Here is a 72,089-nt window from a genome sequence, read left to right as displayed (position 1 = left end):
AAACAATATAGAACACACAAACATGCAACAAGTTGGATAGTTGGATATAAGGTTTATTTAATTTTAAATTAATTAATTAATTTAATAAATTTCGAAAAAAATAAATTAAATAGTTTTTTTTTTCGAAATTAAAAAATAAATTAAAATAAAATAAAAAAATTTAAAATTAAACCTATAAATTTGAAAAATTAGGTTACCACTAACCTAAATATCTTTTTCAAAAAAAAAAAATTGCTAACCACTTTTCAAATTTCATGTTATTTAAATTAAATATTCAATAAAATAAAATAATAAATAAATATCATTTATTCTAATTTTATAATTTAATTTTTAAATAAAATAACAAAATTTAAAAGTTAGCAAAATATCTTATATCAATTTAAAATTTTCTGATTAAAATACTCTTATTTTAAATTTCAAATAAAGGTCATTTTATTAAAAAATTTTAAAATATAAATATCTGACATTAAATTTAAAAATAAGATAAAATAATCAAAGTTTAAAAATAAGATAACAAACTAAGCAAAAAGATAGATTTTTACCTATTTTCAAATTCAAATTTCACTAATATCTTAAATTAATTTAAAAAATATTAATTAATTTAATTCTGATAATTAGATTTGAAATTTGAAAAATGAAATTCAAAATACAAAACTAGACAAAAAATTCAAAATTAATTCCATGAAAAAGCATGAAAAAAATGAAAAAATTAGAAAAAAAATGCATTTGGCTCGGATGGTATGCAATCCAGGCACGGATTGGGGCTGATTTTAGGCACACAGATGCTGCTAGCAGCATTTCCGCACGCACAACAAGCCTTCAGACACGCTCATGTGCGTGCTCCTTCGGACAGATGGCTGTCCTAATGCGCGCGCACACGGGTGATCACCCGTGTCTGCGCGCGCATGTGGGGTGTACCTGATTTAAGATTTTTTTTTTTCCAATTTTCAAAAAAATCATGACTAATTCAAATAAAATCGAAATTGAGTTCTGTAGAAAAGTGAATTGCTTAATTTTTTTCCATACTATCCAACAAAAATAATTCTAGAAAAAATTCAAATTATTTTTTGTAAAAAATTTGCAAACATCAAACAATCATCAAATAACACATAGATCAACATGAAACCATCCAAATCACACATATATCGTTTTTAGTCCAAATTTCTTGAAAGTAAATCAATTAACCTTGCTCTGAGGCTAGTTGTTGGAATTATTTTACAAGAATCTAGATTTACTAACAAGTATGCTATTAATATCCTAAACATGAACTTCTAAAATGATATGAAATAAACACATATAAAGGTGTAGGAACCTTATAGTGGTTGAAGCGGAATATAATGTCTCCTTCCACTCGAATCTCAAACCCTTGTATCCTTTCTGTAGCAGAGTATCACCAAGATCTGAGCCTGAATCTCCTTCTCTTGAAACTAGATTCTTCACAGCCTTACACACTATGATTGAGTACCACTTGATGTGTGTGGACACTTACTCTAATCACTCTAGGGTTTGAATTGAAGAGAGGAAGAGAGAGATAAGGTTTCAGTTTTGTATAGGAGAGGAGGCTCAAAATTTTACTGAAGGAATGAGATGCATAATCTTTTTCCTTTAGCCATCAATACCTATTTATAGGAAACCACCTAGGGTTAGGTTAGATTTATTTGACATTAAAATAATGAAAAAATTAAAGTGGTAAATTGCTATAGAGTGGTCGGCCATGGATTGATATTGGGCCCCACTTTGTAATTTTGCCATTTTTCAAATTTTCCATCTTATTTTCTCAAAAATACCATTTTTCCAATTTAACCACTTAAATGCCCATTCTAATTATTTAATAACTAAAAATTAATTATTAAATAATATTGTCATTTAATATATTTATTAATTAGACTTAACAAAGTCTTTTAATTAACAAATAAACTTTAGAATCTCTTTTCTTCACAATTAAGCCCTAGCTTAGTGAAAATTCATAAACTAGACATAGTCTAATTTTAGAATTATAATTGATTAATTAAAATCAATTAACTGAGTCTTACAAGTAGTATTGTCTCAACTAGTATGGGGACCATGGGCCTATATATTCGAGCTTCCAATAAGCAGGTCTAGAATTTACCAAGTAAACTCACTAGCTTATTAATTCGTCATTGCATCCACCATAGAACTTGGAATTGCACTCTCAGTTATATAGAATGCTCTACATGTTCCACGATATAGATACGCTATTAGTTATCCATTGTTATAATCCCAATAATCAATGATCCTATATAGATGATTTACATTGTATAGGGATTAATTTACCATTACACCCTTCAATGTATTTTATCCTTAAAACACTTAGCCACCTATAAATAATATTTCAGTGAACTAACATAATCATTGAAATGAGTACTCAACCATTTATCTCTGTTTAGTTAAGCTCGAAGAAAATCATCATTTCACTTCTATGTCTTGATAGAAACTATAGATTCCATATCTATGACTAGCGTTCCCACTCAGTTGCACTACCATGTTCCCAAAATGTACGTATCACCCTGACAAAAAAGTAGGCTTAAATAACAAATCAAAGAACATGTATAATACTCTTGAGATCGAACCTAATTACCATGTCAGGATTAAGATCATTTGATCTAGGATCAACTAGGTGATATTGAATTGAATAGATATTACGGTAAATTTATCATATCTGATCCAAGTTCAATATCTGTCCCTTCCGATGCATACTCCATGCATCCAATCCAAGCTTTACTTTAACCAATGCCCTGGAAAGGACATAACACTTATCCATGGTGCAAGTAAACTATGTTTTAGATTATCATATCAGTTTAAAACCCAGTATACTGAGAAATCTAGGAATATATATTTAATCACACAATCTTGATTACTTTCTACTGTGCTGAAGACACAATAAACAAGAATATTAATGTGATAAGAGTTTGGATGAATATATAAATCAAACAAACATATAAATGACAACATGAACCAAATGACACATTAAATAAGTGATGGAAATACTTCTGTCTCTTTATTGATAATTGAATAATAAAGATAACATTGAAATGAAGTTTTATTTAGGGCACAAAGCCCAACAAGAATATGCAAATTCAGAATGAAATTAGAAAATGTGTCACAACGTAATTTCTATCATTTTTTCATTAGTTTAACTTTTGTTACTAATTTGGTCACTAAGTAACTTCTCTTTAGTGTAGTGCTTTGGAAACCTACAAGTTTCTAAAAAAAAAATATACAAAACAGAATTGAGGTAAAGATCAAGCAATACAAGTGCCGAGGATAAGCGGACGATGTACAGTGTGGATATTACTGCATGAAGATTATTAAAAGTTTCATGACTCAGCACAATCCTGCAACTTTATAAAAGAATGAGGTAATTAAACATATATAATTTTTATTTTGATAATTACTTTTTATTTTAAATACATTTAATATTATCTATCTCTGGTTGTACAGTTCAAAGATGACAAGCCTTACAGCAATTAGGAGATAAATGAAATACGAGATGAATGGGGCAGTTTTGTGAAGTCTTATGTATTGAAAGAATGAGTATGCAATTCTTTTGATATTTTGTTATGATACATGTAGGATATAAAACTTTTAGCTATATGATCGTTACTTTTGGTGATACTTAAATTTTATTGATATACTTCATAGTTATATCAATTTCTTATTATAACATGTATACAATTTTTATGATCGTTACTTTTGATTATAGTTGATGTACTTTATAGTTATAAAATATTCTTAGTTACATGAAAAATCTTATCATTATTATATTATAAATATTATTGTTAGTCATATAAATTTTATTTTTTTTATAACATATAAATATTGTTATGAAAACCAATTTTAATATCTGAAAATGCAGGTGGGGAAAATTGCAAAGAAATCTGCAATTTCCCCTACATACAACAATGTATCCTTTAATAACCGACACAAAAAGTAAAAAAAAAAAAGCGTAAAATTATGTGTCAAGTTGTAACCGCCGCAATTTAATTAGTAATTCGGTTACAATTTGAAGCTAAGTTTCTTGCTTCATTCAAGAACTGACGCTAATAAAGCATACTTTTTGCTTCAGTTCTCAACCGAAGCAAAACAAAAAAAATTTGTGACGGTTTAGAAATGAAGCAAATTACTTATTTGCATCGGCTGCATGTTATTACGTCGGTTTAAATAACCGACACGAAATGTTTTTGTGTCATTTACAACTGAAGCAAAAAATTATTTTTGTAGTAGTGAAAGCGAACTACATATATTACTAATGTCTAACAAAATGCTTAAAACACAACTTACCTATTATAATGGTGAATGATTCTTGGTGATTGGTGGGTGTGGTCCGATTTTCCACCACCGAGAGAGAGAGAGATAGATGAAGGAGCTTAAAGAGAGTTTTAAGAGAGTGAGCTGAGAGGTGTGACAGAGAGAGAAAGACACGAGAGGAAAGAGAGAGAGAGAGAGGGATGGTAGTTTTTAATTTTTTATATTTTTTTTAATATTAAAAAAAAGATAAAAGGAAAAGTTCAGGAACAAAAAATCTGCTGTCCCATTTTCTCTGTCCCAAGCCTGTCCCAACCAATTAAGTACTGACATGTCATTTAATTTGACACATCATCTAACGAAGGTTAAGAGTGAAAACCTTGTTCCCTCTTCTGTTAATACTAAATATTTTTCCCGTCATTTATATTCTTTGGGTATGCTATGCCATAATAATATCCCTTCAAACCTTCTTTCTTTATTGTCATCTTTCTTATTTTTGAAATCAGAGAGTTTATTCTGGAGAAATTAAATATATTGCAGAGAATTTTTTTTTTTTTTTTGATAAACAAAGAAAAATTATTTAACACTACCAATATTCGTAACTTCTCTGTTAATTCAAATCATTTTATGATCATTTCATATTCTTCTTCTATATTATGTAATATTTAATAAAAATATCTTCTTTAAAAATCAATATGTTGATAATATCATCCAAGAATAGATTTAGAAATATATAAATTTATATACTTTTTGTTAATGAAAGAATGTAATACATTGATATGAGTAGTACAAAGAGAGAAAATGATTAAAAAAAAAGTATCATGGAGACGCGAGACATTCAGTCAGAAAGAGAGTAGCGCTAAGACAAGAAGCACTCGGCTTACTCACCGAGGGGCGGCGAGAACCTTTTATCATATTATCATATGAAATGTGAAATGAAACTTAGCTGGCTGAGGGCTGTCTATTAAGGAAAGAAACCAATTAGTACCTACAGCCCACAGTAAGAGGAGTTGATGTTTCAGAAAAGTCCAGTTCAAGCAAAGGGAGGACAGAGAGAACTCCATAGATCCCTCCATGGTCAACGGGCAATGGGTTTTGACTTCGTTGAGCTTCAAAGCATTCCCGCTCCCTTTGCAATCAAACCCCGGAACTACGGCTCAAAGGATTACTGGACTGAAATTTTTGAGAAATAGAGTTTATAATTGCAAGTCTAGTTAAACCCCCCAAAAAATTAGTCATTTTAGATTAATATAATAGAATAGAAATGATGTGATTAGTAATTAGTTTTCATGAATGATTACAAACAAGGTAGTTGAATATAATATTTTTCGGTCCATTTTTATATATATTGGAAAAGAAAAGATAAACAGTATTAAATGAAAAGAAATGAGAAAGAAGATGAAACGATAAATAGTTGGTATATATACATACATGAGAAAATGGATAATTTTTTTCTCTTATTTAATTTCTTCAAGAACATATCTCTTATTTTATTTAAACTTTAGAAAGAAAATGAAAAAGAAAGATAACAATAAGTAAAAATAGAAGTTTGATGAGAATGTAGTATACCATACTCTGTTTTTCTTTATGAAATATATAAAATCGGTAGAAGGAGGTGATTAGACAAAATGTTCTTGGTATTGACAGAAGAGGGAACAAAGGTTTTCCTCTTAACTTCGTTAGATGATGTGTCAAATTAAATGATATGTTACTACTTAATTGGTTGGGACAGGCTTGGGATAGAAAAAATGGGACAGCAGATTTTTGTTCAAGTTGAAGTAATGAATAGAATTATTTGGTAAATTTTATTTATTTATTTTTTTTGAATAACAAGAGGCTGAGAAGAAAAGAGCAACAGAAAAACAGACAGCCTAAAAGGAACTAAAAAAAAGTCCCTAATCTTCATCTCGCAACCTGAGAGCTTGCTTTGCAAGAGAGTGCGCTTTGTCGTTGTGCTGACATGAGACATCCAGCAAAGAAGCTTCAGGGAACCTGGAGAGGAAGGTCCTGATCTGGTGAACAAGAGTCGACAGAGGGGAGTGGTCATGCCAATTCCCTTTAACCTTAGAGACAAGGTTGAGACAATCGGAGAAAATATATTCTGGTGTCAAATTGGAGGATAAACACCACTGCAGTCCTGCAGCAAGAGCTTGAGCTTCAGCGAAAATAGGAGAAGATGCCCCTGACTTGTTGATACTTGCATAATGATGAATATGGGACATGCCCTGCACAAAGACCATTCCTAGACCTGTGGCTGAAGCATTGAGGCTGAGGGCAGCATCTACGAAAAGAGCAGTGGTTGAAGGAGTCAAAAGCTGATCCAGAACTGCTGGGGAAGGGCTCCCAGAGACAGTATACACAGAGGAGTGAATTTGAGCCTCTTGATAATCCTGCAGAAAGTTTGATACATAGTCTTGAACATTAGTACATAAATTTTGTCTTTGAAAAAGGTGAGCATTTCTGGTGTTCCAAATTTGCCAAATGATTCCAATAAGTAAGGGAAGTTGATCTTTAGGAATTGATACAAGGCTATGGAGGTAAAAATCTCTGATATCCAGCCTATGATTGTCAGCAAAAAATTGTTTAAAAGTAGATTGATGCCAGATGGTCTTAACTCTGGGACAGTGAAGAAGAGCATGGGAAACCGACTCATTGCTTCCCCCACAATGAAAGCAACAAGCACTGGGTATAGCATGCTTGTGAAAAAGGTTGAGAGCACATGGGAGAAGATGGTTGAAAGCCTTCCAGGTGAAGAGCTTAATTTTGGGGGGAATTTTCAAAGTCCAAAGAAATTTCCACCAATCCTTAAAAGGGCTAGGATTAGAGGAGGAAGGGGAAGAGTTAGTGACAATGGACTGGGCAAGATGATATGCAGATTTGACAGTAAGAATTCCCGAGTGGTGAAAACCCCAAATGAGAGAGTCAGAATGACCAAGATCTAGAGGAATAGTTAGAACGGCTTTGGCTTGATAAGAAGGGAGAAAATGGTATAGTTTTTCAGTAGTCCAGGATCGATCTTGGTTAACAAAAAAAGAGACAGTGGCTAGAGAAGGGTCAATGGGGTGAAGAAGAGTTGGATGAGAAATTTGGGGAATCCAATTGGATGCAGATATAGGGATATTACTGCCAGAGCAGACTTTCCAAATGAGACCTTTTTTATGAAGCTGGGAACCCCACTGGAGACTTCTCCAGGTGAAAGATGGATTATGGCCAGTTGGGGCCTGGAGAAAGTCAGTGGACTTAAAGTAACGAGCTTTTAGGAGAGAATGAAGGAGAGAATCCGGATTAGACCAAATCCTCCAAGCCTGCTTAGCCAGAAGTGCCTGATTATGGGAAGTAAGAGATCGAAATCCAAGACCCCCAAAAAACTTAGAAGCAGAGATGGCAGACCAGCTTTTCCAGTGAATTTTCCTGTGATTAGTATTAGAACCCCACCAGAATTTTGCTGTTAAACTTTGAATGGAAGCACATGTGGATTTAGGGATTCTAAAACAGGACATAGCAAAAGAAGGAATTGCTTGAATAACCGACTTGATGAGAGTTTCTTTACCCGCCCAGGAGAAAAGCTTTTCATTCCAAACATTGAGTTTAGAGGAAACCTTTTGAATGAGATAGTGGAAAATAGAATTTTTTACCCTGCCAATACAATGAGGAACCCCAAGGTATTTGCTAATGAAACCTTCACCATTGAGCAAAAGGGATGTTCTGAACTGGGATTGGGTATCAGGAGAGGTATTGGGTGAGAAGAGAATGGAAGATTTATCCCGATTGACAGATTGGCCCGAAGCTTGGAAGTAAAGGTGCAAAATACTGTTTATGGCTTCAGAAGATTGAGAAGTGACAGGAACAAAGACCATGCTATCATCGGCAAAGAGGAGATGAGAAAAGGAGGGAGCACCACGACAAATTTTAATGCCAGAGAACAAGGCTGCATCCTCATGAATACGGATAGGTGCAGATAATCCTTCAGCCACGATTAGGAAAAGATAGGGAGTAAGGGGATCGCCCTGACGGATGCCACGCGAAGAGGAGAACACATTTGATAGTTGGCCATTTAAGGATAATTGGTAGGTGACAGTGGAGAGACATTTAGTTATAAGAGAGATAAAGTTGTGAGGAGCCCCGATATGGTGAAGAAAACAAGAGATAAAAGACCATTCAACTCTATCGAAAGCCTTTTCCATATCCAATTTGATAGCAGCCCAACCAATTTTTCCAGATTTCCTGGTATGAATGGCATGAATAATTTTATTAGCAATAACAATATTGTCAGAGATTTGCCTACCAGTGAGAAAAGCACTTTGGTTTGGGCTAATAATCGAGTGAAGGACCGATTTAAGACGATTAGCGAAAACTTTGGAGACACATTTGTACAAAGTGTTGCACAGGCTAATGGGTCGAAAATCTCTAACTGTTTTGGGATTTTTCTTCTTTGGGATAAGGACCAGAATAGTGTTGTTAATAGGAGTGATATCTCCTTGATTGTTAAGGATATGCAGAAGGCCCTGGCACAGGTCAGGTCCAATGGTGTCCCAGTTTTTCTGATAAAAGAAAGAGTTCAACCCATCAGGACCAAGAGATTTGTCACCAGAGAGACTGAACATTGCAGATTTAATCTCATCGATAGTGAAATCCTCAGCAAGGTAATCAGACTGGGCAAGAGAAAGGGTATTAGTGACACCTTGGAGAATGGACGATGTTGCAAAGGAGGAGGTACCATGAGATGAAAAAAGGTCAGTGTAGAAAGAGAGGAATTGAGAGAAGATAGTTTGGGAATCATGAGTGATGGAACCATCAGGGAGGGTTAAACCACGAATGTGGTTATTGCGCTTGCGGTTAGAGGCTTTTTGATGAAAAAATCTAGTGTTTTTATCCCCAGCCCGAAGCCAGTTGACCCGAGATCGTTGCTTCCAAAAAATTTCTTCTTTTAAAAGAAGAATGTTAAGCTCAGATTGAAGATGGGTGATACGATGAGAGGAGTCAGGAGTTGGCAGATTATCATTTAACAAATGATTAAGCTCTGCCTGAGTTCTAGTAATTTGGAGCTTAAGGGAAGGCTGAGAGGCTTGCCATCTTTTAATATTGGAGAGAGAGGTGGATTGCTTATTAAGAAAATGATGTAAAGGGGAAGGAGATGACGAGGAAGGAAGGCACCAGGAATCCCGGACCAGAGTAGGAAAAGAAGGGTCATTAAGAAGAAAATTTTCCAGGTGAAAACGAGAATGTTTGTGATACTTGGAAGCAGTGTCCTCAAATTGGAGTTTTAAGGCTCGATGGTCAGATCCATAAAACCCCAAATGAGTGAGGGAAGCATGGGGGAAAAGGCTGTTCCAAGAGGAGGAAATAGTGCACCAGTCAAGACGCTCAAAAATTGTACCATGGCGCCAAGTGAACTTATTTCCCGAGTGAGAAAGAGGGGTCATGTTTCAAGTATGCAAAAAATTATGAAAATGATGCATAGCATGGGAGGGAGGAGAAGAAGTGGAATTACGATCATTTATAGATAAATAGTCATTAAAATCACCAATAACCAGCCAAGGCAAAAGAGGAGCAGTGTCATATAAGCGATTTAGGAGGGTCTAAGTAAAAACTTTAGAATCAATATAAGGAGAACCATAAAAACCAGTAAAGTGCCATTGTTTATCATTAAAATTATTTATAAAACAATCCACATGGTTGAGAGAGTAAGAGACAACAGTAATATCAATACAGTTGTTCCAAAAAAGCAAAAGACCCCCCCCCCCCCTAAACCCTGCCTAGGAACCTCTAAAATATTGTCAAAATGAAGCTTGTACTTCAAGGAAGGTCCACGGCCAGCAGGCAACTTCGTCTCCATAACAAAAAGCATAGTTGGCTGATGCTGCTTGACCAACAGGGAGAGGTGACGGAACGCTCGAGGACTCCCTAAACCTCGAGCGTTCCAGCTGCAAAGGCTCATTTTTCTCGGCGGGGTCGCGATGCGACACCCGCCGTTGGTTCATCATCAGAGAGAGAGGGAACAACAACGTCTTCACTAGGGGCTGCACGAGCACGCTTCAGCATGCTCCTGACAGAGTCCCCCACTTGAGTTGTCTGGCGAGTAAAGTGTTTCCTGGTGCCAGCAGAGGAAATAGGAGAGGACTGGGGGGAAGAGTCATTGATGACCAAGCCAATAGGTCTAGTTCGAGGAGGAGTGGATGAGGGTAAAGCAATACCTTTTCCTTTTGCAGTGTGGGTGACGGTAGAGGTTGTCATAATTGGTGGAGGAATGGTGGAGGGTGAAGTCTGAGAATGAGGAGACGTAGGAGTAGTGGGAATGGTATTTGTGTTGGTGATAGAACGAGTGGGGGATTGCACACGCAGAAACTGATTGACAGCGTGCTGGAGACTCTGGTCATGAGAAGAGATAGGAGGAAAAAATTCCTCAAACGGAGTGGCATTGGAAATTTCAAAAGGATTCTTCTTAAACAGAGACTGTGCCGGAGCACGGAGAGTGTCACGATATTCTAAAACAGGGGGAGAAGGGAAGTTGTCACAACGAAGGAGGTATCGGGTACAACGGTTGTAAGTATGATCCAGAAGGCCACAAAAGTAACAGAAGTTGGGAAGACTTTCATACTTGAAACTTATCCATTTTGGTTCAGGGATGGATCGAAAGCGAATTGTCATGCCCCTACGCAAAGGCTTGGTGATGTCCAACAGAACACGAATTCTGAGAAAAGGGCCAGAGTTCTCAAGGAGAGAAAGGGGGAATATTTCATAAAGTCACCTAATTCATCAGCTATGAACTGAGCCAACTGAGGGCTTCTTCTACCAAAGGGAATTCGGTGAGCTTGGATCCAGAAAGGAGTGTATCTGATACTTTCAGGGGTAGGGGTAGGTGAGACATCAGGATGAGTGAAGACTATAAGAAACTTGTCAAAATTCCAGGGCTGTTCTTCCAGGACACGTCGTCGATCCCCATCGCATTGGAAGGTGGCCGAGAAAAGGCAAGAATGGTATTCGGAGATTTGGACAGGGAAACGGAGGGTCCAGGCCTCAGACATAGCCTTTTCAATCCAGGCGGGCTTAGCAGTTCGAGGGGATAAAGTTTTGAAGATAAGGCAGAAAGAGTTGGGGTTAGAGGAGGAAGAGAGCGAGATATGATCAAAGTCATGGATGAGGCTTTCTTCTTCAGAGAGGGGGGTGAGAATGTTAGGGTTGGTGGAAGAGGATGCCATTGAAGAAGTAGAAGGAGTTAGGGCTACAATGGTGAGAAAAAGAGGAAAAGGTGCCGAACAACACAAAGCTTGGAGGATTAAATAGACAGAGGAAGTAGGAGAAAGAGATAGAAGATACATGGATAGAGAAAGACGCGTCGAAGGAGGAGAGTGGCTCTGAACCATCGCTTCGATTCCTGGAGTGGCTATCTGCAGAGGCGGAGGAGGAATGATTACAAAGGAGTATATGTTTGAGGCGACGGATAAGATGGTTTGGGTTAATTTGGGAGGCTGGAGAAGGAAGTGGAGGAGAGGGAAAGTCTGGGCAAACATTAAATGCCCAAAAGAGGGAGCCGTCAGAATTAAATGCAACTGAGAAAGGAGGAGAGCATTAAATATGGACTGAGCACGAAAAATTCGGAGGCTATTTGCAATGATTAAGGATGACATAGAGAAAAAATAATGCAGTGAAGAGATTGAAAAATGGGATTTGAGGAGGGAAACGAAACGGAGATGCTCGATCACTGTACCAGAGACACACCTGAACGGAAGCTTCAAGAAGAAGAATTATGTATATAATAACTGAGATTTCCTTGATTGGTAAAAATTAATAATGGGGTCAATTTTGATATATGAGGTATTTTATTATGCATTGTGAACTTCCCGAATAATAATGAAATATAAAGAAAAATCTAAAATTCGTCGGCAGGAATTGAGCCACAAGATAAGTAGTGGTTCAGATTGTGTCCCGTCTGTCCATGTTAATTATGATACCATAAATATCTAAGAAAAATTAACACGTGAACAATAATAACTGAAAGCAATGCTCCATACATACCTATCTAACATTGCTACGTGGAGATTTGTCTTTTCACCAGAAATCGCCACCTCCAATAACTCTTAAATCCAATCCAACGTAGTATTATTAATTAACATTATCCTATGTTATTTTCTTTTTTATATTATTGTTGATGGATAAATAGGATATCTAATACAGATATGTCTCTACATAAATGGAACATTTTTATAGGACACCAACGTATGTAGGTGGTCATAGTGATTTTTTATATTTTTTATTAAATTAAAATTAGTGAGACTCAAAATATTATATATTGGAGCGATAACGATATTATACCTCCAAATAAGCTAGGCACCATACCCTTTATCATTTCTCATATAAATATCACCAAATCAACGAGTCATTTTAGACACACTTATATCCACACTTCCAATATTCATTATCTTTACTAGCTACTATACAGTACCCTAAACACTACTATTACCACCACAACTCTCTCGCTCTCTCTCTCAGTTATTTCATGGACCACCTACTTTCCAACATCTCCGGTGGCCCCGGCAAGGATCATTCCACCGGCGATCAGCACCAGGCCCAGCAACAGCACCAGAACCAGCAACATCCATCATCGAAGGAGCTTCTGTCGAGCGCCAAGCTGATGGCAGAGGCGGCTCAAACCGCTGCCAGCCATGGGTTCGGCCAGGTCGACAAGGGCAAGACGGCTGGCGCTGCAGCCGACCTTCTGGACGCCGGATCTAAGTACGGAAAACTGGAGGAGAAGAGCTTCGGAAAGCACGTGGAGAAGGCAGAGGACTATCTCCGCCAGTACGAGACCAAGAACAGCACTGGCCAAGGTCACCCGCTGCAGTCGGCTGAACATCATCAGCAGCAGGCCGGCCATGGTGGTGGTGATCATCACGAGAAGAAGCAGTCAGATCAAGAAGGTGGAATTGGGGGCTACATGAAGATGGCCCAGGGTTTCATGAAATAGAGTAATATGTATTATTAAATTATTTATGTTTATGGTATGGGTCTAGGTTTATCAGTTCATGGTCACGGGGTCTCTCTATGTACTTATATATGTATAAGCCATGCCTTCTCCTTTCTTCTTTCTACTAAGTTATAACAACATGTTTCTATATATATATAAAAAAAATTAATAATAAAAGTATCATGATTTTATTATTTATTTATTTATAATTTATATTTATATATTAGAATATTTACATTGAAAATACTTATTAAATCTTTTCAAAAAAATAAATTATTTTCTTCAAGATAGTAAATACTCACTACAAAAAAAAAAAAAAAAAAATCTTTTAGTGATAACTTTTTAATCACAATATAAATTTTTTGTGACTAAATATCACTTTTAGTCACAACATAAAATTACTTGTAACTAAAACCTAGTTTTTAGATACAAGTTCTCACCAATTTATTTATAGTCGCAATAAGTATTGTAACTGAAAACACATTTGGTCACAACAAATTATAATTTTTGTGACTAATACTTTTATCACGAACTTTTCAGTCACAACATAAAAATAATAAATATTTATAATTAGTCACAACTTAACTTTTAGTCACAAATTTTGTTGTGACTAAGAGTAAATTTTTTTGTAGGGACTTAAATTATTATATTATTATGGTGGTTGTTATTCGTGTTTTTGAGTAGAGGATACGTGTAATTTTAAGAAAATTTTAGTTTAGTAGTTCTAGGCCTAATCACAAGCTTAACCAATAGACTGGATCCATTAGCAAAGTCAAGCGCGGATGGTTCATCCAGAAAAAGGATACCTTCAGCACAACATATCTTCGGATAATATCGAATAGATCTTCCAGATGACGAAAAGATGATTTGTTCGAGTGAGATAAGCCTTCAGCACATTAGGGCTCAAGATAGCATCAAAATAGTGCTTCCGGAAAGGTAATAAACGAGCCTCTAGATATCCAGTTCCGTATGACAACAATTTATTATCAAATCTCACAATATCAGGACATTATTACTAGGATCATGTCCAAGATTCGTATGTTCCGAATAATAAAATAAAGTAATTATCAATCAAGCATTAATGTGTCTTTATTATCCACAAAAGTAGGACATGATTTGATAACTATAAACGTGGTGTGGCATCCACGTTAGCAAAAGATCAATACCTCATGGGTCAGGCTTTACCAAATGTGCCCGAAGTCAATATATTATTTGTATTTCCCCCATTAGTGGACAATGTGTACATATTAGAACCCTAGTACTATAAATATAAAAGCTCATTCATGCAAGGGGTTAGAATCTCGATACTTAAGAGCTAAGGAAAATCACTTGTGTAAATCTACAAAGCTTTTTTTTTAGGACTAAGACTCTTTAATGCCCCAACTACGTAAAAACTCTGATCTTATTCTTTGTCTACAGTATATTTCTTTAAGCTTTATTATATTTTATCGATTTTCAAAAATCTCGGTAAATAGAGGTGAAGAAAGAAGTGATACCAAAAATATTGTATACTGCAACCATGGAACCATGGTAGCCATCCGAACCACCGTCGACAAATCTGGTATTTGTGATGGGGATACTGCCATGGAGAATGTGAATCCTACTACTCAGGAAAAAACAGGAGTGAATGGAAACCCATGAGAAGTGATCAGTCATCCTACCAAGAAGACTCAACATATATCAAAAAATATGTTGATGAAAATCCCATCGATGAAGATCCAAAGGATGATCCTGAGGACGATGATCCTAAAGAGGATGGAAAAGACAAAGAAGAGGAATATTATTATGAGCCAGACCCTACAGTCGCTGAAATGGCTAAAGAACTCACTAAAAATAAGAAGAAGTTGGCAGTAAGGAGGACTTCTCCAATTGAATGCTAAAAAACTTTCATCAGATTAGAGGCTACAATTGAATAAAGGGAAGTAGCTCATGATGAAAATATTCTTGATGATCCTGCTCGTTAGGAAAACAATGCTACAAAGAAAACAAATCCAAAAGACCTGGAACTTCAAATCTTGTAGGGACAAAGAAAAAGGTGCCATGGAAAACAAGGAAAAAGACTGCTCCCACTGCTCCATGGAACAATATGAATATTGCCAACCAACCTTTGTAGAGAAAGAAGGTAATGCTCCGGGGCAAAACCATCCAATTGATCTGTGAGGAAGAGTTGCATTGGGCGATAAGGCGAGTACTCAGGTACAAAGGCCTACCTCTAAGGGAAGAAAAAACTGTCCTAGTAATTCTATTAATCACAATGGAGTAAAGGCGGTTCACCCAATTTCAGAAGGTAGTTTTCCAATAAATGACCTCTAAGAACGTTTAAATGCAAAGTAAGAACGAGCTAGAGGCAAAAAGGCAAGACCTCGTGGAAACAACCTCAAGAATCATATCAATGATAGAGTTTGTGGGCAAGAGTTCTAGGATGACAATAAAAAGCGTCAGGAAGATCAAATAGCTGAATTGACCAAGTTCACGGAGCGTCTTACCTAGAAGCAAAGTGGGGCTATATATGATTTAAAAGAAGAAGATTTGAAATCATGTGTAAGAAGAATATGTTGGAATTATTTTACTAGGATCTAGATTTACTACCAAGTATGTTATTAACATCCTAAATATGAACTTCTAAAACGATATTAAACAAACACATATAAAGTATCAGGAACCTTACAGTGGTTGCAGCGGAATATAATGTATCCTTCCACTCAGATCTCTAACCCTTGTATCCTTTCTGTAGTAGGGTATCACCAAGATCTGAGTCCGAATCTCCTTTTCTTGAAACTGGATAATTCACAGCCTTACACACTATGATTGAGTACTATTTGATGTGTGTGGTGTTGTGATAAATCCAACACGCAAGTATATGTATCGTTTTAACAAGTGATACTCAGGTAAGTGAGATCGTTCCCACGAGGACTGCAGTTAAGTACCAACCAATTAAATTCTTATTTCTATTTGGCAATCGAATAAATAAATTTTGAACTAAAAACTAAGCAAAATTAAATAAAACAAACAAATAAAAGGTTTAAAAATGGATGTGAAATTAGGGATATGATTTCAATTGCTTTGAATACCCAATTATTAACACTAATTAACCATTCTTCTTCCTCCTATGTGATGACAAATTATAAATTAACCTAAACTCTTTTCAGATCATAAATGTCCTAAATTGCATGCCAACTACTGCATATGATCTCTGAGATAGAACAACATACAATTCGCATTAAGCAATAATCTAAAAGTCACATAAACTATGTGAATACTCTCGTTTCACATCAAAATCTATGTCTATTCATTTAGAGCATTCTCAATACTCACTTTTCAGATTTTGTATTGAGATCATAAAACATGCAATAGGTGATCAAGTTTAAACATGAAATAAGCACAAATATGAATAAATCACAATAATAGAGGAAGAAAGAAGAATCAAATAACATTAATCCATAGAATAATCTCAATCAATATCCATCAAATCCCTAAATAGAGAGTTTAGCTCATAATCGAATCCATAATTAAACGAAACACAAATAAAAACATAAAAAAGAACTTAAGTAACCCTCTCTTTCCCGCTCCTTCTCTCTCTTTCGGTGCTTCACCGGTGCTATGGCAGAAAGAGTGAAAATGGCCGGGAAAGGGAAATCAAAGGGCAAGAAAACTGGACCATCTTCCTCGGATAGAGTCATCAAGACTAGATCCATGGATGCTGTACTAGGGATTCAAGAACTGGAAGTTGAAGAAGCAGAAGATTCAATGGAACAGTGCCATCACTCAATAGAGTAGTATGTTGAGAGAGTCTTCTCCCCGGAGGAATCGGAGGCATTGATTATTAGACAGAGTGAGATTCGCCAAGATTTCTCAGACTGGCTTTCTATTGCAGATCGGGCTACTTAGGATGTTAATTCTGGGAAGAGGATTTCTCCCCCAATTCTCAAATCTAACATAGTGAGGAAGCTGGAGACTTCGTTTGAGCAATCGAAGAATGATGCAGGGAAGGAAGAAACGAAGAAGAAGGTTAAGATCAAGTATGCAGATATTGAAGATGAAGTCAATTATTGGCAACCATCATTGGTTTGCTAAGTTATTGGGGCCAATCCTCCAATTAGCATACTGGAAGGGTTCGTAAGGAGGCTGTGGAAATATGAGGTTGTTAAAGTGGGATTACTAGCCAAAGGCATCTTCATCACCAGATTCCAAAGTCTAGAGTAGAGAGACAAAGTGATGCAGCAGGGGTATGTGTTTTTTGATCGTAAGCCAATGGTGATGAAGCCTTGGAATCCTATAGACGACTTCACTAAGGAAGAAGTTACGAACGTGCCTACTTTGGTTCAGCTCAAAGGTCTAGATATCAAATACTGGGGAGAAGCTTCTCTGTTCAAAATTGCAGGCCAACTGGGGGTACCCTTACAAGTCGACAATGTTACTAAGAACAGGGATAGGCTACAATATCCCAGGATCCTAATCCAAGTAAGTCTAGCAAAAGATTTCCCTGAGAAAATCAGTTTTATTGATGAATTTGATCATGAAGTGGATTTAGATATTAAATATGAATGGTTGCCTTTAGTTTGTTACAATTGCTCTAGAATTGGGCATAGAACTTCAAACTGCAGGAAAAAGGAGGAGAAGAAAGAAGCAGGGTGTAACACCCTAACTAACATAGGCGTATTACGTGATTTTTAAACATACTGTGCAGCTCGTTGCTAATCAACGAGGTTTATGGAAAAACGTGATTAATTAAAATTTTGCTTTTTAATTAAACTTATAAAACAATATTACAAAAGACTCGGGATCCCGATTATAAAATTATTTACAAAAGATTTAACTGTTTAACTGATACATAAAATAAAGGTCGTCTAACGACCAGTTACAAAAAATCAGCCTCGCTGTCCCGATGATCGTACGCTCCAGGCCTAACCGCCCCGACATGTACAATCTTCACAAGCTCGCTCACGGCCCATCAGCTTTAGCCTTGCCTTTACCTACACATAAACGTAAACTGTGAGTCGACAAACTCAGTAAGAAAAGCATAATAATACTCATACATAAGCCTAACTGCCGTGTCCAACACGATACTGAGTCCCGCTACTGCCGTGTCCAACACGATACTGAGCCACTACTGCCATGTCCAACATGGTACTAAGTTTTGAACGTTCACGGGGACGGTACTATTGACAAGTATCCTCCTGATCGGTCGAACCGGTCATACTCCGGCTGCTGGTCATACTCCAGCCTGTACCGACGGGATAGGTCAATAGTACGGAACCACCAACCAAATGTCAGCCTGATCGGTCGAACCGGTCATACTCCAGCTGCTGGTCATACTTCAGCCTGTACCGACGTGACAGGGTTGGATGGTTCGAAGCCAACATACATAACTAATGTAATCTAACAGGCTTCCTACATGCACGCTAAACATGTAATCTACATATGCATACTGTTATACTAATCTTACCTGGATTCCGAATTCAGGTGTGCCGGTCAACCTGACTGGAACTTTAGCTGAGCGGCGGATTACAGGCTCCTAAACCATAAAAATCACAACACTGTAAGTGACACGCTAAATCACTTCCCGGGGACTTAAACTAGGAACTAAAAGTTTCCCTATCGGTAAAACGCATGGCAATACCCCTAAAACATAAAAACGAGGAAAACACGGGTTCTGAAAATTCCCCAACCGGCAGACCGGTTGCCCAACCGGAATTCCGGTTCTGGGAATTACTGAACCCTCATCCGGAATTCCGGTTGCACAACCGGAATTCCGGTTCCTCGCAGGAACTTTTCAAAAATTCCTAACTCACTCAAATCAAACCCAATTCAAACCAAACTTTCCAGACCTGCTCTAAATACCCCAAAGAACATTTCTAAAGCATCAAACCTACCCAGAAACCACAGAAATGAAAAACACCATGGGAGCTCCAAGCTTTGAGTTTAAACTCTAACTTGGCTAAAGCTCACACACAAGCCTCAAAGCTAGCTTAGAATCACATAATCAAGCATAGAAACACTGCAGAAAACAAAACCTAGTTCATGCAATAACTACAGCCACCAAATTCTCAATTTTTACTTTGAAAACCTTAGCCTCTTAACAAGAAAATTAACCAACTCAAGCAAGAACAACTAGCATGCATTTCAACCTAACTAAACCTAATTAATTCAACATTTTAGACATAGAAACAACAACAATAACAAGCAGCAGCATCATCATCAAAATCCTCCATGCATTTACTCATCTTTTACATCAAAATTTAAAGAAAACAAAGAAAGAAAGCTAGACAAGAATTACCTCAATTAAGAACACTCTAACTTGCAGAAAATCACTTGAAAATGAAGAGGAGAAACCACTCTTCTTGCTGCCTCAAATGGCCGAAAAAGAGAGAGGAAAATAGAGAGAGTTTTTTGAGAAATTCTATTTTTTTCTAAGTGTAATTTTTTTAATGAAAATGAAATACCATCACATAACATATATTAAATCCATTTCAGCCAAATAACAATTAAATAAATATTTAATTTTCAAATAATAAACCCACATAAGACAAAACACTAATGGGGCAAAAAGACCATTTTGCCCCTCCACCATAAAACCACATAAATCATACTAAAGGGGTATTTTTGGGAAATTCTAAATTCCCGGCCATTCCCGACATTCCCAATGTCTAAAACCCGTCCCCAAACTACTAACATACTAAGTTGTGATTTCTACTGAGCCAAACGCCGAGTTCCAAATACCGGGCACCGGAAAAGCAAAATATGAAAACTACTGAATAACATAACCATGCATTTCTGAATTCCATAAATAACAGTATAATAAATTATTTAAATAGCTATAAATAATTTTCATAATTAATCATGATTAACTGCTAATTTCCAAATTAAACTAAGCGGGCATTACACAGGGAAACAAGTTTGGATGCCTAAGAAACCAGCAATTAATGTAGAGAAGTAGCTCGATGATGATGGTTTTCAGAAGGTCAGTAAAGGAAAAAAGGTATTGCCAAGGAAGGAAGCAGAAGGGACATCAACAAAGAATATGTTTGGTCTCTTAATGATGATTTTGAGATTGTAGCAGGAATGAGATTGATTGTGGCGTAGCAGAACAAGCAAATGAGCAAAACACAGGAGGGGAGGGAGATCCCTCTTCCTCAAATGGATAGGTTCTTATGCTAGAATGTGAGAGGGATTAACAGCCAGCATAAACACAATGAAATCAAGCAATTGATGTATTCGAAGCAAGCTGGGTTTGTTAGTCTCTTAGAAACAAAGGTTCAGAATAAGAATATGGGAACTTTATATACAAGCCTCTTCCAAGGTTGGTGTTTTTCAAATAATAATCCTTGGTTAGACAAAGGAAGAATAGTTATAGCTTGGCAACCAAATATCTACTCTATAGATTTTAAATATTGCTCTAGCGAAATAATGCATTGTTATGTGCAATCATAGAAACAAACAGGGAAGTTCTTTGTGTCACTGATTTATGCTTTCAATGATGAGAAAAAGAGAGAAGAATTATGGGCAGATCTAGAGGAATTGGCGAAGAAACTAAGTGAACCATGGATTCTAATGGGGGACTTCAATGAGATAATGAATGGAGATGAAAGAATAGTAAGAAGGGCTCAGTGCAATCCATCTCAGAGACTTCAAGATTGTATCGGGAACTGTAATATGGCTGATTTGAAGTATTCAGGGTCTTTCTACACATGGAACAATAAGCAAAAGCCTGAAGAGAGGATTTTTTCCAAAATTGATAGAGAAATGGTCAATTCACATTGGATCAATGCTTTTCCTTGTTCTGAAGCTGTTTTCTTACCTGAATTAAGCTTCGACCATATTCCTATCTTGGTGACTATTTATGAAGATAGGTTCTGTGGGAGGAAGCCATTTAGGTATTTCAACATGTGGAAACAAGCTATTGAGTATGATAACTTGGTAACCAAGGCCTGGCAAGAAGATATCAAAGGGACGAAAATGTATTGTATAGTGCAGAAACTAAGAAGAGTGAAGATGGTGCTGAAACACATAAACCAAACCGGTTTTACAGACATACAAAAGACAATGCTTACTACACGAGAAGCTTTGGCTGAGTTGCAAGTTAAATTGAATAAGGAGCCACAGAATGTGGAATTTATGAACCAAGAGCAGGAACTAAGAAGCAAATTTGCAGAAGTTAGTAAGGCATTTGCTAGCTTCATGGCACAAAAAGCTAAGGTCAGTTGGGCTAAATATGGTGATGAGAATTCACACATTTTCCATGCCTCCTTAAAATTGAGAAGGATTCAAAACAGAATTTTCTCGATTGAGGATGAGCATGGAAATTGGTGCGACTCTCCAAAGAAAGTTCAGCATGCCTTCTTAGACTATTACCAAAAGCTATTAGGGACTAAAATTCCAGCCAAAAGGGAAGTTGTTCAAGCAATTGTGGATTTGGGACTAAGGTAACAAGTTATCACAAGGATATTCTATTGGCTGATTACACAAGGAAGGAAGTAGAAGATGCTATTTTTGCTATTGATAGGGATAAAGCCCCTGGACCAGATGGGTATGGAAGTGCTTTCTTCCAAGACAATTGGAAACTTGTAGGGGATGAGATAGTAGAGGCAGTATTATCTTTTTTAAATTCTGGAAAGATTTTAAAAGAGATTGATACTACCACTATTACTCTAATTCCAAAAACAAAATGCCCTAAGAGTGTAGTGGACGTTAGACAAATCTCATGCTGCAATGTTATATACAATTGAAGTCCCCTTCTGATATAGCCAAAAAATGATAAAAAAAAGATGCAAAACACTGAAAAAAAACCTATTTTGCTTGGGATTAGAAGGGGCGGGCTGCAGTATGGGATTTCCATGCCTAGGCGCGGTCCCCCCTTTATTTAAGCAGTGAGTTTTCTGCTACGTTAACTGATAGTATTTTTGCCATAACTCTCTTGATATTGTTCAGAATTGGACACTTCAAGATGCTCAGGAAAGATAAAAGTGAGATATAGAACTTTTATGCTTCTACCTTTTCCAAAATCTGATCAGATCATAGTCGAATTTAGGCTTTAAGTTTCAGCTTTACTTTTTTGCACAATTTTCTCTATTTTATAGTTCATCTTTTTGTGAGATCTTTTTATCTTTTTTCCATCTTATTCCTTTGATATTTTTTAATCTTCTTCTATTTTAAATTTGCAAAAATAAAAGATAAAAATTGTAAAATTCCTCAAAATAAGAGTAGAACTAAATTAAAAATGCACTAAAAATTAACCTAAAAATAATACTAAAAACAACCTAACAACTTCACAGACTTAAACAAGGCTTGTCCAAAAGATTTTGTCCCACTTCCCTGGATCGATCAGATGGTGGATGACTTATCTAGATATAAACTTTTAAGCTTCATGGATGCATGCTCCGACTATAATCAAATCAAGATGTACATAATGGATCAAGAACATACCAACTTCCAGATGGATAAAGGTATGTAATTATATGTTATGATGTCATTTGTGTTCAAGAATGCTAGACCAACATGTCAACGTCTGGTGAACAAAATGTTTAAGGAAGTTTTAAGGAAGAACATGAAAGTCTATGTGGATGACATGCTAGTCAAATGAAAGACTTCCAAAGAGCATAGTGATGATCTAAAAAAGGCTTTTTCTATCATCCAAAAGTACAGAATGAAGCCAAATCCCCAAAAAAATACCTTTACAGTTTCCTCAAGGAAGTTCCTAGGATTCATTGACAACTTTAGAGGGATTGAAGCCAATTCGGAGAAGATCCAAGCCATTCTAAATATGCATTCCCCCTAAAAACACAAAGATGTACAAAGTCTGACTGGAAGGATGCAGCGCTAAGTGGGTTTGTTTCAAAGTCCACTGACAAATGCATTCCTTTCTTAAATGTTTTGAGCAGAAGTAATAAGTTTGAATGGACTACCGAGTGTGAATATGGCAATGAGAAACTGACCCATAGTCTCAATCAAAGGCCAAGTTCTAGCAGATTTCATTGTGGAATGTACTTGAATCAATAACAATATGAAGGAACGCATATTGAAAATAGAAGTCTAGAAGATTTTTATTGATGGAGCATCAAATGAGAAAGGTTATGGAGCAAAAATCATATTGATTGCTCTGTAGGGGCATCAAATCTAAATGCCCTTAAGTTTTAATTCACTGCCTCCAACAAAGAAGCAAAACATGAAGAATTGATTGCAGGCTTTTAATTGGCCAAAGAAGTTGGAGCCCAAAAATTGAACTCTACAACGATTCTTTGAATAGTGTGTTTTAGAGGATGGTTGTAGTGAGGCAAATGTTGTTCTTATCACAAAGAAGAAGAACCCAAAGCTTATGTCTGCTTTTTGTCCAATAGCCCTTTGTAACAATATGTACAAGATTATCACAAAGGTAATGGTCAATATGATGAAGCCATTTATGGATTCTATTATTTTAAAAAATCAAAGTGCGTTTATTCTGGGTCGTTTAATCTCTAACAATGTTTTGGTTTCATTTAAAATCCTACATTACTTGAAAAGAAAACAAAAAGGAAAAAATGGTTACATGGCTCTCAAACTTGATATGAGCAAGGCATATGATCGAGTTGAATGGTCTTTTCTTGAAGCGATGTTATGAAAGTTAGGATTTATTGAGAGTTGGGTCCAACTAGTTTTGAGGTGTGTTACATCTATGAGGTATAAAGTTATTCATGGGAACCATGAAATTGGACCAATCATTCCTTCGAGAGGGATTCGTCAAGGAGACCCCCTTTCACATTACCTCTTTATTCTTTGTGTAGAGGGCTTCTCAACATTACTTCGCAAGTATGAGCAAAGAGGGTGGCTTCATGGTTGTAAAGTAGCTAATAGTGCTTCGAGGATTTCCCACATGTTATTCGCAGATGATAACTATTTTTACTGTAAGGCTACAAAATTGGAGGATACTCGAATCAAAGAAATTCTCCACAAATTTGAATTGGCTTCGAGTCAGAAGGTCAATTTCTCTAAATCTTCTATATTTTTTTTTATCTCCAATACCATGGATATGGTGACAGAAAGACTTAGCAGATCTTTGGGAATGGTTGCTACCCTTGAGGGAAGCTTATACTTGGGTCTTGCAAGCTCTATGAGTCGTAATAAAACAGCTGCACTGGGTTTTTTAAAGGAGAAGGTTCGGAAAAGACTTTAAGGTTGGGGAACAAAGTTCATATCTCAAGCATGCAAGGAAGTTTTAATAAAGTTTGTTGCTCAATTGCTCCCAAGCTATTCCATGAATGTCTTTTTACTACTTCTTGAAGTCACGAGAGAAATGAAGAGTTTGATGTCTAAGTATTGTTAGCAGTCATCGTCTAGCACTAACACCAGTATCCATTGGATGTCGTGGAAACGACTTTGTAATCACAAAACAGAGGGTGGAATGGGCTTTCATAGTTTAAGGGACTTTAATTTGACACTGTTTGGCAAGCAAGGTTAGATGTTTCTCGTTAAACCTGAATCTTTGGTATCTCAGTTTTCAAATCCATGTATTATCCTAAAGGTACTTTCCTTATAGCAGTTATTGGCTCTAATCAAAGTTTTGTTTGGCGTAGTGTTCTTGAGGCCCAAAACCTAATGGCTAATGGTGTTCGCTAGTCTGTTAGTGATGGCAAAAATATTTTAGTGTTAGGTGATCCTTGGTTACCTGATAAAGGAAATCCATTAGTAACCTCTTTGCATACGAGTCTTATGAATGCTAAAGTTTCCAATCTTATGACAATGGATGGATCGGATTGGGATTTGGAAGTGTTGAATGATTTATTTAATTCACAAGACCGAGAGTTAATTCTTTAAATTCCTATCCAAGCTATGTTAGCTCAAGATTGTCTAATTTGGTTCAGAGAATTATCTGGTTTGTACACCGTTAAAAGCGCCTATAAACTGATCCAAAAGCTTAAAGGAGAGGTGAACTTAGAGGAGTCTTCAGTGAATAAATTTGGAAGAAATTATGGAACCTCAAGCTTCCCCCAAAGATGAAAAATCTGGTTTGGAGAGCTAGTAACGGTTGCCTCCCTACCATGGCTCAACTTTGCTCAAAGCACGTTGAGGTTAACTCCCTCTATCAAGTGTGTTCACTGGATGATAATCTATTTTGCACGCCTTGGTAACCTGCCTAGTTACTAAACTTTGTTGGGATCGGGTTGGTATAGGCACGGGTGTGCAGTAGGAGCTGAGTTTTTTCGCTTAGTGTGTTGCAAAATTCTAAGTGCTAGATTGGAAGGAAAAAGAGTTGTTGGTTGCTATTTCTTGGGCTATTTGGAATACAAGGAATGATAGGGTTTGGCGGAATAAAATAGTAGGTATGGATATCATCATTTCGTTAGTAAGAGGCTTCCTTAATCAATGGCTAAATGCTCAAAATGATGGTTTGGAGGTTTCATTACTAGTTTTCTACCAAGTGATGGAGCAGAGCATTGGATGGCTCCACAAGAAAATAGTGTTAAGGTCAATGTTGACGCAGCGATGTTTGGTGAGACCCAACAATTTGGGATTGGTTTCGTGGCTCGTAATGGGTGAGGATTGCTTACTGAAGGCTGCACTAAGACTTTTCATGGTCAGTCTTCTCCTGAAATATTCGAAGTCATGGGAGTCCAAGAAGCGCTAAGCTAGATCAAGGCGTGTCAATGGCCACAAGTGATACTTGAAACCGATTATCTTTTGGTTGTTCAAGCCTTACATAACTCAATTGTTATGATTTCCATGTTTGGTCAAGTGGTTAGTGATTGTATGACTATGCTTAATGTTCTAAAAAAATATTTTTGTTTATTTTGTTAGACGATCAATTAATATGGCGGCTTATAAGTTTGCTAGAGCCTCTATATTATTTCTTGATTGTAATTTTATTTTTAAATCTGTTCCAAGTGATTTTTTATCTTATTTGTAACTGAGATGGTCTTTGAATAAATGTATGATTTTCCATAACAAATATATATATATATATAAAGAACTTAAAACTAAGTGATGAGGAGTATTTGCTAATAGAGGACTTTTCTGAGATATAAAAGTACCTATTAGAAAAACAAACAGAAACATAAACAAAATGAATGAGAAATAAATAAATATTAAAATTAAGTGATGATTAATATTTATTTCTTTTATGCAAATCATAAATCGTGGTTGTTGGCTACAATCGGATCGGATTTACATCTAGATCGAGTGATGGTGTCATTATTTACATGAATGTCTACATTATTTTGAACTAATTTTCTGTACTAAAATTATAATACCTAATACACCTTCATTTTCGTACTACTTCCGAGGACGAAAAAACCCACGGCGGAAATTACTTCTCCAAAAGAAATGGACAAGCAGACCCAAACGATGTCGTCTACCAAATCTCTTATACATTTTCATATAAATAGAAGAAAACACCATACTACAGAGAGAAGAAGAAGAAGATGACCGAGTGTGCGACTTCTTCTGCTTCGATCTCTGCTCAACATTCTCTCTTCATCATTTCAAATCTTTGATTTTTTTACTGAAATTATGCAACAAAGGTAAAATATTTTCCTCACTGGAGTTAATGTCTTTTCCAAACTGTTGATTATTCGAATCTACCTTCGCTTAAATCTCTTTCTCAATTTTCTTTTGCGCATATATATATCAATCTTTTTATTTAATTCATTGCACTGATTTATTTTGATATTTGTATTAATTTACTGCTTCAGTCGAACTTTGTCTGCTACGAATTGTATTTGAGTAGTTGGTTGCGATGCAACCGTTAATTTCAATTTTCTGATTTAAAATATTAATATTGGTAACTGGAAAGATGGTTTTCTCATTTTCAAAATTATTTGGCAAAAATAACATTGATATATATATATATATTTACATAATTTTGGAAAATAAACAGTGAGATGAGAAATTGATTGAGTAATACTTTTATTAGCTTGTTTGTTCCGTAACTCAAACAAACTACAACGCGGGACTTTTATTGTTAACATGTTCCAATATGAATATATGTTACTGTTATTGAGAAATAAAAATATATTCATATAGTTTTTTCCTTTCTTCTTTGTCTACTTGAAATAATTTCAATTGTAATGATAATTGCTTCTAGCTCGTTTTATTGACTTAATTACTTTTTTAAACTATTCTTTATTATAGTCCATCAGGGGGGAAAAAGCTATTGATAGCATAAACAAAAGCAGGAATTTATTCAGTTTAGTTCATGGCCTATTGGGGTTTCATAAAAGAATGATGCAATCTTGACAATTTTAGCGTTTGAGTTATCTTGTACAGTTATTATATTTAAGATGTGGGATTTTGCTTCAAATGCCATTTCAAGTATTGGACCAAAGAAAAGCTCCAACTTTTCGAGTCAAGCTTTTTTAGAGTGTTCAGATGACGATGTCTGCTCAAATAGTAGCAGAGAAGAAGGACTAGAGTGTCCCATATGCTGGGAATCTTTCAACATTGTTGAGAATGTACCCTATGTCTTGTGGTGTGGCCATACTTTGTGCAAGCATTGTGTCTTAGGGCTTCAGTGGGCAGTCATAAAATCCCCAGCTCAACAATTTAAAATTCCCTTTTTCATTTCCTGCCCTTGGTGCCACCTGCTCTCGTTAAGGTTAATTTATAAGGGAAATTTAAAGTTTCCTCGTAAGACCTTCTTCTTTTTATGGATGGTGGAGAGCTTGAATGGTGATAGAATTAAGTTTGGATCATCCTTCCCTGGGGAAAATCAACATGTTTTGCCTCACGACGGAAGTGAAGCCCCAAGGAATCCAACTCGCAATGGTAACCTCATGAGTGCCTCATTTTCTAGTTGCTCTGGACTTTCAAGATATAATGGTGATAATGGTAGCAGCCATGTTGACGGGAACTATTGTTCTCTTCACAAATCTATTGATTTCTTTATTCACTTTACATCCAAGTTTTCATTAGTCATCATATTACTCTTGATAGTTGATAAGCACCTGGTAATTGATTAACAACTATAGCAGTAAAATACGAATGTAACAGCAAAGATGAAGAATAATTTTTGGAAGCTTTATTGAATTGTAAGGGGAAAAGGAGACTATAGTCTCATACAATAAAGAGAAGAGTTCTCATGATGTAGAGAACTTCTCAGTACTTGCATAATCGAAAAATATAGCTTCCCTTGGCACTAAAAGGCCAACAACAACCCCCACAATTCCCAAACTACCCTCTAACAAACTCACCCAGTCAAAAGACTCAACCTACCCTTGACCCAATGGTCCAACCTTCCTTCTAGCATAGGTGAATCAGATAGGAGGCTTAGCATTCCTATCATTGCCCCCCCCCCCCCCCAAATTTTTAACCTTGTCCTCAAGGTTGAAGACTAGAAATTGTGCCCGAATGACATCAAATTTCTCCCTAGTGGCTTCAAACATAGGCAGGTCCTTCCAATGAATCAGAACCTCGACTGCTTGGTCCACGGATGAGGGGTTTTAGCGCACATTGAGCAGCTCCCCTGGTTCAACAATGAGTTCCAAATCAGAAGACAAAGTAGGAGGGATAGTCGGGGAAGAGTGGGCATCTCCAACAGCAGCTCGTAGTTGTGACACATGAAAAACCGAGTGAATGGCAGCGGAAGGAGGTAAATCCAATTGATATGCAACCTTCCCAATGCGCTTCAAGACTGTGAATGGACCATAGTACCTTGCTGACAGCTTCTCATTCTTATGGACAACGAGTGATTTCTGGCGATAGGGTCGTAATTTGACAAAGACCCTATCCCTGATGTTGAACTCCACCTGCCTTCGTGAGCCATCTGCCACAACCTTCATTTTCTGTTGAGCGCGCAAGAGGTGCATTTTCAAATCATCCAAGAATGAGTCCCTCTCCTCGAGCCATTGATCCACGGCCAACACCGACGTGGACCCGGACGAATAGCGAACCAAAGAGGGTGGGTCACGGCCATACAGAACTTTGAATGGGGTACAACCCAAGGAAGAATGATAGGTGGTGTTGTACCAATACTTTGCCCAAGCCAACCATTTATCCCAACCCTTTGGGCGATTGGAAGCGAAACAACGGAGATAAGTTTCAAGGAAACGATTAACAACTTCGGAGTGACCATCAGTTTGGGGGTGGTACGAGGTGCTGTGACGGAGCATAGTCCCTTGGAGTTTGAACAATTCCGACCAAAAATGGCTAAGAAAAATTTGATCTCGATCGGAGACAATGGAGGATGGCACCCCATGTAACTTGACCACGTGATTGATGAATGTTTCTGCCACAGTTTTGGCCATGAAGGGATGCTTGAGGCCAATAAAGTGGCCGTGAAGGGATGATTTTGGCAAGCCTTCGATGAAATCCATGATAAGATCTTCCCACACTTGGGCTGGTAAAGACAAGGGCTGTAGCAAACCTCCGGGAGACATTTCCAAATACTTATTTCGTTGGCAAGTGTCGCAAGCTCGCACAAATGCCAATACTTTGGCCTTCATTCCAACCCAATAAACATCTCCTTTGAGTCGCTGATATGTCCGTAGCTCCCCCGAATGACCCCCAACCGGAGAGCAATGATACTCCTGTAAGAAGTGAGGAATCATTGATGAAGTAGAGGACAACACCAACATGCCATTGTACAGCAATCGGTCGTGCACCACTGAAAAACCAGCAATAGTTTTACCTTGCTCCAAATTAGCTTTTATCTTTGACAAAAAGGCATCTTAAGCAACTTCCCTTTGAACCAACTCCCAATCCAACCATGTTGTTGAAGATAAGAGAGAACATTCGACTTGGCCAACCCGAGACAAGGCATCAACCGCTTTGTTTGTCTTTCCCAGACAAAATTGGATATCAAAATCATAACCCAAAAGCTTCACTAACCATTTTTGGTGCTCCGGAGTAACCAGCCGCTGTTCAAGCAAGTATTTAAGATTCTTTTGATCCGTACGAACCACAAAACGTCTTCCCAAGAGATAAGGCCGCCACTTGAGTATTGCAAAAACAATAGCCATTAATTCCTTCTCATATATCGACTTCAACCTAGCTTTAGGCTTCAAAACCTGACTGAAATAAGCTAGTGGACGATCATCTTGCATGAGGACAGCACCTAATCCAAACCTGGAAGCATCTGTTTCCACTATGAAAGGCTTGTGAAAATCGGGTAGAGCCAAAACAGGAACAGTCGTTATGGCTGTCTTCAATGTCTCAAATGCTTTTGTAGCCTCTTCTATCCACCCATATTGCTCTTTTTTAAGCTGGTCCGTGACTGGCCTCGCAATGGTACCATAATCCTTGACAAACTTCCTATAATAACCCGCGAGACTAAGAAATCCCCTTAACTCTTTATTTGATTTCGGTAGTGGCCACTCAAGCATAGCTTGGATCTTAGAAGGATCAACCGCAACTCACTGACCAGAAATGATATGTCCCAAGTACTCTACTTGATGCTGGCCGAAACAACATTTCTTCAAGTTGGCAAAAAACTGATGCTCCGAAAGGGTTTGCAACAAGATTTCGAGATCTTTGACATGAGTAGTCTCGTCGGGGTTGTAAACAAGGATATCGTCAAAGAACACTAACACCCGCTTGCGAAGATGAGGCTTGAAAATCTCGTTCATCTGAGATTGGAAGGTAGCAGGTGCGTTAGTCAACCCGAAGGGCATGACGAAAAACTCATAGTGACCTTCATGAGTACGGAAGGCCGTCTTGTGAATGTCTTCGGGTTGGACACGAATTTGATGATAGCTCGAGCGTAAGTCCAACTTGGAGAACACTTGTGCCCCGTGCAACTCATCAATCAACTCTTCAATCACGGGAATGGGATATTTGTCGGGTACCGTAGCTCGATTCAAGGCCCGATAATCAACACAGAAACGCCAACCACCATCTTTCTTCTTGACTAGGAGAATCGGGCTAGAATAAGGGCTAGTACTTGGTTGAATAATGCCTACCGTTAACATTCCCTTCACTAATTTTTCAACTTCATCTTTAATACTATAAGGATAAGGATAGGGTCGAACACTCACCGGAGATGCATCTGGCCGAAGAGGAATGGCATGATCATGGCTTCTTGGCGGAGGAAGAGATGCCGTTGTATTGAACACCCTTGAATATCGTTGTAATACTTTGTTGACAGCCGCAAAATGTTTCGCTTCCACATGACAAACTGACACACAACCCAATTCCACCCATACTCCTTGTTTCTCATGTTGTAGCAAACGAATCATACTTTTCAGCGAAACCCGGGCCTTATGGAGTAGAGGATTGCCCCTCAAGATGATTGGTTGACCCCCACCTTTAGCTTCATGGTATGGTCCTTCCAATGGTGAGTAGTCTCCCCTAAGGTCTTAAGCCATTGCACACCAAGTATAACATCCGTACTAACAACCTGCAGTGGAAGAAAGTCTTCAACAATTTCCAACTCCTGTAGCATCAGTGATACCGCTCGACAAATCCCTTCCCCTCTGACTGCTTGCCCACTTCCCATTTGTACCCCATACGCCTCTGTGGTGGAAAGGGGAAGCTCCAACTTCCAAGCCAATTCGGTAGTGATAAAGTTGTGGGTGGCACCACTATCGACAAGAACCACAACTTCTTGGCCATGAATGGAACCCAAAATCTTCATAGTTTTGGGAGAAGTAAGGTCGACCAAAGCATTCAAAGAGACTTCAACCATTTGAGCTTCGGCTGCTTCCGATAATTCGGCGAACCCAAGAGCTTCGGCGACTGGGTCCGATAATTGTTCCTCCATTAGTTCTTCCTGTTGAAGAAGTATTTGTCTGCTTGAGAACACTCATGACCACGAATCCATCGACCGTCACATTTGAAGCATAGTCCCTTACGTTTCTTTTCTTGTATTTCCGACTCTGTATACCGGCGGTACACCGGAGATGTCGCTTGAGAAGATGATTGTTTGGAGCTAGCCCCTGGTGAAAGCTGAGTAGAGTGTGATGAAGAAGTCGGTGATGTCACATAGGTGCCTTTGCTGGAGTCGGGTAAGAGAAGAGTGGATAATGGAGGTCTTGGACTTGACCTCATGGGCCCATTCAGCCCATTTCTGTGTAGTCTTGTTAGGGCCTGATTTGCTTCCACTTGTTCAGCCAAGTCCATCATGTGCACAAGTCCATTGGGCTCCAGAATTCTCAATGGGGCTTGGATCTCTATCTTCAAACCTTTGAGGAAAGCTGTCTGAAGAGCTTGGTCTCCCATCGGTCCGATTGTCGATGCTAGCGCTTCAAATCTTCGTCTGTAATCTTGCACAGTTGTGACCTGATGATGAACAAAAAATCTATCAAAAACAGTACCCTCAGCCTTCTGACAAAATCTCCGGAGAAGAAGCGATTTGAGCTCCTCCCACGAATTAATGGCGTGCCGCTGGTTTTCCCAGCGAAACCAGTTCAGCGCCGCTCCTTCGAGGCACAACACCGCTGCCTCCAACTGTTCAGGTGGTGATAGTCGCTGCAACCCAAAGTAGCGTTCAGCTCGGTAAGCCCATTTATCCGGGTTGTCGCCGGAGAAGAGTGGTAGTTCAATTTTCTGAGCATGAAATTCGTTCCGAGGCTCCCCTAACACCGTGTCTCTCCCCGTGAACCCGATGCCAACATTTCTTCCATTAGACCCTGCACCTCCGGTCGCCGTTGACCTTTCGCCTTGAAGACGTCGTCCCGAACCATGGTTGCCATTTGAGTTTTCTCTGAGAGATGCTAACTCATCAACAATTCTGCCGTTTGATATAACCAATCTATTTAAAACTTCCTTCAGAGATTGAAGCTCCACCCCGTGAGTCTTCAGTAGAACTCCATGGTCATTGAGTTGATTATTAACACCCGACACAGCCGACTGAACTCCCGTCACCGCCACTTCGACTTCTTTAACACGAGATTCCATTCTCGTTATCACCGGCATCCGCCAAGAACGTCAAGCTCTGATACCAATTGATAAGCACTTGGTAATTGATTAACAACTATAGCAGTAAATGTAACAACAAAGATGAAGAAGAATTCTTGGAAGCTTTATTGAATTGTAAGGAAAAAAGGAGACTATAGTCTCATACAATAAAGAGAAGAGTTCTCATGATGCAGAGAACTTCTCAGTACTTGCATAACCGAAAAATATAGCTTCCCCGGGCACTAAAAGGCCAACAACAACCCCCACAATTCCCAAACTACCCTGTAACAAACTCACCCAGCCAAAAGACTCAACCTACCCTTGACCCAATGGTCCAAACTTCCTTCTAGCATAGGTGAATCGGATAGGAGGCTTAGCATTCCTATCAATAGTATTCTTTGTCATACCCGGGAGTGCTGTCATCTTGGCCATTTACTTTGTACTCACTGTTCTTTTTGCAATCCTGCCTTTCTTGGTAGTGTACTATGCTTACCCCACTATAAAGAGGCTGGTAAGTGAAATAACTTCATGAGACATCATTCGCTTGTCACTTTCATAGACCTTGGAGACTTGTGCGTGCTGTTTCAAATTCTCACCGCATTGAGACATTGATCATAACTCATCCATATATAAACATAATGAAGTTTGAAAGCTTATGATCCTGTTATGTGGTTCATCTTGTAAAGGAGGTTTGAGTGTATCATTGCTTGTGAGAATCTCATTTACATATTTGAGCGGCACAAGATACTGCTCAACTAGTTTCGGTCATCATGCTGAGATGTTATTAATGTTGCGGAAAATGTTTAGAAGAGCGTAAGTATTATGATGAGTTTAACTTATTAGCAGTCAAGGGATTTTTGGGATACATGGCCCTTTGAATTTCAGATTCTTTTATTTAAATGGTTGCATGTTTTATTGGCCTCTATGATTTGTTTCTGGTTGCAATTATTGTATCTATGGATCATGTTCTATTCTATGTTTCTGCTTGTAATTGTTGGTATGGTCTACAAAGGAAAAATGAATGAGTTGGAAAACTTTTTTGGTTATTGTTGATAGTTTTATTTTTTCTTTCAAACTTTTTTGAAGTTAGTTCACAGGCACAGAAATTTTCGTCACTTCTATGGTGGTTACCATTGTTTTTTGTGTAAGAAATTGTTTACAGCCACAAACTTTTGTTACAGAAAGATAAATCACACAACAAGTTTGTCATCTCACTGTTGTTTCATTTCGAGTAAAGTGATGTAAGGAAATATCTACATTGTTTATTTTTGATGCTTGAAAGTATTCCAGGTTACATAATATGTGTCATTCAAAAGCAGAAACATGTTTTTGGAAGTGCTCCTGTTCTTCTGATTGTATCAGCTTTTTCCTTCACCTTTAATTGGTCCTTCCTCTTTTTTTCTTCTGCCTTTGCCCTTGCTCCCCCTGCAACTTGATCTATATATTCCATCTCCGTGCGGTACTTTTTTAAAGCTTTTGCTCTTTTTTCCTCCAATTTTCCCTGCAACTCAAGTAAGTCTAGCATTAGTATCTTATCATTGGTGCAACCAAAATTTGAAAAGAATATGTTGATACCTCTGATTTTACTGCGTGGCGTTTGGCTTTCTCCTTCCTTTTCTGCTCCCAGTCAAGTATAGTCGCCATTTGCTTATCATACCTGAAAATGTGTCTGTTAATAAAATTCTACAATTACATTTTGTTTCCCTGGCAAATCTTGAATTAGTATCTCAATTTAGTTGTCAATTTAACTGAAGGCTTGTGTTTCAAGGTGTCTATAGATGCCTCAAGAGTTTGATGTTAAAACAATGTAGCATCTGTAGATAAATACCTTTCTTGGACTCTCGCCATCTCAGCTTCTTCCCAAGCATCTGCTTGAGCTTTCCTCATTCCAGGCCCTGTTGAGCTTTGTCTCTTTGGTTGAGGCGGTGGTTTCACTGTGGTGGGCAAATCAGATTTTGATGTTGAAGTTCCAGTGTCATATCTGTGGCTCGGCTGCTTATCATGTAGTGGTTTGGCAGCTACCTCTGTTTTTGATGCTGTCCTTCCAACTTTAGAACTGCCGCTAAGTTCCATCTCAAGCGTTGATCCAGTCTTTCTAAATGAAGGGGCCGGGAGCAAGGTTTTTTCTGGTTTTTTTGTATGGGTAGCAGCAGTTGCTGGCACCATGCTGTCTGGGTTTTCTGAACTTTTCATTGTACCTTTACCTATTGGGAAGAACATGGATATCTTAGTACTAGTTCATGAAAGAATATATTACAATATAGAATTTTTAATAGCCAGAAATATGTTCTGTATATTTCACCAGAGAAACTTTTTGAAGCTCTACCAGGTTCCTGGATCGAAAGTGTTGACTCTTTCTTGCCTTTGCTTGATATCTTAGATGTTTCAGGTTGTTCTCTTTGATATGGGAGACCTAAGTCTTTGAGTGAGCTAATGGCATATGCAGCAGCTGCCACAGCAGTTGCACGGTCAATATCGTTAGAATCATTATCTTGATTCATTTGCTTACTGAATTGTCTCCTGAACCAGTTCTGATCTTTCTTTCTATCTGCAAACGTAAAATAGTTTTATGTAATTGTTCGATACTCAGCAAACTTTGAAGTTTCTGTTTTCCAACCTTGGATATGGGAATTTTAGTTTGATTTCTGAGATTGAGCATTCGCATATGATTGATACAGGCTACCTCAAAAGAAGAAAAAATAAAATAAAATTGTAGTACCTTTAAAAGTTATAGTTTTCTGGACTGGTATAGTTAGGTCTTTGCTGCTACTAGACCCTTCGTTCTTGTCCTGCCCGAATCCTGAAAATCTTACTCTAAAACAATTGTGGGTAAGCTGTAGAATGTTTATGCTTAAAAGATTACATATTTAAGAGTTAGAAACAATGAACTACCTTGTTTGCCTAAACAAATTATCCATTCTTGAAACAAAGCTTGGTGTGGAACTTCTTTCTTATGTACATGGCATCATCCATAAGCAGGTGTTTAATATTTATCTGAAATGAGAACTATGGTTAGGTTGATATAGCAGGTAATAGGCTATTATTATACTAGTGTGGCGGTAGAGGGAAAGAGCCAAGTTTGGGTAATGCGTTGCATGCAAGTCCTGACTTGCAGCTTAAGCTTCTGTGGTGAAGAAAAGTATACATTCTTTTCCTTTGTGTTCAGCTTTTTCCATGAATATATAATTATATTTATATACAATAATAATTGTATATAAACACATATTATTAGCTTGCGTATTAGAAAATATCTCAGAATATATTAACGCAGCCGTTATAGTGCTTCAACAGCAAAAAGGTACAACAATCTTTTGTTGCTTCATTGAAACTCTATTCTCTTTTTGAAAGCCATATAATTTCTTGATTGAAATCGTGTTAAAACTTTAAGCCCTTTAACAGGGAATCTTTTGGTTTTTACAAGTTGACTAGAAGAAAAATCTTCCAAGATCATCTTCATATCTACTATGGGTATAACTTTATGAGCAAGTAAGTATAAGATGAATAGTAAGTGATGAAAATCTTGACAAAATAAAAGATCATCAACTAAAGGATCTTCTATACACACGCGAAGGCCCTTTTGTCCTTGAAAACTACAAAGACAAACGAATCAGGTGCAACACAGACAGGCGAGTAAGAATCAACAAGAATTGGCTCCATTAAAGGAATATCAGATGAATTTGTCAGCTGTAATGGAGTTCCGTTCAGAAGCACCTCATCACTTTGAATATAACCATTTTTTGCGGTCAAATGGTACTCTTCTCTTTGTGATCTTCTCTCAGATAACTTTTGAAAAGGATAGACAGAGATGACGACATGGAAGAATGTAGAATTTGAGAAGTTAATCAAGAGAAGAGTAATTCCAGGCTGCAAAAAAAAAAAAAAGTTAAGTTGATTTGAGTACAAACAAAGAATGACCCACAAGACGAGCATACATTGGATTTGACTAACCTTATTCTTTGAACAATGGGAGTAAGCACGTAATTTTGGAGATCCATCATGACTGGCCGCAAGTACTTCCTTTCCCATTAGTCGGTGCCATAAAAGTGCACTGCTTAAGGAAAAATGCACCAAATGGATTAGATTTGAAACCACTAAGTAATTAATGCTTTGCTTAAAATATACTTAATGCTGTAGATTCTAACCCATAGTAGTCTGGATTGGGAACAAAGGTGGTTGTATTGAGAAGACCGTAGAACCCTCCAATCAAGGCTTGTCTGCAATAGACCTTATGATCTAAGCTTGATGCCATGCCCAGTTGATCCAAATACCTGTTTTTCTCTCCCCTCGAGAAAAAATGTCAATTGCTATTTTTCAAAACGGACTTTACTGTCCAAATCATTCACTATACAAATCAAAAGAAAGAGATGGGGTTTTCTAACCAGAAGCCATCAACAAATCTATCTTGAACATTTTTGCCTCCACTGTTATAAGCTCCACCAGCTTCTCCAACCCAAGCTCCGGCTTTAGGGGAATACTTTTTCACAATCCTTGAGACATTTCTGTAAGTGTGAGCAACCTTGTCTAGGTAAACTGGGTCCTGAATCCGGTTAATAACACCAGGATCAACCCCTGAAAAATTATGGGTTTTGTTTGAACCGAATAGAAAATAAGAATTATCCTCAAATTGCAAATACATATGATACATTTCCTAAAAGGTACTTGGCCAAATCATGCAAGAAAACAAAAGAACAAACTTCATTATGTCCTACATTTTTATTACCTGCACCAAGATTATAGATGTGGTGAGTTACTCCATCTACTATTCCTGGTCCAGTGGTCTCTAGGAATGTACTAAACCATTTTTCATCATAGAAACCAGCAGGACCTAATACTTTTGGCCTTGTTGACGCAATTGGGTACAATTCTCTTAACAAATTTTTTAGCACAATTATGTCTCTACCATATTGAACACTATTTACTCTTGCAGCTACTCCAGACCCACATAACTCGTTTCCTAATAACAAATCAAATTATAAAAAGATCAATGCTGACCCACCTCACATCTAAATTAAAACAATATAACTTCGACAAAACTATCTATATATATACCTAGTTCATACGAGTCAATTTTGTACCCTTTTTCCAGGGTGTACTCCATGAGTTGTCGAGCATTTTCAGGGTTCCATTCACCTATCCATAATTTGTCTTCTCGAGATGCAATTTTTCCATAGAGGGCATTCAAACTAAATGTCACCAAAGCTCTACAACAACGAGAAAAAAGGTGTTTCTGTTTAGGTAAACAAGTAATTGAATTCATTCATAGCTTAAAAAAAAAAAAACAAGGTATGTAGTATGTCATGTCAGTATACCTTGTTTGGTTAAACAAATAGTTGAGTTCATCCCATCTCGTTTGGGAAAGGCAACCATTGCTGAATCCAAACAGACCATTCTTTTGGAGCCTAAACTTGGGGCATTCTTTAACTGCATTTCCAACATCGTACACTACCAGATCTTCTAACGAGCCTCCCAATCTTATCCTCAGAGGATTGAATGCTGTAATTTAAGTTCAAGTTAGCAGAGAAATGTGTCAGTACAATATTATGGGTTCGCAAATTATTTAATTATCTTGAATTTCACCTGTAATAGCATTAACAAATATCTTGTTCTTTATATCCTGAAAAAAAAAGTCCTACTCAAATCATAACTGCATTATAATTATATTATTAAGTACAAAAGGATATGAGAAAGAAAAGAAAACAAAAAAAAGAAGTGCCAGATTGAGAATGCCAGCGTTGCCCCAGGGGCACTGATTGTAGTCACATTTTTCAGGGGGCCACCAGTCAAGAGTTGCACATATAAAATTGTCGTCTGTTTTGCCTATAGAGGATTCTCCTCTAATCGTTACTCTTACAAATTCAGATGATGAAATTGGAAGAAATAATACAACAAAATTAAACAGCATTACTTTCATTACTATCTTCATTATTATAGAGATGTTTTTGGAAGAATAACAATTAGATAGTTTATTGTTTTATTACTTTGTTTGGCTTGAAATATGTATATTATATTACCTTCTTTGTGCTTTTAATTAGGAACATGTACTGAATGTTATGCTACATTTCAGGATTGTATTCTCTTTTTTATTATAATTATTGTTTCACATTCTTTGTGTTTCAACTTTGAAGTTGATTCTTGTTACTTTTTTTTTTTTTTTTTGTTCACTAAAATAAATTCAATAGATATTTCTTTTATTATCCATATTAGTAATAGTTAGGTAAATTTTTTTAGCTTTTTTATATTTGGAACCCAAAATATATTATTTGTGGTTGTTATGTTTGGAATTAAATTTAAAAAATTTACATCAAATACTAATTTTTTTTCAAACTTTATATTTATACTTTAACAAGGAAATTTTTATATTTATACTTTAACAAGGAAATTTTTATATTTATACTTTGCTCACTTATTTATTTTTTTTTTTTTACAATTTTTTACTTATTAAAACTTCAAAAAAAAAAAAAAAATTATATCTCTTTTTTTAACACCATTTTTCTCTCTTACAAAAAAATTAATAGCACTCTTGCTACATTTTTATCTTTTATATGATTAATAAAAGTAATGTATATTTTTTAGATGTTTTGTAGTTTATTCAGACTTAGTTTATAAATGATTTGTATATTTCATAAGATTGATGTCTTGTTATTTTTCTGGTTATCTATAGTTATCTTTTTCTTATTTTATAGTTATTTTTATGTTGTTGGTTAGGTATTTAATAGTTATCATTATGTTGTGTTTATTTTTTTTTACCGTTGTTATTTAATTTATGTATATTTTTTATCGTGTATATTTTTAAGTTTATTTTAGACAATAATTTTGTTGTATATATGTGTATTTTTTTTTTTTGTTATTTTTCAGTTTATAGTTATTTTTTAACTATCACTAACTTAAAAAGGAAAAGAAAAAAAAAAGTTGAAAGAAGAAAGTTACAACAACAAATCCCATGAAAAAAAATAATGTAATGGTACAAAAAGATAAATGAAATTCTCAAAACTAAGTAATAAAATTTTCTTAATACAAAAACATATTGAGGAGTTGATATTATATTGCTTATTACAATTAGGTAAATATTTTGTTATTTTTTGGTTGCTTTGTAGGTATACTTTTGTTGTTTTATAGTTATTTTCATAGTTTTTGTTAAGTTGTTCTAGGGTTATTATTTTTTAGTTGTTTTATATTTTACTGAAATATTATCTTTTTGTAATTTTAAAACTTTAAATACAGTATTTTTTTGTAAAGTTAGTATAGTAAAAATATAAAAAACTTCGTATCACAATATTTTTGTACTTTTTTTTTTTTTTTTTTTTTCAATTTACAGTATTTTTGTAACTTTCTCTTAAATTTTGTTGAGAAAAATGTAGGAAATTAAAGTGAGAAAAATGTAAAAATAAAATCAATTTTTTATGTGTGGTATGAAAGATTTTATTAAATTAAACTTTTTTCCATACAATTTTTCTTTTTATACTGAACATAAAGTTTTTTTCGACATATTCTTTACTTTTTTTTCTCCCATCAAAATCTAACTTTCTAACATAGATCCTTTTTTTTTTTTTCAAATCAGTGGAAGATTAATTTATACTATGTTTCATAGAAATTATTGTAATGAAAGAAAGAGTAGAGGTCATAGGAGAACTGAAGTATATTTTCTCTCTTCATTGTTTGAAAAGGAAAAGAAAATATGCCCTTATTAATTTGTTTGATATTTGAGTAAAAACTGAAAAATAAATTATTAATATTTCACCATACATAAATATTGTTATTTGAATTTTTTATTTTTATATTACCATTTAGAGAAATTTACGTGGTGGGAGGAAATTTTAAAATTAATCTCATGATTACAATTTTTTTTTTTATTTCAATCTTAGAACTTTCTCATTTTAATTTATTTTTAAACACGTGTACAGACGCCAAAAAAATAGCAGCACATAAATACAAATGGGCTAATTATTATTTTTTTTTTAAAGAAAATCACTGTTATTATAATTAAAGTCATTTACAATAACCGAGAAAATAGGATAAGAAATTTCTCCTATCCAACTAATGTCATCATCCAACGTACCCTAAAGTAAATTTAACTAAATCATGCGCTGCTTGATTAGCAAATCGTTAACATGGGAAACTATAACTTTAGGAAAAAAAGATAAAAGACAACGAACATTCATAATAAGATCAAAAAACAAGATAAGTCTGTAGAGGAAGAATTTAAAGCTATGGAGACTCTCAAAGCATCAGTTTCCATATAAGTTAAAGATAGTTGTAACTGCGATACCCAATTAAGAGCATGAAAAGAGTTTTTGCCTCCATCTCATCAGATCTAAAACTTCCTTGAACAACTTTTGAACAAGCAGCAACAACCACTCCATTATGATCTCTAATAATTGCTCCAATCCCTAATTTTTTCTGTTCTAAATTGGTAGCTGCATCATTGTTTAATTTGAAACCATTAATACGTGGTGGCTGCCAAGTTTGGTCCTGCTGTATACGGACTGATCTGGGCAAAGGATGAACCTAATTATCAGCTACAACAGCCTTTAAGCAAGGTCTTTTAGCATGTAAAAATTATTCATGGTAACTTGTTACATATTAAACAATAGAGGCAGCTTGACGTGATACTCCACCATGAAAGGCTCTGTTACTATCAGTCCATATACCCCACAACAAGCAAGTAATGACCTCAAAATCTTCCTGATTATGGATTGAAGAAAGATGATGCAAATAATCACCATTAAATATGCTTTGAGCTTGTCTAAAATTAATTAAAAATTTGGAATGCTTCCATATTGCTTTAGCATGTTTACATCCAAAGAGCGCATGGCCAATTGACTCCCAGCTCAAAGAACAAAGTGAGCATTCACCTGAATCTATTATATTTTTCTTGAAAAGTGCATCAGCAGTGGGTAATACATTTTGAAAAACTTTCTAAGCAAAGATACGAATCTTAGGTGGCAAATTCAGGTCCAAAAGTATTTCCACCAATCTCAGTGTTGATCAGAAGTTGAGGAATTTTGTTGTTCTTCTAAAGAAGTTGCTAAGTGAAACCCCGATTTGAAAGTGTAAGAACCGGTTGTAGTATGGTGCCGTATTAACCTGTCCGGACCAACAAAGTAGCTAAGGGAAATTGACGATATTCGTTCAATATCAATTGGCTTGAAATACATATTCAACATAGAGACATTCCAAACTCGATCTTCAGTAATGAAACTCGAAACCGTCATTGATGGAGACCTTGAAAAACTAAAAGATTGAAACTCATTGTGACTCTGTATCCAAGGATCATAACCACTTGCAATGTGAAGACCATTACCAATCTTATATTGCAGCCCTTTAATCAATAATTCTCTACCGTAACAAATACTTTGCTATGTTAAAGATGGTGAGTGGCCAATGATAGCATCTAAAAAGGATGTGTTTGAAAAATACCGATGTTTGAGCAAACGGCTTAATAATGAATCAGGCATATCAAAATCCTCCATGCTTTCTTTGTCAAAAGTGCTTGGTTGAAGTGAACAAAGGAGAGAAACCCCATACCACCTTCAATTTTCGATTTGCATAAAGATTTTTATCTTTTCCAATGTATTTTTGTGCCATTCTAATTACTTCCCCACCAAAAGTTTGCCATCATACTCTCCAATTGGTTACAAAATTTCTTTGTAAGCCTGAAGCAACTCATAACATAAGTCGTTAATGGATTGTACAACTGCTTTCAAAAGCACTTCCTTCCCCCCAATAGAAATTTTTTTGCCATTCTAAGCATGGAGAAGTTTCCAAACTTTTTCTTTCATATGACTAAACAGTTCCTGTTTCTCTTGCCCTGAGTAAGAGGGTAACCTCAAATACCGCTCATGACATTAGTTATTGGAATTCGTAGTGTTTAAGCGAAAAAATTCTAGGCTGTTATCATGGTATTCGGAGAAAAGGACATCACTGATTTGTCATTGTTAAGTACATGCCTCGAAGCTTTGTGATAGGTATCAAGTGATATTTTAATTGACAATGCTGAATGATTCATAGTTTGACAAAATAATAAGCTATTATCGGCAAAGAGTAAATGTGAAACCAAAGGGGTTTCAAACGTAACCCTTTCAAGTTACCTTCCTGTTCTTCAAATTGTAATAATCTCAAAAGGCCCTCTAAGAAAATGAAGAATAAGTGTGAGGATAGGGGATCACCTTGGCGCAAGCCACGATATGGTTGAACATGACCAACCACTTCACCATTTAGAGAAAAAGAAAAAGATCTAGTGGATATACACCTCATGATCAAAGGTGTCCATCTAGAATCGAATCCCGTCTTAAGCATAATTGCTTCAAGATACTGCCATTAAACTCTATCAAATGCCATACTCATGTCCAATTTGAGAGCAGATTACCCAATTCAACCTTGTGTTTTGTGTCGAAAATGATGTATTAGCTCAAAAGCAGCTAAGATGTTGTCAGTGATTAGTTTATTCGAAAGGAAAGCCAACTGTGTTTCTGAGATTACAAACGGTAGAACTTTTTTGAATCTAATGACTATTGTCTTGGAGATAAGTTTTTATATAACTACACAAACTTATAGGACGATGGTCACTCATACTGGTTGGTTTGGGCACTTTGGGAATCAAAGTGATTATAGACTTGTTGACCTCTGACATGTCAAGACCATCATTAAGAACACCAAGAACGACATTAGTGACAAATGACCAAATAATGTTCCAATAATTCTGATAGAACATGGTAGACATCCCATCACTTTCGGGGCTCTTGTCTGGACTCATAGAATTAAGCGCTTCATACACCTCATGGCTTGTGACTGGTTCAGTTACGGACTGATTCATGTCATATGTTATAGTAGATGGAATAGCAGAAAAGACTTCATGCAGAGATTGAGAATGGACACCATCTGAAGCAACTAAATTGCCATAGTAAGAACATATAACCTGTATCATATCTTCTTTGGCGGTGACAACAAAACCTTGATCATTTATTAAGGATTTGATTTCATTTTTGGTCATCCTTGAAGTAGCATGAGCATGGAAAAATTTTGTGATTTGGTCACCACATTGTAGCCAATCAACCCTTGATCTTTCATGCCAATATTGATCTTCTTGTTCAAGACACTTGTCCAAAATTGCTTTTGATTTTTTTAGTTCTATCATATTTAAAGAATTTCTGTCTGCTGCATTGTTTAAATTTGTTATATTCTGCTGCATATGTGAGATATCACTTTTAAGTTGATCGAATTTCTACACATGACATTGCTGTAGTGCCTCGGTACAAGAATGTAGATTGTGCAAAAAATGATCAATCCGTAACCCCTAACTAGCATAGGCGTATTACGTGATTTTAAACATACTGTGCAGCTCATTGCTAATCAACGAGGTTTATGGAAAAACGTGATTAATTAAAATTTTTACTTTTTAATTAAACTTGTAAAATATTTATACAAAATACTCGGGATCCCGATTACAAAACCATTTACAAAAGTTTACTGTCTGTACAAAATACTTGTCGCCTAGCGACTAATTACAAAAATAGCCTCGCTGTCCCGATGATCGTACGCTCCAGGCCTAACCGCCCCGACATGTACAATCTTCACCGGCTCGCTCACGGTCCATCAGCTCTAGCCTTGCCCTTACCTACACATAAACATAGCACTGTGAGTCAACAGACTTAGCAAGAAAAGCATAATAATACTCATACATAAATCCCGGTCATGATCAGACGCCCATACCCCTGACCATAACCCTATCTGCCGTGTCCAACACGATACTGAGTCCCCCTAACTGCCGTGTCCAACACGGTACTGAGTTCTGAACGTTCATAGGGACGGTACTATTGACAAGTAACAGCCTAATCGGTCGAACCGGTCATACTCCGGCTGCTGGTCATACTCCAGCCTGTACCGACGTGTTACAGTATCAGCCTAATCAGTCGAACTGGTCATACTCCAGCTGCTGGTCATACTCCAGTCTGTACCGACGTGATACGTCAAATAGTACGGAACCACCAACCTAAGTATCAGCCTATACTCAGTCATACTGGTCATACTCCAGCTGCTAGTCATACTCTAGCCTATACCGATGTGATACAGTGTCAGCCTAATCGGTCGAACTAGTCATACTCCAGCCTGTACCGACGTGACACAGTCGGATGGTTCGAAGCCAACATACATATCCATTGTAATCTAACAGGCTTCCTACATGCACGCTAAACATGTAATCTACATATGGATACTGTTATACTAATCTTACCTCAATTCTGAATTCAGGTGTGCCGCTCAACCTGACTGGAACTATCTGCGCGGCGGATTACAGGCTCCTAAACCATAAAAATCACAACACTATAAGTGATACGCTAAATCACTTCCCGGGGACTTAAACTAGGAATTCAAAGTTTTCCTATCGATAAAAAGCATGGCAATACCCCAAATAACATAAAAAAAATGAGGAAATCTAGGGTTCCTGAAATTTCCCCAACCGGTAGATCGGTTGTCCAACCGGAATTCCGGTTCTGGGAATTTTCAGAACCCCATCTGGAATTCCGGATGCACAACCGGAATTCTGGTTCCTCCCAGGAATTTTTCTAAAATTCACACAATGCTCAAATCCAATCCAAACAATGCCAAAACATCCAGACCTGTTCTAAATGACCCAAATAACATTTCTAAAGCAACTACACAGCCCAGAACACCCATAAATCAAAAATGCCATTAAAGCCCAAGCTTTGAGTTCCAAAACTCAAACTTGGTTAAACTCAACTAACATGCATCCAAATCAGATCAAACCTACTTAAACATGCATATAAAAGCTTCTGAAAACACAAGAAATCGACCTCAACAAACACAGCAACAAAACTCACAAGTCCACTTTGAAAACTCAAGCTTTTGCATAGAAAAACCATAACTCAAGCAACCTAACTATCATGCATTACTAACAGCTCAAATATCCTCAATTTAACATGCTTAAATCTCTGAAAATAACAACAAAATCACAGCAGCAACAACATCAAATTATCAAGCATGCATTACACCATTTTCATCAAAATTCAACAAACTTTAAGAAGAAAAGGTGAGGAGCTAACCTAGCTTGGATTAAACACATATAAATCTTGATTCCACAAAGAAAGAGAAGCAAAAACCCAGCTGCTCCAAGGGCCGAAAATAGAGAGAGAATTTTGAGAGAAAAAACTTTGATTTTTTCTAACTTTAGAATTTTGAATAAACAAAAGAATTAAACAAAAGAATTAATATTTATTTCCCTTACATTTCAGCAAACACGTAGTAAAATAAAACATATATATTTCAACTAAATAAAGTCTACTAATGGAAAAAATATCATTGGGCAAAAAGACCATTTTGCCCCTCCACACTAAAATCACATAAATAACACTAAAGGGGTATTTTTGGGAAATTCTAAATTCCCGACCATTCCCGACATTCCCAATGTCTAATAAATCGTCCCAAACTACTAACATACTAAGTTGTGATTTTACTGAGCCAAACACCGAGTTCCATGTTACTAGGCACCGAAAATGCAAAATTATGAAAACTACTAAATGACATAAAAATGCATCTCAGAATTCAATAATAACAGTATAAATAATTATTTAAATAGCTATAAATAATTTTCATAATTAAACATGATTAACTGCTAATTTCCAAATTAAACCAAGCGGACTTTACAATTATTCTCCCCTTAAAAGGATTTCGTCCCCGAAATCTAACCTGAATAACTCTGGATATTGAGCTCTCATATCTGACTCTAGCTCCCAGGTGGCTACCTCCACCTTGCTGTTTCTCCAGAGAACTTTGACCAATACTATCGTCTTATTCCGAAGGACTTTATCCTTTCTATCCAGGATCTGCACTGGCTGTTCTTCGTAAGTCATATCTGGCTGTAGTTCTAGACTCTCATAACTGAGTATATGAGAGGGATCTGAAGCGTATTTTCTCAACATCGAGACATGGAATACGTTGTGAACTGCTGATAAAGCTGGAGGCAACGCTAACCGGTATGCCACTTGACCTATCTTCTCGAGAATCTCGAAAGGTCCTGTAAATCTAGGGCATAACTTGCCTCTTTTCCCGAAACATTTTATCCCCTTCCTTGGAGACACTCGTAAAAACACATGGTCCCCTACTTGGAACTCAATATCTCTGCGTTTCGGATCTGCGTAACTTTTCTGTCTACTCTGTGAGGCGAGCATTCTAGCTTTTATCTTCTCTATTGCCTCATTGGTCCGCTGCACTGACTCTGGACCTAAGTATTTTCTCTCCCCTGTCTCATCCCAGTGGATGGGAGATCTACACTTCCTACCGTATAACAGTTCATAGGGAGCCATCCCTATCTTACTCTGATAACTGTTGTTGTAAGAAAATTCTATCAACGGTAGATATTTATTCCAGGAGCCTTCGAAATCCATAACACAGGCTCGTAACATGTCCTCCAATATCTGAATTGTCCTTTTGGACTGACCATCTGTCTGAGGATGGAATGCTGTACTAAATTTCAGTTTTGTACCCATTGCTCGTTGCAAACTCTGCCACCCTATCCGAAACTATAGACTTCGGTACCCCGTGAAGTCTTACAATCGCTCTGACATATAATTCTGCCAACTGATCCACTGTAAATGTTGTTCTAACAGGCAGAAAATGAGCAAATTTCGTGAATCGATCCACCACTACCCAGATGGAATCAAACAAACCCGTGGTTCTAGGTAACCCAACCACGAAATCCATCGTGATATCTTCCCACTTCCATTCAGGTAGGGTTAGAGGCTGCAACAACCCTGCTGGTCTCTGATGTTCAGCCTTAATCTGCTGACAAGTGAGGCATCTCGATACGAATTCTACCACTCGGCCAGATACCATTCGGCCAGAAGACATCAAGGTGGTTCGGGAATTTTTAGATGTTTTTCCCGAAGAACTTCCAGGGTTACCACCTCAGCGGGAGATAGACTTCGTAATAGATTTGGCACCAGGGGTGGAACCGGTTTCCAAGCCCCATATAGAATGGCTCCAGCTGAACTTAAGGAATTAAAGAGTCAGCTCCAGGGGTTGCTTGACATCGGGTTTATTCGGCCTAGTGTGTCACCCTGGGGAGCCCCGGTTTTATTCGTCAAGAAGAAAGATGGAACTATGAGGATGTGCATCGATTACAGAGAATTGAACAAGCTGACAGTGAAGAATAAATATCCATTACCTAGGATCGATGATTTGTTCGATCAGCTTCAGGGGAAGACGAGCTTTTCCAAGATTGACCTTCGCTCGGGTTATCATCAGTTGAAAATCCGAGAGGAGGACATTCCGAAGACGACTTTCCGTACTAGGTATGGACATTATGAATTCCTGGTTATGTCATTTGGACTAACCAATGCTCCTGCAGCATTCATGGATTTGATGAATAGAGTATTCAAGGATTTCCTCGATATCTGTGTGATTGTGTTTATCGACGACATCCTCGTGTACTCTCAATCAGAAGAGGAGCATGAGTTACATCTTCAGATGGTACTGCAATGGCTTCGGGAACACAAGCTTTATGCCAAGTTCAAGAAATGTGAATTCTGGCTATCTCGGGTGTCCTTCTTAGGGCACATCGTCAGCAAATATGGGATCAAGGTGGATCCCGGGAAGATAGAATCTGTCAGGGATTGGCCGAGACCGAAGACAGTGACGGAGATCAGAAGCTTCTTGGGTTTAGCTGGGTATTATCGTAGGTTCGTGGAAGGGTTTTCAAAAATTTCAACACTCTTAACCGAACTTACAAAGAAGAATCAGCGGTTTATCTGGTCAGATAAGTGCGAAGCTAGTTTTCAGGAGCTGAAGCAGAGGTTGATTACCGCTCCAGTGCTAGCTTTGCCTTCAGACAACGAGAAATTCGTAGTTTATTGCGATGCATCAAGACAGGGTCTGGGGTGTGTGCTGATGCAAGTCGATCGGGTCATCGCTTATGCCTCTCGTCAGTTAAAGGATTACGAACAGCGATACCCGACTCATGATCTAGAGTTGGCCGCAGTGGTTTTTGCATTGAAGATCTGGCGGCATTACCTTTATGGGGAAAGGTGTGAAATCTATACCGACCATAAAAGTCTCAAGTATTTCTTTACTCAAAAAGATTTGAACATGAGACAGAGATGTTGGTTGAAATTAGTCAAAGATTACGACTGTGAGATTCGCTATCACCCTGGGAAGGCCAATGTAGTGGCCGATGCCCTGAGCAGGAAGGGTCCCGGGCAGATAGCTAGCATGGTTCGAATCTCACCTCAGTTAGCCGAAGACATGGTTAGATCCAGCATCGAGTTTGTGGTAGGTCAGCTTCACAACTTCACACTGCAATCTGATCTGTTGGAAAGAATCAAAGCCGCTCAGATGACTGATCTAGAGTTAGTGAAGATCAGAGATAAGGTTTTGGCTGGTCAAGCCAGGGATTTTTTAGTGACAGACAACGGGATGCTTCTGTATAAAGCTAGGGTTTGTGTTTTGAATAGTGTGGAACTCAAGAATGAGATCTTTGAGGAGGCTCATTCTACCCCTTATTCTCTGCATCCCGGCACCACTAGGATGTACCAAGATCTTAAACCGTACTTCTGGTGGAGGGGTATGAAGAAGAATTTGTTAGAATTCGTATCGAGATGCCTCACTTGTCAGCAGATTAAGGCTGAACATCAGAGACCAGCAGGGTTGTTGCAGCCTCTAACCCTACCTGAATGGAAGTGGGAAGATATCACGATGGATTTCGTGGTTGTCCACCACCACGTCCAAAAACCCTAAGCATCCACCATGTAATAATTCCCTGGCTGACATGGCCGAAATCACCGGGATACGAGATCCCCGAACTGAACCAACAAACACAAAAGGTTCTTCACTTTCCGGTTGGAAGATCACCATCTTCCTTTTGCAATCAATACTAGCTGAATATTTCGAGAGGAAATCCATTCCTAAAATAATATCGAACTCTACTAGGCTCATCTCTATCAAGTTAGCACTTAACTCTCTACCATCTATTTTGATCGGCATAGACCTAATCCACCTTTTGGAGATAACTAACTCTCCGCCAGGTAATGGGGTTCCAAACCCTGATTCATAACTATCATACGGTCTATCCAATTTACTAAAGATTCTGGCAGTCACACAAAAACATCCTATACTTAAGCACTCACCCGGAGGATGCCTCTTACTAATGAGACACTCCGGGTAGGAATAACGGGTCTCAACACTACCCTGACGACCGCCTTGATTCTGGTTCCCTCGGAACCTCTTGTTCTGCCCCGAGCCACCGGATGCAGTGGATGATTTCCTCCTCTAGTCCATGGCCGAACCGCTACTTCCCCTGCTGAAACCTGATGCAGGAGGGGTAGGAGCCCCGCCACTTACTGGAGTCCTAACTGACTCCAACATACATCCAACTGCGCCCTCAGCTCGCAGTGCTTTCTCCTCCATCTCAGTATAGGTGATCTTGTCATCAGTGGTGATCATCAAGTCGTGTTTAATCTTCACATTTAACCCGTCCAGGTATTTCTCTTACTTGCTGAAGTCGGTTGGCACTATTCCCGAGGCTAACCTCGCCAACCGGTCGAACTGAGTAGTATACTCGGTCACGCTCATATTCTCCCGCTGGGTCAGGTGGGTGAACTTTTTCCTCTTGGCGCTTCTGACCGCCTCATTATAACACTTGGCGTTGAAGAGTTCCTGGAATCTTTCCCATGTCATGGTAGTGACGTCATGGATCTGAGACACCATGTCCCACCATACAAGAGCGTCTTCCTGGAACTGGAAGGTGGCACACACCACTCTGCCATTCCCGGTGACACCCATAAAATTCAGAATTCTGGTGATCACCGTTAGCCACTGTTCGACCTTCATCACATCTGGACCTCCTAGAAAGACCGGAGGTGCTTGCTTCCGAAACCTTTCATACAAAGGTTCCATTCTGTTAGCCGCTACTACCAATTCGGCCCGAGCAGCAGGGGCGGGTGCCACTGGAACTACTGGCACAGGCATTGTAGGAGCACGCTGCTGCCTCAATCTCTGTATCTCGAGGTCTTGCTCTTCAATTCTGGCTTGCATTTCAGCAAACCTAACCTCCCAATTCTGGGCTTCCTGATTGACTTGGGCAGCCTGTGGCGAGTTAACATCACCCCGACCACGCGCCCTGCCCCTGGGACCTCTACCTCGACCCAAAACACTTGGGGGAAACTGAGCTCCTTGACCTTGATCTGACCCGACTGAGATGCCCTGACTCCTAATATTTCGTCTGGCGTCCATCTAGTCTGAACAGCCTCGAAACCCCGAGTTAGCATTTCAGGTCACGATCAACGAGAGCTTACTAATGCCGCTTAATTTGGAAATTAAAAAATGAAACATGCGCTTATTCTACTATCAGGCTACTAACATGCTTCCTATCAGGCTTTTCTTATTTCAAAATAAATAATAAGCTACTAAAGCAATAAAAGCTTACTGAACCGTAGAGTGAGCTAACTGCTGATGATGATTGTACATGTCGTGACGATCTTCGAAAGACAACCTGGCGGCTCTGATACCAAATTGTAACACCCTAACTAGCATAGGCGTATTACGTGATTTTAAACATACTGTGCAGCTCGTTGCTAATCAACGAGGTTTATGGAAAAACGTGATTAATTAAAATTTTTGCTTTTTAATTAAACTTGTAAAATATTTATACAAAATACTCAGGATCCCGATTACAAAACCATTTACAAAAGTTTACTGTCTATACAAAATACTTGTCGCCTAGCGACTAATTACAAAAATAGCCTCGCTGTCCCGATGATCGTACGCTCCAGGCCTAACCGCCCCGACATGTACAATCTTCACCGGCTCGCTCACGGTCCATCAGCTCTAGCCTTGCCCTTACATACACATAAACATAGCACTGTGAGTCGACAGACTCAGTAAGAAAAGCATAATAATACTCATACATAAATCCCGGTCATGATCAGACGCCCATACCCCTGACCATAACCCTAACTGTCGTGTCCAACACGATACTGAGTCCCCCTAACTGCCGTGTCCAACACGGTACTGAGTTCTGAACGTTCATAGGGACGGTACTATTGACAAGTAACAGCCTAATCGGTCAAACCGGTCATACTCCGGCTGCTGGTCATACTCCAGCCTGTACCGACGTGTTACAGTATCAGCCTAATCGGTCGAACTGGTCATACTCCAGCTGCTGGTCATACTCCAGCCTGTACCGACGTGATACGTCAAATAGTACGAAACCACCAACCTAAGTATCAGCCTATACTCAGTCATACTGGTCATACTCCAGCTGCTAGTCATACTCTAGCCTATACCGATGTGATACAGTGTCAGCCTAATCGGTCGAACTGGTCATACTCCAGCCTGTACCGACGTGACACAGTCGGATGGTTCGAAGCCAACATAAATATCCAATGTAATCTAACAGGCTTCCTACATGCACGCTAAACATGTAATCCACATATGCATACTGTTATACTAATCCTACCTCAATTCCGAATTCAGGTGTGCCGGTCAAGTTGACTGGAACTATCTGCGCGGCGGATTGCAGGCTCCTAAACCATAAAAATCACAACACTATAAGTGATACGCCAAATCACTTCCCGGGGACTTAAACTAGGAATTAAAAGTTTCCCCATCGATAAAAAGCATGGCAATACCCCAAATAACATAAAAAAATGAGGAAATCTAGGGTTCCTGAAATTTCCCCAACCGGTAGACCGGTTGTCCAACCGGAATTCCGGTTCTGGGAATTTTCAGAACCCCATCTGGAATTCCAGATGCACAACCGGAATTCCGGTTCCTCGCAGGAATTTTTCAAAAATTCACACAATGCTCAAATCCAATCCAAACAATGCCAAAACATCCAGACTTGTTCTAAATGACCCAAATAACATTTCTAAAGCAACTACACAGCCCAGAACACCCATAAATCAAAAATGCCATTAAAGCCCAAGCTTTGAGTTCCAAAACTCAAACTTGGTTAAACTCAACTAACATGCATCCAAATCAGATCAAACCTACTTAAACATGCATATAAAAGCTTCTGAAAATACAAGAAATCGACCTCAACAAACACAGCAACAAAACTCACAAATCCACTTTGAAAACTCAAGCTTTTGCATAGAAAAACCATAACTCAAGCAACCTAACTATCATGCATTACTAACAGCTCAAATATCCTCAATTTAACATGCTTAAATCTCTGAAAATAACAACAAAATCACAGCAGCAACAACATCAAATTATCAAGCATGCATTACACCATTTTCATCAAAATTCAACAAACTTTAAGAAGAAAAGGTGAGGAGCTAACCTAGCTTGGATTAAACACATATAAATCTTGATTCCACAAAGAAAGAGAAGCAAAAACCCAGCTGCTCCAAGGGCCGAAAATAGAGAGAGAATTTTGAGAGAAAAAACTTTGATTTTTTCTAACTTTAGAATTTTGAATATACAAAAGAATTAAACAAAAGAATTAATATTTATTTCCCTTACATTTCAGCAAACACATAATAAAATAAAACATATATATTTCAACTATATAAAGTCTACTAATGGACAAAATATCATTGGGCAAAAGGACCATTTTGCCCCTCCAGACTAAAATCACATAAATAACACTAAAGGGGTATTTTTGGGAAATTCTAAATTCCCGGCCATTCTCGACATTCCCAATGTCTAATAAACCGTCCCAAACTACTAACATACTAAGTTGTGATTTTACTGAGCCAAACACCGAGTTCCATGTTACCGGGCACCGGAAATGCAAAATTATGAAAACTACTAAATGACATAAAAATGCATCTCAGAATTCAATAATAACAGTATAAATAATTATTTAAATAGCTACAAATAATTTTTATAATTAAACATGATTAACTGCTAATTTCCAAATTAAACGAAGCGGTCTTTACACAATCCCTCCATTCATGTTACCAGACCAATTCTGTCGAATAATTGCAACAACTTCTGGCTCATTTAACCAGATTTTTTCAAATCTAAATTTTATTTTCCTTGCTAGTTTTTCCAAATTAGAAGCTTGATACTGCACTTGAACATCTATAGCATGATGATTAGGCGAGTAATAGTCCAAATGTTATGTTGTTAAAGGTTGGAAGGTATTGTTCCAAAGATCATTAGTGAAACACCAATCTAAACGCTCTTTAATTGAATCCACTCTATGTATACCTTTAACCCAAGTGAACGGATCACCTTCAAAAGGCAGCTCATATAAGCAAAAAAAAATCTAATGCATTACGAAACTTGTAACATCCTAACTAGCCTAGGCGTGTTAACGTGATTTTTAACGCACTGTGCAGCTCGTTGCTAATCAACGAGGTTATTGGAAAAACGTGAATCATTAAAATTTTGCTTTCTAATTAAAACATAACATATTATACTTATAAAATTCCGGGACCCGTTTACAAAATACAATTACAAAAGTTTGCGAATCATTTACAAAAGATTTGTCGCCCAGCGACTAAACAACAGAAGCCCTGATGTCCCGAGGATCGTACGCTCCAGGCCTAACTGCCTCGACATGTACAATTTTCACCCGCTCGCTCTCACGACTCCTCTTCTTTAGTTTTGCCCTTACCTGCACATAGCAATAGCATTGTGAGTCGACAGACTCAGTAAGAAAAGCATAACATAATAAACATACTAAAATCCTGGGTTATAATCAGGTGCCCATACACCTAATCATAACCCTAACTGAATCAGGATCGATCTTGACAAAGTATGACTAACCGCGAATCCAGCCTATACTCAGTACTCTAATCGCACTGATGTGGTTGAAGTTAATCCATACTATCTGATAGCCTAGCAGATATTTGATGCCATCTCGGTGCAACTCTATGTACACCTCACTGTTGCCCTGATATGCTAATATGATGGCTATAGATTTACCTAACATATATCTGATATGCTATTCTAACGGCAACTAACATGTACGCTAAACATGTATAAACATATGCATGGCATTATACTAATCTTACCTTGATTCCAAATTCAGGTGTGCCAGCCAACCTGAGTGGAACCATTTTATTCATTTTTGCAAAATAAGAAAATTTAGAGAAAAGAAGGAAGCTCTCTCTCCATAGTTCTCTCTCTCTCTCTCTCTCTCTCTCTCTCTCTCTCTCTAGAAGCCAGCTAGGGAATTTAGTTTTTCTTCAACAATTCTAGCTGGTTGCAGCAGATTTTAAGTGAATCCAAGCTCTAGGTAAGTTCTTGACCATATCCTCTTAAGTTTCTTGAATTTTAAGAAAATGAAATTTTGCATGAAATGGTGATTTAGCTACTGTGGTTGCTGTTTGTGTTTGGGTTTGTCTTCTGATGTTGGGTTATGTTTATTAAAGTTGTTTTTAGTTGATTTGGGGGTTTGTGGTGAGACTTGTTCAAAGTTTGAGCTTATGAGCTCAAGCTTTGCTCTCACATGGCAAATCTTGTTTCTGAGCTTGTATCAGGGTTTTGTTGCTTTGATTATGTTCTTTGGGTTATATGGAGCAGGTCTGGAGAGTTTGGTATGGTTTGGGGTTGATTTGGTGAAGATATGAGATTTTTGGTCTTTCCTGCACTGAACCAGAATTTCGGTTTAGAGGGGCCTGTAGGAACCGGAATTCCGGTTGGCTCCCAAGAATTTTACCAGAACCGGAATTCCAGTTGGTGAATCGGTCTACCGGTTGGGGCAATTTTGGGAACCCTAGTTTTTCCCATTTTTGTGTTATTTAGGGTATTGCCATGTTATTCATCGATAGTGAAACTTTTAGTTTCAAGTTTAAGTCCTCGAAAAGTGATTTAGCGTATCATTCACCTATGTTACGATTGATGTGATTTAGGAGCCTGTAATTCACCGAGCAGCTGTTCCACTCAGGTTGACTGGCACACTTGAATTCGGAATCGAGGTAAGATTAGTATAATGTCATGCATATGCTTACACATGTTTAGCGTACAAGTTAGTTGCCGTCAGAATAACATATTAGATATATGTTAGGCAAATTTTATATAGCCATCAGATTAGCATATCAGGGCAACAGTGAGGTGTACATAGAGTTGCACCGAGATGCCATCAGATATATGCTAGGCTATCAGACAGTATGGATTAACAGTTGCCACATCAGTACGATTAGAGTACACAGTATAGGCTGGATTCACGGTTAGTCAAACTTTGTCAAGAACGTTCCTGATTCAGTTAGGGTTATGGTTAGGTGTATGGGCGCCTGATGATAACCTGGGATTTTAGTATGTTTATTATGTTATGCTTTTCTTATTGAGTCTGTCAACTCACAGTGCTACTGCTATGTGTAGGTAAGGGCAAGGCTAAAGCTGAGGAGCCGTGGGAGCAAGCAGGTGAAGATTGTACATATCGAGTCGATTAGGCCTGGAGCGTACGATCCTCGGGACATCAGGGCTTTTGTATTTTGTTGCTAGGCGACAAGTATTTTATAATTATGTAGTAAACTTTTGTATCAGTATTTTGTAAACGGGATCCCAGAAGTTTGTAAATGTTATTTGTTAAGTTTTAAATTAAAAAGCAAAATTTTGATTATTCACGTTTTTCCAATAACCTCGTTGATTAGCAACGAGCTGCACAATACGTTAAAAATCACACTAACATGCCTATGCTAGTTAGGGTGTTACAACATATCTAATTCAAGCCTTTTCACCAAACTTGCTTCTCCGATTAGAACAGTTTCTCCTTGGAGAATATATAAACCATTGATCTTTTCATCTTTCATCACTATCAGCAAACCTTTGGTGATCCTCATGCTTCTGTGCATGGACTTGTATCTGTAACCTTCATCTTCATGCGCGCCTAGGGATATGAGGTTTTGTCTTAAGTCCAGAATATGCCTTACGTTCATCGGAACCTTGATGATGCCATTATACTGTTTGATGGTAATCTTTTCGGTTCTAATGACCTTGCATGAATGATCATTTTCCATTAGAACTTTACCTCTATCAACTGATCTATAATCAAAAAATGATTCTCGACTTGGACACATGTGATAAGTGCATCTGGAGTCAAAAACCTACTCCCTGTTCATTGAAGAATCTGGGATTGAGAACAATTCTCCATCCGTGGAGCAGTCATCACTATCCTCTGTGATTGAAGAAGAATCCTTCCCGTGGTGATAATGACGGTTGTCCTTCCTATCTCCATTGTGATATTTGTTGAAGCCTTGCTGTTCCCTGCACTTTTTGCAATATCTTTGCAAGTGTCTGAACCTTCCACAAAAGTAACACTTTTGAGTTTCCTTCTCTCTAGACTTTGATCTTGATTGAGAGTGATGGTGTTTATTCTTTGAATTTACTTTCTTGGGTGATCTCCCTCTTGCCAAGAACACTCTTTCCTCTTTGATTTTTTTCTCCAATTGTAATTCGAAATCTTTTGACTTGAGTGTGGCAAGAACATCCTCCAATGTAATCACGTCTCTTCCATACTTGATACTAGCCTTGACATCTTAATATTCGATTGGGAGCAATTTCAACAAAATGATGGCCTGGATTTGTTCATCAATCTTATGATTTATATTATCCAATCCTACAATAATCTCATTAAACCTATCAATATTATCATATAAAGAAATAGAAGAAATCATTCTAAAATCGTATAATCTTTCTAGCAAATGAAACTTGCTTGGAATTGATGTCTTTAAGTATAATTTTCGAAATTGTTCCAGACTCCTTTCGTCGTCTTCTCTGCGATGAGTTTTCTTCAAACACTGTTTGACAAGTACATGATTATCGTATAATACACCATCTCCTCCATTTCTACTTTTTCTTCTACTTTCTTTTTAGCCCATAACTTCTAATCTCCAAGAACTTTGTAGACCTTCAAGTGCACTAGGCCCTCTTTCTAAATATTTCTCCATAGAGTAAAGTCTCTTGTTCCATTGAGCTTCTCCAATTTGAATTCACCATTGATGACATAAATTATTTCTTCAAGATTTACAACAAAAATTACGACTAAAGTGCATAATCAAATCAACTAATAACTTGATGAATAAACACTTGAAGCAATAAAATGATAAAATCAACACTAAGATATATACTGGTTCAAGTCCGATAGATTAATGTGATCTATGACTCTCCTCTAGTTCTAGAACACAACCAAATCTTATTTATTGATTGAGCAAGAGTAGGTACAATACAGTCGAGGAAGATTTTCTGTTGGATTCTCACACTCTTATCCAAGAATCTTCTTCATCTACAGAAGATTCTTCATACAAAATCCAAACCCAACCTCTCTCTCTCTCTGAACCTATCTTTCTACTTCTCAATCTCTTTCTCTCTCAAACTCAAAGCTCCTCTTGAAACTCGTCAATTTAGCATACCTAAAATGATAAGTGTGGGTGTTATTTATAGATCTAGAATATGGATCCTAAAGTCGGTGGCTGCACATGCTAAGTTATTAAGTTAGTTACGACATAACAATCTCCTCATAACAGAGTCTCCACGCCAACATAAGACAAGGGTGCTTCCGAATGAGACATACGCTTCTCGGAAAGAGGATCGAAGTGTATGCTGAAGGGACTTCTTGGATAGGAAAAGAGCCATCTGGAGTTGACTATCTGGGACTCTCTTCCTCGATGGAAAAAGGTAGTCAACCGGAGAAAATTCTATCCAATTGGACATAATAGAAATTCGGGAAAGCCCTTCCGAATGATAATTATCATTCTACGAGACTACTACCGGATGGACAAGTTAGCCTTCTGCGAACACTTCTGGGAGACAACTAACTTTCCTAACCAGTACAATTTATGAAGATCTTTTCATTTAGAGAAACTATACCACAACAAGTTTGATGAATGGAAGTTCATGGTTTGGAGTAGGTGTGGCCTCTCGAAATTATATAGGTCATGTCATGTGGTGACTGCTCGAAGCTCTTTCTTCTTTAAGACATGTTCCGTTATTGACCTGAGCTCCATATAAAGGCTGGCCTCACCCTTGCCCATAAGCTGAGGTTGAAGAAGTTTGTGAATGAATTAGATTACTTGAGAGCTATCAATATGACTAGACAACAGCAGAGTGGCTTTTATGATAATGATTCTATTCTTGCTGATATTCACTACCTTGCTCTAATATCATATTAACATTGTATCTAGGAATGTCAATTGGGCCGGGCCGGGCTCGATCTGTCACAAACCCGGCCTGGCCCGACATCACTTTGGCTCGGTCCGATTCGGCCCAACCCCTTCTTTTGGCCTAGCGGGTCAAGCTCGACCCGAGATAATCGGGTCGGGTTAAGCCCAACCCGTATTTTCTTTTTTTAAAAAAATCAGTTAATTTATTTTAAAAGAAAAATATTTCTGGAACTTGGAAATTATTATAATCTTCATTTGCTCCCCACTTTAGGCCAAAACTTGTCTAATACAAATTTTTCTAAAGCACGAGAGGGAGGAAGCCATGTAAGCTAGTTCCCTTTCTATGTGTCCTATGAGAGACAAGATGATAAGAAAACAAGGAAAAGGGAAGTAGTGCAGTCAATGATATGTAATTCATTCTCTTCATTTTGGGTTAGGCATATTGTAGTTTAAAAAGTCTTGTTGTGAATGAATTAATGAAGAAGAAAAAAAACGTAAGGAATAGAAGAGAAATATTACTATAATTGTTATTGATGTTTTAATTATTATTACTAGATACCATACATAATTATTTGAAGAGCAGAAAGAGGAATTATACTCATGTCACCCTTAGTAAGGGTGGGCATCCATCAAATCCAACTTTTTTTTTCCTCATTTGATCCAATCCAACTAGTAATTGGATTTAGAAAATCATCATCCGATCCAATCCAATTAGACCTCAAAATCCAATCCAATCCAATCCAATTACTAATTGGATTTGATCAATTTTTTAATTGGACATCCAATTACATACCTAAATTTCAATATTAGCTTAAAAATATAAAGAAAAATACGTAAAAAACTAAGTATCACTTTTTATTTAAGTTTAATACTTCATAAATATACTATTCTTACAAGTGTATTGTGTTGGATTAAAAATCTTTTGTGGGCACATATGTATAATGTATATGCTATTATAAAGTGTGATACAAAATTAAGTGACCAATTATGTTATGGGTATCCAAAGGGTATTAAAGTGTCATGGAATTAATGTGTAGATACCATAAGTTAATTTATAATTTGTTGAGGGGCCAAATTATAAATACCCAAGAGTTATTCTAAGATGACTCTATAAATAGGTAGTGGTCCCCAAGAAACACTAGGGTTTCTGTATTCTCTCCTTCCCCATCAGAGAAAATACTCTAGAAAATAGTGTATTCTTGGAAGATCAAAACCTTCTCTGCAATCTCCAACAATGGCTTCAGGTTAGTGCTTCCGCTCATATTTTATCATCTTCTTCTTCTTTAATTTAGCAAAGGCTTTATAGATTTATGATTTAGGGTTTTCTATATTAAAGCACTTTTAGGAATATGTTTGGATCTGTGATTTATATATTTCTTTAAGTGTTTTATAAACCCTAACAAGTGGTACCAGAGCCACCTTTGTTGAATTAATTGAAGATCTGATGATTTAGTTTATGAAATTTGGGGATTTTGAAAATTAGGGTTTTTTATTTAATTTTTGAACAATTTTGTCGATATAATTTTGTGGCTTCAGTATGTGGTAATACATATATATGTATTTAATTTGTTCTGTAAATCTTTGGAGGGATTGATTGTTTCTTTGATTTCGGAAGACATCATTCGATGTTCCAGATTTTGATTGAATATATATATCAATGGATTAATTGTGCATAAGATCGGCGTTTATGGAATACCAGTACTGCGGCTGTCAAGTTATATATATATACTGGAAATTGGGTTTGACCTAAAAAAAAAAGTAAATAATCGGATGATTATTGTTTTGTTTTCTTTTGTTGCATATATATATATTATGTATCACATATGTGTTTTCTTAGATTTGTATGACTTCAGCGTATATATATCAATCAGGATTTGATATATGAGTTATTCAATTTTTTTTTCTGCGGTTAAATTTCAGTGATTGCTGTACAATATAACCTATTATGATGCCTCTCTTGCGATGAATGCATTCTTATATGCTTTATCTTATATACTGCATAGCATGGTTTTCAATTATATATGTATATATACAATTTTATGCTACAGTATAATTTGGTAAATATATATTTTGGTACAAACAATTTAATTCAAATTTTAGTGTTGGTTTATGACTAATATTTTGAGAAATTAGTTGAAACAATATGTCGCCAAAGTGACCTCTTTTGTGTAGATTAATTTATTTAAATATTAGGATGGTTGTATGTTTGTAATTAATGCTTATATTGACTAGCCCAAAGGTAAGTGAATATTTTGCTAGATTTCAAACATACCTGTGGCGATAAATGTGTGACAATTATAAGGTATTTTGTGTGAGCAATACGTTAGTCCAAAGATTAATCTATTGTTTGACACAGTTTTATTGTCAATATTTGATTGCTACACCAAGAGTACCGCTTACAGTTAATATTACTGTCCAAAGACTTGATATTAATGTGTGTTTGGTATCTTGAGATGGGATTAACCAAATTTTGAATTTATTGTTTAATTATGCATATTAATGTGAGCTTGTTTTATTTGTTCTATATTCAACTAGTTCATCTTCTGCTGCTTCAATATCTGCTAACATTAATTCTATTCCTATGCTTAATGGGACCAATTTCAAGGATTGGAAAAGGAACCTACTTATAGTTCTGGGATGTATGGATTTGGACCATGCACTAAGGAATGAACAACCTGCACCTCTCACTAAGGAAAGTTCCCATGATGATAAAAGGGAATTTGAGAGGTGGGATCGTTCAAATCGCATGAGTCTAATGATTATGAAACACAGCATTCCAGAAGCCTTTTGGGGCACAGAATCCGAAGGGGTTACTATGGCTAAGAATTTCCTTGAACAAATTGAGGAACGTTTTGCTAAAAACGATAAGGTTGAAATGACAACACTTCTTGGTTCTTTAATGAACATGAAGTATAAGGGTCAAGGAAATGTAAGGGAGTACATTATGGAAATGCATCATATTGTCTCAAGATTAAGGACACTTAAGATTGAGCTTTCAGATGATGTACTTGTACTCATGGTTTTGTTAACGCTTCCTCCACAGTTTAACCAATTTAAAATTAGTTACAACTGTCAAAAGGAGAAATGGACTCTCAACGAGCTTATTTCTCATTGTGTGCAAGAGGAAGAAAGGTTGAAAAAGGACAAAACCGAAAGTGCTCATTTGGCCACTACTCCTAAGGATAAGGGCAAGAAAAGGAAATTTGAGAATGAAGTCGCTAAGGGTCCAGTTCAAAAGAAACAACAACAGGATTCTAAGGGTTGTTTCTTTTGTGACCAACCTGGACATGTGAAGAAAGATTGTGCCAAATATCACGCATGGCGTGTAAAGAAAGGTATTAATCTTGCTTTGGTCTGTTCTGAGGTTAATTTAGTTTCAGTACCAAGAAACACTTGGTGGATAGATTCTGGTGCTACTACTCACATAAGTGTTTCTATGCAGGGTTGCCTGAGCTACCGAAAGCCAAGTGATGGTGAAAGATACATCTTTGTGGGCGATGGTCAATCGGTGGAAGTGGAAGTAATTGGGCATTTCGGCATTGTTATTAGGAACTGGTTCTTATTTGGATTTGAAAGACACTTTTGTTGTGCCGTCTTTTAGGCGGAATTTAGTTTCTGTTTCTTTGTTGGACAAATTTGGATATTGTTGTTCATTTGGAAACAATCAGTTTACTTTGTCTTTAAATTCAAATATTATTGGAACTGGTTATTTGAATACTTATGACAATCTTTATTTGTTAGAAACAATTGCATCCTATAATGAAACCTTGCATGTGGAATCACGAGGTACTAAACGCAAATTAAATAAAGAAAATTCAGCGTCATTATGGCATAAATGCTTAGGTCATATCTCAAGAGGTAGAATTGAGCGTCTTGTGTCTGATGACATTTTAGAGTCTCTTGACTTCACAGATTTCAATGTCTGTGTAGATTGTATCAAGGGAAAACAGACCAAAACTAAGAGATTAGGTGCCAATAGAGCTTCAGAAGTCTTAGAATTGATTCACACAGATATTTGTGGGCCATTCCCTACGGCATCTTGGAATGGTCAACAATATTTTATATCATTCATAGACGATTACTCACGTTATGGGTACCTATATCTCATTCATGAAAAATCTCGGTCGTGGACGTGTTCAAAGCTTACAAAGCCGAAGTTGAGAATCAACTCAACAAAAGGATTAAGAACGTCAAATCGATCGTGGTGGTGAGTACTACGGTAGATATGATGGCTCGGGTGAACAACGTCCGGGACCATTTGCTAAATTCCTAGAGGAATGTGGTATTGTCCCACAAGACACCATGCCGGGATCACCTAGCATGAATGGTGTTGCCGAGAGACGAAATAGGACTCTTAAGGATATGGTAAGGAGCATGATCGCTCATTCTACCTTACCCGAGTCCCTCTGGGAGAAGCATTAAAGACAAGCGGCTTACATTCGAATAGAGTACCAAGTAAAGCGATTGCAAAAACACCTTATGAGCTTTGGACGGAGTCGAAAGCCTAGTCTAAAGCATTTCCACATTTGGGGATGTCCAACAAGGCAAGGCCTTATAGGCCACATGAAAATAAATTGGACTCCAAAACAGTTAGCAGCTACTTTATTGGTTATTCTGAGCGATCTAGGGGCTATAAGTTTTATGATCCCACTGTCAGAAATATTTTTGAGACGGGAACTGCAACATTTTTTGAGGATGTTGAATTTGGGGGAGAAATAAGGTTAGAGACATTGTTTTTGAGGAGGAATTGAATTCAAACTCACTTCCTACTATCATTTTAGACAATGTTCAGGCTTCCACACCTGTCATTGATCAAGAAATGAATCCGAACCTCAACAAGATAATGTTGAACAACTCCCAAATCAAAATGAGGCTATTGTTCCGGTAAGAACAAATTCAACACCCTCAAGAACAAGAGCCCTTAAGGTGGTCCACAAGAGAGAGAAGAAATGCTATTTCGTATGACTATTTTGTATTTCTCCAAGAACATGAGGATGAAATTGGAATGATGGAAGATGATCCAATCAACTTGCATCATGCCATGAAAAGTTCTAACTCTCAAAAGTGGATTGATGCCATGGATGAAGAGAATAAGTCTATGCAAGACAATAAAGTTTGGGAAGTTGTCCCATTACCGAAGGTGTAAAACCAATTGGTTGTAAGTGGTTACTTAAAACCAAGAAGGATGAATATGGTAATGTGGTGAGATTTAAGGCACGTCTTGTAGCAAAAGGCTATACTCAGAAACAAGGCATTGATTATACAGAGACTTTCTCTCCGGTTTCATCGAAAGACTCTTTTAGGATAATATTGGCACTTGTTGCTCATTTTGACCTTGAGTTACATCAGATGGATGTTAAAACAGCGTTTCTCAATGGCGACATTGATGAGACAATTTATATGGAGCAACCAGAAAACTTTGTGGTTGGTGACCCAAAGAATATGGTTTGCAAATTAAAGAAATCCATCTATGGACTCAAGCAAGCTTCTCGTCAGTGGTATCACAAGTTTCATCAAGTAATTATCTCATTTGGTTTTGAGATGAATATTATTGATGATTGTGTATATCACAAGTTCAGTGGGAGTAAATACATATTTCTGGTTCTATATGTCGATGACATATTGCTTGCTACTAATGATATAGGCTTATTGCACGAAACCAAGAGATTTTTATCTAAGCAATTTGAGATGAAAGATCTTGGTGACGCCTCTTTTGTATTAGGAATTCAAATACGTCGAGATCGTTCTCGGGGTATTCTTGGATTATCACAAAAGAGCTATATCGATAAAGTACTCAAAAGGTTTGGCATGCAAGATTGTAGACCAGGTGATACCCCTGTTGCTAAAGGAGACAAATTCAGTCTTAGACAATGCCCTAAAAGCAGCCTTGAAATTCAGGAAATGAAAAAGATTCCCTATGCATCAGTTGTAGGGAGTCTAATGTATCTTCAGGTATGTACGCGTCCAGATATTGCGTACATTGTTGGGATGTTAGGCAGATATTTAAGCAACCCACGGTATGGACCATTGGATAGCGACAAGAGGGTTATGAGGTATCTTCAGAGAACAAAAGATTACATGCTCACATACAGGAAATCAGATCATTTGGAGGTCGTAGGGTATTCTGATTCTGATTTCGCTGGATGCCAAGATAGCAGAAGGTCTACATCAGGCTACATTTTCTTGTTAGCTGGAGGAGCTATATCCTGGAAAAGTGTCAAACAGACACTTGTAGCTTCTTCCACTATGGCGGCTGAATTTGTAGCGTGTTATGAGGCATCAAATTAGGGAATATGGCTGAGAAACTTTGTCACTAGGCTGCGTGTTTTGGAGAATGTTGAAAGACCACTTAAGATATTTTGTGACAATAAATCAGCAGTGCTGTATTCCAACAACAATAGGAGCTCATCCAAGTCAAAGCATATTGACATAAAGTTCCTAGTTGTGAAAGAAAGAGTGCAGAGTGGACAGATTTCCATAGAGCATATTGGGACAAACTCCATGATAGCGGATCCGCTCACAAAAGGATTACCACCCAAGGTCTTTCATGAGCACACTGCTCATATGGGTGTAGTATTGCTTGAGGATATCATGATTTAGTGGGAGTTTGTATTTTCTTTGCTTTATGTTTGTTTTAAGACATTTATGTATTTGGTTATTTTCTGATCAGAAATAAAGTTTTCAGTTTATTCACTCTGTTTTGTTATGTTTAAGTTTGACCTCATTTTGGTTTAAGGAGGACCAGTTGGAAATAGGCATATTCGGTTCACATTGCATGTAATTTCCATGCTACACATCCATGATTGATCTATGTCATTTGGCTATATTTGTATATGTGACCATTGATGGGTTTAGTCATGATTGATATGACGAAAATCGCTTTGATCCTATATGGGTATAGTTGATGGACGAGATTGTTGTAAATACCTTTACATAATAGCAAATTTTGAGCTCATAAGGTTATACATTTATCAGGTAACATATGTTGCCCAAGTGGGAGATTGTTGGATTAAAAATCTTTTGTGGGCACATATGTATAATGTATATGCTATTATAAAGTGTGATACAAAATTAAGTGACCAATTATGTTATGGGTATCCAAAGGGTATTAAAGTGTCATGGAATTAATGTGTAGATACCATAAGTTAATTTATAATTTGTTGAGGGGCCAAATTATAAATACCCAAGAGTTATTCTAAGATGACTCTATAAATAGGTAGTGGTCCCCAAGAAACACTAGGGTTTCTGTATTCTCTCCTTCCCCATCAGAGAAAATACTCTAGAAAATAGTGTATTCTTGGAAGATCAAAACCTTCTCTGCAATCTCCAACAATGGCTTCAGGTTAGTGCTTCCGCTCATATTTTATCATCTTCTTCTTCTTTAATTTAGCAAAGGCTTTATAGATTTATGATTTAGGGTTTTCTATATTACAGCACTTTTAGGAATATGTTTGGATCTGTGATTTATATATTTCTTTAAGTGTTTTATAAACCCTAACATATTGTAGCTAAAAAATTTAAATAATTAAAACAACAACATTTCTAAGTAATAAAATAGAACAAAACATCATGAAAATAAAGACACTAAACAATTAAGTGTTACAAATTCAACATACAAAAAAAATCTAATAAAAATATAATAAATATTTATTATATTTTTCAATATTTTTTATTATATAAATAATTTTTTAATATATATAAATGTAATTGGATTGAATCGACTTTTAATTGGATTTTGAGATTGACATCCAATAACCGATCCAATCTAATTAGAATCCAACTTTTAGCATCCAATCCAATCCAATTGTAATTGAATATCCAACTTTTTGTAATTGAATTGGATTGGATCAGTTCAGTTCAATTGGATTGGAATGGATGATGCCTACCCGTAACCCTACCCTTAGTACTCTTCATCACCTTATTGTTAATTAATTCAAAAAGATATACTTTACAAGGACTAGTTGCTCTTTGAAACTGTTTATACAAACAAAATAATAGAAGAATCGAATATTAAACCGCGCCCTTGTTTATTATGATAACTATAATACTTTTTGGGGGTAAATAGTGGCATAAGTTCTCAAAGTTTCAAGTTTGTAAGTGGCATAATCCCAATGTTTATTTTTACCAGCATAAGTACCCAATGTTTATAAAACTGTAATTTTTCTCTAATTTCGTCAGTACAAACTCTGTTATTTTCTTAAATAGGCCACATATAAAGTCCAGATTCTAGATCATTGGGTCTAGACAGAAATATATAGTATCAGTTACTTCCAAATTTTCCTTTAATAAATTCAAAACGAAGTCTGTACTGAAAAAATTGGAGGAAAATTACAGTTTTACAAACATTGAGTAGTTATGTCGCTAAAAATAAACATTGGCTTATGCCGCTTACAAACTTAAAACTTTAGGTACTTATGCCGCTATTTATCCTTCTTTTTTTAATAATATAATTATAAAAACAGAACGCAAAATCCATATAGAAATCGAATACATACGCTTACGTATAAGCTACATGCACATACTCATATAGGGCTCGCTTAGTACGCCGTATAAGAGTCGTATTATATTAAATAATAAATAACACTATGTTTGGATTAAGCAATGTATTATATTAATTATTACGATAAATTTTTTTAATACAATGTATGTTGTATTATTTAATACATAATAATTAGTCTGTATTAGCTTGTATAATAATATTTACAAAGGATTTGGGGTCAACTCCAATCTCCGACCCGGACCTGGACCCCGGACTCGAACCGAGACCCCGGACCTTGGACCTGAACCTCAACCTGGACCACAGATCCCGGATCCAGACATGGACCCGAACCTAGACCCAGACCCGGACATGGACCAGGACCCTGGACCTGGACATGGACCAGGACCCTGGTCCTGAACATGGACCAGGACCCTGGACCCGAACCCGGACCCGAACCCGAACCCGGACCCGGAACCGGACATGGACCCGGACCCCGGACCTAGACCTGGGACCCGCACCCCAAACCCGGACCCGAACCCAGACTCGGACCCCGGACCTCGAACCCGGACACAAACCCAGACTCTGACCTCGGACCCCAAACTGGACTCGTACTTGGACCCGGACCTGGACCCAAGACCCAGACCCATAACACGGACCCCAACCCGGACCCGGGACGTGAACCCGAGACCCGAACCCGGATCTAGACCCAGACCTGGACCCGATACCAGGGACCCGAACCCGTAGTTGGTGTTGGGATTGAGTTTATTAAAAATATATTAAAACTTTACACAATCAATTAACACAAGTCAATACCAAACATTGTATTGTATTAAATAATACTAATACAATACAATACAATACAACACAATCCAACACAATACATTACAATACGACATACCAAACGAGCCCATACAAATATTATTTATACATATATATAGATTTACACACACACATAACACAAACAAAACTCAGAGGTAAAAGAGAAAGAGAGTTACAGGAACGGAGGTAGGTTGAGCTCGACTCTCGGTCGAGACAATAGACTAAGAGATGATAGACTAAGGGTGGGTGCTGTCCCTGTGCGGTGGCCAGCGCTGCTGGAAGAAGTTTGACGATCAAGATAGGGGAAGATCAGACTTTTAGGGATTAAAGGATTTAGTCGATACAATAAAGAAATTGGGAATGTTTTATTTAGAGAAACTTACAAAAATACTGGAATTTGAGTTAAGTTTTACAAAAATACTGTCACACGGAAAAGTTTTCAAAAATACTGTATTTTTATAAAACACCAGTAGAACACAAAAGAAAACAACTCAAAAAAACAGTAGAACAACTAAAAAACATCAGTAGAATACCAGTGAAAACTTAACATAGTATACTACGGTGTGAAACTTATAAAAAACACAGTAAAAAAGTAAACTTATAGTATGTATCGGGCCAGGCCGTGAGCCCAATAAAAACTCGAATCAACTGCGAAAAAAAGCCCAAATTGCCATTCCTAATTTGTATCACTCATGTTGTTAAACAAACTAATTTAGTGGCTTACATTCTTAGCTACCCACATAATTTTTAGGGATTATTTCACAAAAACATAAAAACAACAAAAAAATTACAAAAATATTGTTTCACGAAATTTTAAACATTTTTACGATTTTTTTGATTTTATTTACAAAAAATACGGTCTTTTTATGTTGTAATCTTGTTAATTTGTTGTTGATTTTTTGTTACACGTATGTTATTTTTGTTGTTGTTTTCATGTTACTTTTATGTAGTTTTCTTGTTGATTTTATGTTGTTTTCTTGTTATTTTTTAGAAAACCGTAAGTGTAAAAAAACATTTTTTGAACGTAAAAATATAAATATTTTACCAAAAACAATGGTGCATTATATAATTATTCCTAAATTTTATATGCATCTTGTTGCAAGTTCAACAGTTATGGCTGATCTGCCTATTCCTTTGTAATGTTTGTCTTTTGTTGAATGAAGTGTGCTCCCTTTCAAAATTAAAATAACAATTTGATTTCATTAATCACCAAGCTGGTCTGAGTGGTTTCTATCATTTCATTATCCATCCAACCAGTTTCATTTGCGTGTATTATAATTTCATTTGCACAATTAACACATCATTAATGCTAATTATTAAATGGTCCTAATTAAACAAATTACTTAAATCACAGTAAGTCTTTGGTTTTTTTTTCTTTTTAATTGTCCCTTGCTTATTTCGTTTTGATTTTTTGACAAAAGTTGTCCCAAGCTAGCTTTTAAATCACAGTATTATTTAAATTTATATATAAATTCTCTTTCTTAAAAAAAATCTACATAATCAAATATTATTAGTCATTACTTAAAATGTGTGTTGCTACATTTATTAATTTTCTCACTTATACGTGTGAAGCTGGGTTTAAATATATGTATTACATAATATATGCTCTGATCAATTTTCCTTTTCAATATACTATTTTTAGAAGCTGCAATGCTTCTTCTTCCATAAATGATGTTCAACATACATGAAAGATGAGTAAAAGAGGTAAAGGAAACGGATAAAGGAATTGACTACACAACGTACCAGAGAAAAATTTAACCAGACAAAAACAAGACTATATACAAATTAATATATATTATATACTTAAGCAAATTAATTTAAATAACTTGTAATTTAAAGCATCATGACCACTAATAGTTCTAGTACTATTACATAATGTTATACATGACTATATTTAATGCAGATCAACAACTGAACACACACGAGAACTTATTGGAAAAGTCTACTTTGTCCCCCCCAAAAATTATAAAAGAAAAAGATCTCTAATTAATTTAAATAACCTCATATTGAATGTTGTTTGGCAATGGCACCCTTACATTAACTGCTCTTGGCTACAAATTTATGAAACTCATGGGTTTCCTTTGAATTCTCTAACACCCTTCAATAAAATACAAGGAAAATAATATATGGAAATGCGAAATATATCAAATTACTTAACTAAGTATTTTTTTTCTTAAAAAAAAATGGCTGAATCCCATTTCCATGCTTGTTTTCGCCGCTCCAAAAAAAGAATCATTTTTTCTTCTTCTTCTTCTCATCTTCACTGATTGACACCTTTTGAACAATTTAATTAATAACCTAAGAAGTTTACATGAAGTAGGAATTCAAAAACAAGCGTGGAAATGATGACATTTTCTATGAGACTACAACAAAATATATATAACTCTAATTAAAAGGAAACCTCTTAAACTAGTTTCCGTTAATACAGTAATTAATAATTACTTGCCTCTTCAAGCTCGACGGGGTGATCACCATTAGCTAAATTAGTAATAGCTTTGATCCATTTTCAATCAATAAGAAAGAAAACCTTTCTTCATGAATAATGCAAGCGATTTGAGTATCTTCTTCATATTCACATCTTGGATCCAAATAAAAAAAAAAAAAAAAAAGAGAGAAACCCCACAAAAAGAAACCAAGAAAAGCGAAATAACCCCAAGAACTGGTTCTCACTATTCTATTTATATATATATATATATATATATGTGTAATATATTAGGATGAGGGTGAGATGTGATCATGACCATCAGTTGTGGAGAGGGTTGGGTCCGGAGGGGACCAGTCTCTTCTCAACACCGTATCTTGGATCGATAGTACTACTTCCGAATCTACCGGACGGCGTCGGAGGTGGGGTGGGTCTTGCACCGCGGCTCGTGAAGTCGTTGCTGTGAAAGTGGTTGCATAATGAACGAGACTTTTCGTGAGAAAAAGCGTCGCAGGGCTTGTGGTGGTGGACCTGCTGTTTAGAATCTTGCTGTGACGTCATAACTACTTTCCCTTGATCTTCTTGATGAGCTTGAAGCTTTCTTGGAAACGACGTCGTTTCGGGAAGAACAGCTTTGAGATCAGAACCGTGCGCCGAGGTGATTATGAAAACTATGAACAGAACCACTAGCATTCTGAACCCGAAAGTACTGTACATAATAATATTGGTGGAAGAAAGTGAGTTCTTCAAAATGTTATAGTTAGCTGTGTGTTTTTAGTGAATGAATAAAGTAAGAAGAAGAAAAGAGATGATGATGAGTTTGTATTTGTGCGGCGTTTTTTGAATAATGAGAAGTTTTTGGGGAATTAATAGAAACTAAAACTATAGAAAGTAATAAGGTCATAGTCGTACGTAGCCTATAGCGAGAAAGGAGAGAGGGAGAGTTAATGCCGAAGTCGAGAGACACATGAATCAATTAATATTAAGGTTATCAATATAAATTTTTACCTCTCCTTTCCCTTTAGCAAATATATAAGTTAATGAAATATATATATATTTTTTATATATATATAAGTTAATGAAAGAGGGAGGGTTTCCTCACAATTGCCATCGATCATTCGTGAGTAGTTGGCAATGTATTACTTTCTTTCCTCATCAAGAGTGTAACCTTTGAAATGTAGTGTAACTAATAATATTTTTATATGTATGTTTATTCATATACATATATATAGTAGGAATGAGTAAAATGTTCCTATGGTAAGGACACTTTTG

The 72,089-nt window shown here is 37.0% G+C and overlaps 5 protein-coding genes across 12 annotated transcripts; 3 read left to right on the top strand and 2 right to left on the bottom strand.

The window, feature by feature from the left end:
- Positions 1 to 12,190: 12,190 nt before the first annotated feature.
- Positions 12,191 to 13,290, top strand: LOC115700453 (nodulin-related protein 2). Its single transcript, XM_030627992.2, has one exon. It carries the CDS (start codon positions 12,764 to 12,766, stop codon positions 13,229 to 13,231), a length of 468 nt encoding a protein of 155 aa, XP_030483852.2. The 5' UTR covers positions 12,191 to 12,763; the 3' UTR covers positions 13,232 to 13,290.
- Positions 13,291 to 17,482: 4,192 nt separating this feature from the next.
- LOC133030539 (uncharacterized) lies at positions 17,483 to 21,957 on the top strand. The gene is made up of 3 exons (XM_061103316.1): positions 17,483 to 17,692; positions 20,663 to 21,654; positions 21,699 to 21,957. The coding sequence occupies exons 1-3, from the start codon at positions 17,483 to 17,485 to the stop codon at positions 21,955 to 21,957; spliced, it is 1,461 nt and encodes a 486-aa protein (XP_060959299.1).
- A 5,396-nt stretch (positions 21,958 to 27,353) lies between these two features.
- On the top strand, positions 27,354 to 33,563 carry LOC115700098 (uncharacterized). Its single transcript, XM_061102764.1, has 3 exons — positions 27,354 to 28,131; position 28,901; positions 33,424 to 33,563. Exons 1-3 carry the CDS (start codon positions 27,481 to 27,483, stop codon positions 33,561 to 33,563), a joined length of 792 nt encoding a protein of 263 aa, XP_060958747.1. The 5' UTR covers positions 27,354 to 27,480.
- A 670-nt stretch (positions 33,564 to 34,233) lies between these two features.
- Positions 34,234 to 36,526, bottom strand: LOC115698604 (uncharacterized protein At3g61260). Of its 6 annotated transcripts, none has more exons than XM_030625721.2 (6): positions 35,924 to 36,526; positions 35,751 to 35,845; positions 35,334 to 35,579; positions 34,860 to 35,235; positions 34,607 to 34,688; positions 34,234 to 34,532 (listed from the first exon to the last, which is right to left on the bottom strand). In XM_030625721.2, exons 1-6 carry the CDS (start codon positions 35,947 to 35,949, stop codon positions 34,341 to 34,343), a joined length of 1,017 nt encoding a protein of 338 aa, XP_030481581.2. In that variant the 5' UTR covers positions 35,950 to 36,526; the 3' UTR covers positions 34,234 to 34,340. The 6 variants fall into 6 exon arrangements, with proteins under 6 accessions (XP_030481581.2, XP_030481582.2, XP_030481580.2 ...); XM_030625722.2 differs by having other exon boundaries at positions 34,607 to 34,700; positions 35,358 to 35,579; positions 35,924 to 36,411; XM_030625720.2 differs by having other exon boundaries at positions 34,607 to 34,700; positions 35,924 to 36,197.
- Positions 36,370 to 39,028, bottom strand: LOC115701149 (heparanase-like protein 1). Of its 3 annotated transcripts, XM_030628856.2 has the most exons (9): positions 38,745 to 39,028; positions 38,609 to 38,645; positions 38,341 to 38,524; positions 38,081 to 38,232; positions 37,752 to 37,985; positions 37,411 to 37,600; positions 37,174 to 37,299; positions 36,980 to 37,079; positions 36,370 to 36,895 (listed from the first exon to the last, which is right to left on the bottom strand). In XM_030628856.2, the coding sequence occupies exons 1-9, from the start codon at positions 38,952 to 38,954 to the stop codon at positions 36,587 to 36,589; spliced, it is 1,542 nt and encodes a 513-aa protein (XP_030484716.2). In that variant the 5' UTR covers positions 38,955 to 39,028; the 3' UTR covers positions 36,370 to 36,586. The 3 variants fall into 3 exon arrangements, with proteins under 3 accessions (XP_030484716.2, XP_060958742.1, XP_060958743.1); XM_061102759.1 differs by lacking the exon at positions 37,752 to 37,985 and having other exon boundaries at positions 37,174 to 37,314; positions 38,745 to 39,002; XM_061102760.1 differs by lacking the exon at positions 37,752 to 37,985 and having other exon boundaries at positions 38,745 to 38,997.
- Between the last annotated feature and the right edge of the window lie 33,061 nt (positions 39,029 to 72,089).

Source organism: Cannabis sativa, chromosome 8 (assembly GCF_029168945.1).
Source record: "Cannabis sativa cultivar Pink pepper isolate KNU-18-1 chromosome 8, ASM2916894v1, whole genome shotgun sequence".
Taxonomy (NCBI): Eukaryota; Viridiplantae; Streptophyta; class Magnoliopsida; order Rosales; family Cannabaceae; genus Cannabis; species Cannabis sativa.
Note: the sequence above shows the minus strand (reverse complement) of the source record. Positions and strands in the feature narration are given on the sequence as shown.

What these genes read in the sequence shown, in the direction of transcription:
- LOC115700098 (XM_061102764.1), top strand. Translation starts at nt 27,481, where the DNA reads ATGTGGGATTTTGCTTCAAATGCCATTTCAAGTATTGGACCAAAGAAA.
- LOC115700453 (XM_030627992.2), top strand. Translation starts at nt 12,764, where the DNA reads ATGGACCACCTACTTTCCAACATCTCCGGTGGCCCCGGCAAGGATCAT.
- LOC115701149 (XM_030628856.2), bottom strand. Translation starts at nt 38,954, where the DNA reads ATGAAGATAGTAATGAAAGTAATGCTGTTTAATTTTGTTGTATTATTT. An exon ending in ACGCTGGCATTCTCAATCTG is followed by an intron (nt 38,646 to 38,744) that starts GCACTTCTTTTT and finishes TTTTTTTTTCAG; the next exon opens with GATATAAAGAACAAGATATT. An exon ending in AATTGACTCGTATGAACTAG is followed by an intron (nt 37,986 to 38,080) that starts GTATATATATAG and finishes ATTTGTTATTAG; the next exon opens with GAAACGAGTTATGTGGGTCT.
- LOC133030539 (XM_061103316.1), top strand. Translation starts at nt 17,483, where the DNA reads ATGGTGATGAAGCCTTGGAATCCTATAGACGACTTCACTAAGGAAGAA. An exon ending in ATCCCAGGATCCTAATCCAA is followed by an intron (nt 17,693 to 20,662) that starts GTAAGTCTAGCA and finishes GTGCAATCATAG; the next exon opens with AAACAAACAGGGAAGTTCTT. An exon ending in ATTGTGGATTTGGGACTAAG is followed by an intron (nt 21,655 to 21,698) that starts GTAACAAGTTAT and finishes TGATTACACAAG; the next exon opens with GAAGGAAGTAGAAGATGCTA.
- LOC115698604 (XM_030625720.2), bottom strand. Translation starts at nt 35,949, where the DNA reads ATGGATAATTTGTTTAGGCAAACAAG. An exon ending in AGCTTCAAAAAGTTTCTCTG is followed by an intron (nt 35,236 to 35,333) that starts GTGAAATATACA and finishes TCTTCCCAATAG; the next exon opens with GTAAAGGTACAATGAAAAGT. An exon ending in ATGGCGAGAGTCCAAGAAAG is followed by an intron (nt 34,701 to 34,859) that starts GTATTTATCTAC and finishes TTTTATTAACAG; the next exon opens with ACACATTTTCAGGTATGATA.